The sequence below is a fragment of the Gobio gobio genome (genome assembly GCF_949357685.1).
Source record: "Gobio gobio genome assembly, chromosome: 5".
NCBI classification, from domain to species: Eukaryota; Metazoa; Chordata; class Actinopteri; order Cypriniformes; family Gobionidae; genus Gobio; species Gobio gobio.
The window spans coordinates 43182369-43254457 of record NC_137101.1 but is presented as its reverse complement, the minus strand read 5'-3'; the positions used below and the strand labels follow the sequence as shown (position 1 = coordinate 43254457).

Sequence of the window (72089 nt, the reverse complement as noted above, 5' to 3'; positions counted from 1 at the left end):
GTGAAAATCGCTGTGTGGCATAAATTATAAATCTATTAGGCAGTCTATTAGTGAAAGCGCTTTTCTTCCTGTCTTCTTCAAAACAAAAAGTTGCATCCTGAACTATGTAAGCGTGCTCCGGCCCAGTGCGTTGAGTGCAGGCCAGCGGGGGACTGGGGAGGTGGGACAATCGCGCTCGGGCACGATACCTAGTGTGAGTACACCCTCAGGGACGAGTAGGTGGGCGTGGCTACAGAAGCAGACAAACTTATTTATCTGTTGAGGCAGCGTTTCAGCATGCGATGATGTCAAGGGGTGACATATTCTGAGATCCAGCGTTTTCTGGGCCTGGTGTCAATAAAGGCTTTTCTTTGACTAACAAGAAAGTTTTCAGCTCCGAGACTTACAGGATATTCTTATATCACGATTAACTTTTATACATCAAAGACTGAATGAAAAGTTTATTTCTCAATTCATTACCCCTTTAATGCCTACACCTACCCCAACCCTAAACCTACCCTTTCAAAATAACATAAATGCAGTAATTAAATGATGCAATATTGATGTGCACATGCCCAGTGGCCGTAGCTGTATCCCTTCTAGTCTTTACCGTGCGGGACGTGGTGTGATGACATCACCCTTTCACAAAATATACGAATTGGCTGTATACACGAAAACGCAAGGGTGTCGTTTTCAGATTTATCCACTCTGGGACCCGGTTTAAAAAAAAGATCGGTTTCAGACTCCTAAAACACCGCATTCCAACTGGATGAAACGCTGATACGATACAAAAATGTTTTTTCAGTTGACTTTTTTTACAGACTCAAATAGGGTACTGGGCCTGAATATATGCCTTGCACTCAAGAGCACACATAAAGCTTGCAGCAAAGCACTGGCAAAACTAGCCTAGTTTTTATGAATGTGAAAATAGCAAGGAGATATTTTAATTGTTTTTAATAAACTAGTGTTTTCTGAGTCCGTGTTGCAGAGATGGGCACTCGAGTTAGTGACTAAGGGTGCGTTCACACTTGTAGTTCGGTTCGTTTGGTCCGGACCAAAAAACAAAAACAAAACATATAGTCCTGGTCTGCTTAGCGTTCACACTGGCATTTTTAACAGCGAACCTAACGTTACCGAACCAAAGGCATAGGGATACGGTCACAACCTGATTGGTTGGCTTTTATGACGTATATTTCGTGACAGAGCTTGCTTACCGAACATTCAAAACAATGTGTGCTGGATCAAACGTGATCATTTTATGCGTGTACGTATGGTTTTATTTTTACCAGCTGAGAACTCACAAAGAGCTCATTAAAACATTCAAAACAGCACCAGGATTTCCTCCGTTGTATGCAGAAACAAAGATCTGCATATATTGATGAGGTACTTTACCTCCTTGTTGCTCCACGTTTGCCCTCTACTCATTTTGGATGCACCGATTTTCTGCATCGTCAAATCAGCTGACTTGTAGCGTTGCATCTTGTGACAGCACGTCCTGTTTTTGGTTCGTTTACATGTCTTTGGTCCGTGTTGCGTTCATATATAAATCGAACCACACCAGACTTCGTTTGGAAGTGGACCAAGACCCATTTTTTTAGTGGTCTCGGTCTGCTTGTTTGGTGTGCACCAGGGTTCGTATGGCAGCGTTCACATATGTTCAAATGAACCGCACTAACCGAGCAATCGCACCAGGGTTCGTTTTAATCGAACCAAACATGACAAGTGTGAATCTAAGACTCGAGTCGCATTTTATGAGACTTCAGACTTGACTCAGGACTCGACCTGAAATGACTTCAGACTTGACTCGACAAATAGGACTCGTAAATATTTTTAAACAACTCAAGTCTTTATTCCTTAACTACTGATATTGTATTATATAAAGAATGTTTTGCTTTATTTGAATCTGTTTCACATTTATGCTGTCATATATACTGCCAGCTGATGCAAAGAGGTGCATTTATATCTACACAGAAGAAAGCCCTGTCTAGGCTCTGCCCCCGGTACGGGTTGTGTCGAGCCATTCGTTAGTCTGGTTGTTTGATGAGAAAAAAATGAAATGTAGTTGCAATAAACGTGTTAAGAATCCATACAGCTGTAGCAGCGCAGAACTTTTATTCTGCTGTGCGGAACTGATGACGGAATAGTTTGATCTTTGGCTGACCAATCAGCAGAAAGGGGCTTATAATTCCTACTGTAGCGTCTGGAGTGTCTCTCTCATGGGATCAAAGTGGTGAGTCGTTTGGAGAAACATCAGAGATGCTTTCCTCCAAACAGCTCTGCATCTAAATTAAATGCCTGCTCCAATGGCTCCAACAAGTCTGAGTCAAATTGCACCACCGACTGGTTAATGACCGGATAGAGTGTGACCAGAAGATACTATGATGGCCCTTTCTGAGCTTCAATCAGATTCTAATCAGCCAGGACACCTACCTCACCCTTCAGTCTAGAATGGCCGGGGAATGACCCTAACACACACACATACACAAGCATTCCTCTTTATTTAGCCTTTAATTAAACTATCCCAGAAATTACATATATGATGATTTCTTAAGTATATGCATGCTCCCTATATTTCTTATGTTTGCGTGATGTAAGAGCCATCTTAAACGCTCAAAATGGCTCTGTATAGAAGATGCACAGCTTTTATGTCTTTAAACCAAGGCATGTTTGATGTCTAAAGGTTCCTCTTTCTCTGTCTTAGTCAATGGTGTAAAATATATGATTATGAGATGTACCGCTAGTATGTTTAGTCCGTTTGGAGTGAAACTTTACTAGTTCTGGCTTCCAGCAAGGACATTCCATTGAGTAATAAAGTCCTAACAAAGAAACTCTCTCCCGCCTGAAATTCACACCAACGATTGATCGTCTCAGGGATGATGGGCGTAGGTTAATGGACTTTAAAGGACAGAAACACCAACACATCTTTGCTCTGTCAACTTGCAAGGACTCCGACGAGACACATTTTCTTTCCCTCCCATCAGCGCGGCGCGGTCCAGCCAAGCTGGTCGTTTTCTTTAAAGATCGACGCGCTCCTCGACACGGCCAGCGCCGCACCCCGCGAAACACGGTCGGCGGCGCGCTCCGTCAGAGCAGGAACCTTCTCAGCTTGGACCAGATTAACTTTTCCTTCCAAGACACTCCCTTCCCAAACACCTTTAAAACTCCCGCGGACCAACTAAGCTCCGGAAAAACCAAACAGAGAGAACGCTTCAGCGCACGAACACTGAGAAATGCCAACGCACGCATCTCGCTTTACACAACACAAAGAAACCATGCAAGTGTCAATTCTATCGAAATTTTTATGCGTTTTAAGATTGTACCCCTGTTTAAGGTGATATGGTTCTTGCTGGCTCTAGTGGTTATGTTCGGGAAGGTGTCGGATCGGACACGATCATACCCTTCTTCCTTTCCCTTCTCCTCATCCTCCTTCTTTATTTCCATTATTCTGTATATACATGTATTCTTTATTTAGTCATATGTAATCGTAGTATTAATCTTTATTAAAACCATGATATCCACGTTTTGATTGTCATTGTTTTTCTCACAGAACACGAGTCCCTTTAATGTCAGATCTAAGCTACGAGCTCTTATAAGCATCGTTGAATGCTTTAATTAGTACCATAACTCGGAAAGTTTGTCCTTTGTGGCCAGAGGGATAAACTTACTGGAAATTGGGTAGGAATAATAGACCTAGTGAGTGGATAAAGAATTACTGCTCGTTCTTTAAACGGAACGGAGAGGAATTTTGAATCAACTCCCTAGAGGTTATTCTGTGATTATTTAATATAGATATATCTGTAGTTAATTGCAATAAATTGTTGTTAACCATATATATATATTATATATTGCATAAATACCGAGGTTAGGTATTCCCCTTTTGGGTGATTTTGGAGATTTGTGATTAGATTATAACCCGTTTTGATTAATCATAAATCCCTAAATATTAATACCCACAATTCCCTATTGAGCTAATTTTTTATTTAAATATATATGTAACCCTAAGACGCTAGACCACCCACGTGTAGAAATCTAATATTCAAACTGTTTATTCATTTTTCTACCTTTGAACAAAAAACTAAAAATCAAGCCAAATGGGAGATTGAGATCAGTCTATAATATTTCAAGTTTTTTAGATGTGTCCCTAACGCAAGTGAAGAGTTAGCAATATTGAAAAGCCTTCTTTCAGTATCTTTTTTAAAATAAGATCCAGTTGTATGTTGGCTTTGATGCTTTATGTTTTGATGTCTGTTGCTTTGTGCCATTAAACTGGGGTTAGCTTTTTTTCTCTCTCTCTCTTTTCACCTTAGACCAGATGGCACTGAAAGAGGAGAGTGTACTGAATGAAATGGAAGAGAAAGATCAATACAACAATCATCCTGATCTCATAACTGGGGGAAAATCGTTTAGTTGCTCACAACCTGAAAATACTTCCTCACAAAAAATAGTTCAGAAGACAGGGACTGGAAGTCATTTCATCTGCCAACAGTGTGGAAAGAGTTTCTTTCAAAAATGACACTTTAAAGAACACATGAGAATTCACACTGGAGATAACACTTTCATCTGCCAACAGTGTGGAAAGAATTTCACTCAAAAAGGAAGCCTTAACAGGCACATGAGAATTCACATGGGAGATAAGCCTTAGATGTGCCCTCATTGTGGAAAAAGTTTCAGTCAACATGGAAATCTTGAAGTCCACATGGCCGTTCACACTGGAGATAGGCTTTACACCTGCCAACAATGTGGAAAGAGTTTCAACCGAAAAGGAAACCTTAAAAGTCACATGAGCATTCACTCTGGACAAAGCCTTTTCACCTGCCAACAGTGTGAAGTAAGTTTCACTCTGAAAGGAAGCCTTAAAAAGCACATGAGAAGTTCAGCCACTGCTCGCTCTCAGTGGCGGGAGGGTGGGGCTTGTTTCCATCCCCTCGAACTCCACAAGGACTCCCACGGCGATGGATGGTAACGTTGGCTCACACCCCTGGTCAGACTCTCCATGGTGATTCGGCTCCGGGACGATGGTGGGTGCTGTTTTCCCTTCCTCGGGCATGGGCTCACTAGTCGCGGCGGGTGAAAGCTTCCAGTCTGTGGGGAGCTCAGGCGTCATCGATCGCGGTGGTAGATGGCTGGGCTCTGGGTCTGGCCAGGTTCTGGATTTGGACCGCACACCCTCCAGACGGCTCCCCTCCAAGTCAGTCCGATGGTGTCTGGGTTGTGGAAGTTTGCCCCAATCCAGAACAGGGTGTTAAGGGTTTCTGACATGTTTTTTGTTTTTCAGTTCCATTTGCACTTGATTTGTGCAGTTTTCCCTAATTTTCAGTATTGTTTCATGTATCTGCCATTAAATAATTCAATACATTCGAGTGGCTGCTGTTTGAGGCTCAGTGTTGATATGTGCCCGCCAATGATTTTGCTAAAATATTTTGACTCAATTAACATATACCGTATTGATCAAACATTACTGATCCTGCTGAGGTGTCAACATAATGTAAAACTTGCTTGTGTCTTTAAAGGATTAGTTCACTCAAAAATGAAAATAATGTAACTTATTACTCACCCTCATGCCGTTCCACACCCGTAAGACCTTTGTTAATCTTCGGAACACAAATTAAGATATTTGTGTTGAAATCCGAAGGCTCACTGAGGCCTGCATAGCCAGCAATGCAATTTCCTCTCTCAAGATCCATTAATGTACTAAAAACATATTTAAATCAGTTCATGTGAGTACAGTGGTTCAATGTTAATATTATAAAGCGACAAGAATAATTTTGGTGTGCCAAAAAAAATTTAATAATGACTTATATAGTGATGACCGATTTCAAAACACTGACATAGTTCTGATCGGATCGACAAAGTCAAGCAATTTCAGCAGTTTGGTGGTTTGACACGCAATCTGAGTCATGAATTGATACGCTGATTCATACCAAAAATATTCTTGTCGTTTTATAATATTAATATTGAACCACTGTACTCACATGAACTGATTTAAATATGTTTTTAGTACATTAATGGATCTTGAGAGAGGAAATGACATTGTTGGCTATGCAGGCCTCACTGAGCCATCGGATTTCAACACAAATATCTTAATTTGTGTTCCAAAGATGAACGGAGGTCTTACGGGTTTGGAAAGGCATGAGGGTGAGTAATAAATGACATTCATTTCATTTTTGGGTGAACTAACCCTTTAAGCCCCCATAATCAAAGGAAACATGGGTACACTGCAAAAAATGCTTTCCTTATTTTGTATTTTTGTCTTGTTTCCAGTCTAAATATCCTTAAATCAAGATGCATTTACTAGATAAATAAAATTACATGAGATAATATTTCTATTAGGATAAGTTTTCCAAAATCAAAATGAAGCAAGTTTTGCTTATTTCTGATTGAAATCTTGTTTCTGTCTTACATCTGTTTGATCCGTTTTGTCTTCTTAACATGTCTGGATATCAGTATGAGAGATCATGTAACCACGTCACAACAAAACAAGCATTCTGAAAGTCTGTCATTGCCTCCTTATATATCCTAACTTTTGCCATATTTTTCAGGTTTTTTCCATTCTTGGTGTACAGTTTTATTTTTCCTAAGTTCTTTCTTCACACCATGCTGATAATCTCCTCTGCCTCTGAATAAATCTGAAGTGCACTGAATAACCACTTCCTGCCTATAGTGGCTTCCTATCTCTTGAGCCTATTGAAAGTTTGAAAGTTTCCTCTTTGCAGCTCATCTCAGCTTGGTAACCACAAAAGTATTTCCCCTGGCTTCCTGGACTGAAGTTTCTACCCTTAAGGCATTTTCCTCCAAAGCTTTTACCTGGTAATCCCCCCCGGGTATATACCTGAGATACTGCTGGATTTTATCTAAGCTTTTGTCCCTGTCGTTATTATTGGTAAATTATTTTTAGGTAATTTCCACCAAGGTTATTTTCGTAAACGAAAACTGAAACTAAGACTAAAACTATTGGTCAAAAATCATTTTCGTAAACTGAAATAAAATTTAAAAATCACAATAAATGAAAAACTAAAACTAAACGAAACTAACAACTCTTACTGAACTGAAATAAAATAATTATTAGCAAAAATAAATATTTGTTTTCATAATTATTAAGCCCTCTTTACTGTGGCGGAAAATCTGACCTGTGGCGGTTGAGGGAGTGTCTGGCGCTACTGCGCGTGAAGTGATGAGCTGAGGAGATTAACCGCTGTCCTGTGACGCGACGCGTGCAGTGAACACATAACTAGTCCTAAGCAGCTGCTCACAAAGAATGCGTTCGTGGCAGTGAAATGGGAAATGACACAAGGTAATGAGACGCGCCAAACTCCTTTTAACTTAAGCGCACTGCTTTTAGAATGCCGTTTCATACGCAACGAGAGACGCAGGTGCAACAGCCACTATAGTAGCACGTACTACTGTGTTTGAGATTTCATGTTTGCGTAATATTGACAGGCTCAAATGTGTTATCATTGTTTTTACAAATCATTTACTACTACTAATATTATTATCCGTGTGGAGACATTTCCCCACAAAGTAGGGAATACCAGGAAAGACACACACACACACACACACACACAGAGAGAGAGAGAGAGAGAGAGAGAGAGAGAGAGAGAGAGAGAGAGAGAGAGAGAGAGAGAGAGAGAGAATATACACTTCTAGGGTTGCCACCTTCAGTGTGGCAAAATAAGGGACACCCATTCACGACAATATTAAATATAAAATGTTATATTATTTTACATTTGATTATTTAATTTATTTCTAAAGAACTCTTTAGTATTTCGTGCACGTTAAAGGGATAGTTCACCCAAAACTAAAACATTCTATTATCATTTACTCTCCCTCATGATGTTCCAAACCTGTATGAGTTTCTTTGTTCTGCTGAACACAAAAGAAGATATTTTGAAGAAAGTTTGTAACCAGGCTTCTTTGGGGGCACCATTGACTTCCATAGTAGGAATGAATCTTCCAATGTGTTCAACATAAAGAAATGTATACATGTTTGGAACAACTTGAGGGTGAGTAAATGATGACAGAATTTTCATTTTTGGGTGAACTATCCCTTTAAGCAGTCATTCTGAACCAGTAATCACTTTTTTTATAATTCTGAAATTCAAAAATGTTTAATTTTTTATTAATTTACATAAATTATGACTATATTATTATGTAATTATTTGTCCCATTTTTATCTAAATATTCTTTTAATACATGTCAAACTTTATATGGCAGGATTATTTATTATGTATGATTAAAATGATACATTAATAATAACATTAATTAGGCTATAATCTATTAACTTGCCTAAAAATATATAATAATTCTGTCTGCCAAGCTCTGATAATGTATGGAATATTATATAAATATATTATCTATTTAAAAAAACAATAGGCCTATACCTTTAGAAGCACGGATGTGTCTGTCACCGCTGCTGCTTTAAAGGGTTAGTTCACCCAAAAATGAAAATTCTGTCATTAATTACTTACCCTCATGTCGTTCGACACCCGTCAGACCTCCGTTCATCTTCGGAACAGAAATGAAGATATTTTAGTTTAAATCTGATGGCTCTGAAAGGCCTCCATTGGCACAATGGCACGGTTCACTCTCAAGACCCTTAAAAGGTACTAAAGACGTCGTTACAAAGTCCATCTCACTACAGTGGTTCTAAAATAACTTTATGAATCGGCGATAATAGTTTTTGTGCGCAAAAAAACCCTAAATAACGACTTGCATAGTGATGACGATTTCAAAACAAGGCATCATGAAGCTTCGAAGCGTTATGAATCAGCGAGTCGATTCAGCGGTTTGAATCGCCAAATTTCAGCAGTTTGGCGGTTTGACACGCGATCCGAATCATGAATCGGCTCGCTGATTCATAATTCATAATTCATTCATTGGTCAGCAGTCTACTTGACTCAACGGTGTTGTTTCCCAAAAATAATCTATTGACATCTGATGACTTTTTGCCAGAGATTAGGTGTTTTCTTTTGGTGAAAAGTTCAAAGTCACTCAAGGAGCTGGTTCCAGCGCAAAGGATGAGGGCTTGTCCACAACAACATAAGTGGACGATCCTACCCTTCCATCCTTCCTGATCCCAGTAAGAAGGGCTGGTTGGCCCTCCCTCCCTCCGAGATGGCCTTCAACACTGGTGCAGGACTGAAAAAAGCAAAAAACAAACATTTGATTAAATAAACAGGGGGGGAAACGAATTATAACGTGAAATGATAAATGCATTAAACCTGTTACTGGTAACTTGCTCACATTCAAATGAGAAAATATTTAAATAAAAAAAATATATATATAAATATATAACAAATATATTATACATTTGGACAGTCACAGTATGCCAGCGATTTTCAATCCCGGTCCTGTGGACCCACTGCTCTCTACATGTTGTATGTCTTCTTTATTCAACAAACCTGATTCAGATCTTCACCTCATTAGGTAAGAGCTCCATGAACTAAACGAATGGGTTAGTTCACTTAAATGAAAATTCTGTTACAAACCTGTATACATTTCTTTGTACTGCTGAACACAAAGGAAGATATTTTGAAGAAAGTTTAACAGGTCGCATTGGGCAGCCATTGATTTCCATGGTAGGAAAAAAGAAAAAATAGTGTGATAGTCAATGGCTGCCCAAAGCAGCCTGTTAAACTTTCTTCAAAATATCTTCCGTTGTGTTCATCAGTACAAAGAAATGTATACAGGTTTGAAACAACTATCCCTGTAACACTTTACAATAAGGTTCATTAGTTAACATGAACTAATAATGAACTGCACTTATAAAGCATTTATTTATCTTTGTTAATGTTAATTTCAACATTTACTAATGCATTATTAAAATATTGTTAACATTAGTTAATGCACTGTGAACTAACATTAACAAACCATGAACAGCTGTATTTTTATTAACTAACGTTAACAAAGATTTACTAATGCTGAACAAAGGTGTTGTTCATGGTTAGCTCATGTTAACTAATGCATTAACTAATGTTAACTAATACAACCTTATTGTAAAGTGTTACCACTATCCCTTAAGCGTGTCAGATCAGAGAGACAAAATGTGCAGAGTAGTGAGTTCCAAGGACCATGACTGAAAACCACTGCCTTTTACGTTCACAATGACTTTGCAACAGTATTGTGAGTATTACCTTATGGAAATGCACAAGTCTGTCAACAGCCTCTGTTGGACTGATCTTGGTCTTCTTCCTCCCTGGAGGAGGAGGCAGGAGATGCAGCCGCAGGACAGATGACATGTCACTGTCCCAATCTGAATGAGTAAATGCTTAGGGGTTTTTTAGTCCTTACAATAACAAGAAACCAGAGCAAATATGCAATTATGACATCCTCACAAATCATGCCAACCATTTTCAGATTCTTCTCCACCTGCTGCATTGAGAAGACATTGAACTTATATAAATATATCACTTTACAATAAGGTTACATTAGTTAACGGACTAAAAATAAATAGTTCTACAGTATTTATTAATCTTAGTTGATATCTGTTAATCTCAACATTTACTAATACATTATAGAAATCTAAAGTTGTCCCTTTAACATAAATGCACTATGAACTAAAATGAACAAACAAACAGTTCAATTTTTATGAACTAATACTAAAGTTAGTTCATGTAAGTTAAGAGATTAATGCTAACAAATGAGACCTTATTGTAAAGAGTTAAGCCCTGTGGACTTGAGTGGGCTTAAACCTCAAGCATAGTTGCTATATGACCAAGTAGGCCTACATTTCTTAACAGTTGTACAAGATTCTTAACTTACCTTCATTGATAAAATCGCTGCGTAATTTCACAATTTTCTTCACACCTTGATACTGAACTAGCATGATGAACCAGCATGATGAACCATCTTAACCAGCATGACGACGAAAAATTTACATTACGTTAATATTAAAGAAAATCCAGCGAGCTGCTGTTGTCAGAAGCTCCATTTGTCAACCCAAAAATGTTACATTAAAGTGAAATTGCAGCAAGTTAATTTGTATCTACCATCATGTAACTGTAAACTGTTACGGCTGCGAATGAGAGACAGGAGGATCCAATAGCGATTCAGTAAACACTCATTTATTAGTATGACTGAGACAGAACGTCGAAAATAGTCATAAAAAGAAGCAATGGCACAGGTCAGGCAGATCCCCGTAGAGTGGCAGGTGCAGGCGAGCGAACCAGGCAGAAAGGTGCAGGCAGAGCAGTCCCAGATAGGCAGAAGCAGGGACACAGCGGGCAGCACGGCACAGCGGAATTAATAGAATATACTTCAGGTTATTCGTTTATTTCTAGTCGGAGGGACTGTCACTCATGTCAGAAAGTTAGTAACTTTAGTAAATTATGGATCAGCTTATTATTACTCGAGACGCGAAGTGTTTAGATTTAGAACGATTCAGTTCGATTTGGTGAACTGATTTGGTTCACTAAAAAAAAACGGTTCAAAAGAATGATTAGTTCGCAAACCGGACATCACTAATGTCCCAGAGACGGAGCGGTTGCTAACAAAGTTATTTATAGTAACTACTTAGTTATGAGAGCGCTGTCAGAGCAAGTTTATTGTGTTTGTATCTGAGTTCTGAATAAACACGAGTTGCAGTCACGCCGACCCGTCTTCATCCTTATTACCAACTTTGTAACACATGCAATGTACCATTACAGCTGTCGAGATGAACGAGTTACGAGAAAGTGTTGATTATAGCATTATTTTTTAGATAAGTTCCTATCATATGAAAAGCGTCAGTGACGCGCATTGAGTACACAGCGCAAACAAAGACACAACAGCAGTAATCGAATGTAATCCAGTTTATTGTGGGAATAGCTGGCTAGCCCGGATATGCTCACGCTTACCCCCCTTCTGCTTAATCTCTCGCCGCGTATGGCGCCTCCGCTGTGGGCCAGATGCAGTACTGGGGGTCGGGGATGTTGAAGGCCGACCGGTCAGTGCAGCCTGAGCTTCGGCTTGCGTGAGGTTTATCTCTAAAGATGTTACTCTGCTGATGTTGAGCAGAAACGACTGTATGCACATTTTAGAACAGATAGACGCGACAAGGACGTACAAAAACACTGACTCACAAGATAGAAAACACGAAAACACCGTTCTGTCGGGAGAGAGAGAAGCCGCAGTGTGTGCACGAATAATAAATAATTAGCTACACATAAGAAATCACTGATCACAGATCAGAAGGAACTGAAAAAAGACTTCTGTTTTCATTTGTACATCCAAACACTGAGAAACTGCCAGCATTCACTCGTTCACAAGCCATGATCTCTCGAGCGCTTGCATGGGCGTGCCAGATTCTGTGGGCGGAGGAAAGAGAGGTAACCGTTCCTGTTTTGACGTCAAAGTCATTTTCTCAAAGGCAGAGAGAGACAGCCAGAACTCGGTTTACACCGATCAACATTTCTATCCACTTGGGGACAATATTCAGGCTAGGGGAACACAAATTAATGTTGAAAAACCTCATAAAATGAAAATTTCATGCCATGGGACCTTTAAATAATGTTTCAAATTTTTGTTAATCCATGGTTTGTTATTTGGGCAGATTGTAACACTCTTTGTTTGAACAACAGAATTTACACACAACATAGGGTTAGGGTTAGGGTAGGTTATTGTATCATTCAACAATTCATAATTACTACAACAGTCATGATCATTTAAAAAATTAGTCCCATTCAGTACACTAAAAACAGCGTCTTAACTCTTCGGTTGAGTCTCTGGACCACGTTTGAACCAGCTGAACGTCAGGCTTATTACTTTTTAATAGCTGCCTATATTTTGGTAACAGATGGATAACATTGTGATCCGAGCGTCCCAGAAGTGGATGTAACCTTGGCACATATGCACCTTCCACGTTACTGAAACATTTATCCAGAGTCTTAACCAGTCTTGTCGGACAGGTTATATATTGCTCAAGATTTGGCAACAACATGGATACATCGCATTTATTGAAATCGCCAAGCAAAAAGACTAGGTCATCGGCGGAATTGCACAACGCACTGTTTGTAACAAGCAGCTATGCATTCAGCAGCAAGTGAGAAGTTTGGTCCAGGCACATAAACTAAAATAATTATTTGTCCAAATTCACAAAGCAAATAATATGGTCTGAATGTGATAGTCAACACTTCGTAGTTAGCTGAGCAATGCGTTTCATGTACCGTAATATTCTTTGCCCACCTGCTGTTAAAGGGATTCCCTGGTGTTAAGGCTTGTATGGCTTAATATAAAATAAATTATATCTCTTACGGAAATATGTAGTAGAAAACCCAAGAAATTTTCAGAAATGTTTCAGAGTTAAACAAAACCAATCAATAGTTTTATAATTGCATTTAAAACACACTCAAATATGTGCACACAAACTCACACACACACACACATCCACGCAGTGCGCACACACACATCCACCCACGCACTGTGCGCGCACACACATGCTCAATCTGCTGTAATGTTATGAGGGTTGGCTTGCCTAATTTGTTACCTGGTCTCTGAATCCGAAATCACCCCCTAAACCCTCATTCACTATTCCCTACTTTAATAATACAGCTTACTTGAAGGAGGGGATGAAAATGAGTGCGTGAAGAAGTCGGACAGCCGTTGTGTATTCATCGGCTGTACACTTGTTATTGCGGTGCAATGTGGGATAGAACGAATGCACTCGAACATGTCCACTATGGTTTCGGACACCACTACAAATGGCTGTCCCCTCAAATAGTGCCCTATTTAAGGGTATAAGGGGCAATTTCGGATTCAGCCCCTGTCATGGAGTCTGACAAGAGCAGCCCATAACACATCTCGATTGTGTGTGTGTGTGTGTGTGTGTGTGTGTGTGTGTGCACGCCGATCTGTTTGTGTGTGTGAGATTGTGTGCATGTGTGTTTGAGTGTGTTTTAAATGCAATTACAAAGCAATTAATTGGTTCTGTTTAACTCGTAACTTGTAGTGATGTCCGGTTCGTGAGCGAATCGTTCTTTTGAACCGGTTCTTTTTAGTGATCCGGTCGAACCAGTTCACCAAGTCGGACTGAATCGTTCTAAACGATTTGCGTCTCGAGTCAGCGCTGATCCACAAGTTACTAAAGTTACTCACTTTCGCACATGAGTGACAGTCCCTCCGACTAGAAATAAACTAATATTGAAATTGAAAATTGAATTGAAAATCTTTATTGTTTGTATTATTTGTTACGATCTAGGTTCTCAATTCGCAACAAACAAAGGGAGACGCCACACAACCGCTACATAAATAATATTTAATTAACGTAATAAAAACATGAAGTGTCAAGTATTCAGTGTACATGTTAGTCAGTGTGTAAGCGGGTGTGTGTAAGTAGGAAATGCAAATGCAATCAGTCCAACCCAAACACAAACAAAAGGAAAGTCCAAATCAATACAGTGAAGATGATTCCACGTTAACTCCAAATGCGGCTGTGGTCTCCCTCCAACTCCCACACAACATCAGATCTCAGGCACTCATGATGAACGGATGGACGAAGGACGAACAATACACGCGCTGCCAAGCCCAACTTGCTTCGCTCTCAACACGCTCTCCATCACTTGCTCTCTTGCTTCGTTTGATCCAGTCACTCTTAAAGGAACCTGATTAGGTTCAGGTGTGAAACCACACCCTCCATCAGCCAATCACCTGTAACTCAGGGATAAACAACTCAGGGAACCGTCACACCACACATGTGGAAATTCATCTTTAGTCTCACAAGAAAAACATATACAGTTGACTACAATAAAGTACAACAAACCTAAAATGCAAAATTTACATGCTCCATACATTACAAACACATAAAAACACAAAACATATAAAAAGCTTATTACACTAAGACCATAAATACAATTACTAGGAATATTACTAAAAATAAGCACCCTTAGTTTCATAATACACAGACATATGTCATTTATTTAATAAAATAATAGCAGATGGTATGAAGGATTTCTTAAAAATATTTCTTTTTGCTATGGGTACCCTATATCGTCTGCCTGATGGGAGTTTTTCAAATTCATAATGGAGAGTAGTGTTGCTTTTGTCAAGGAAAAGTATGACTAAATATTGTCGTCAACGAACCTTTATCACGTGACGAAAACGAGACGAGACGTAAATGGTGGTCATGTGACGATGACGAATAAAAACGAGACTAAATGTGGTTCACAAAATAAAAAATATGCTAAAATGTATCTTCATTTTCGTTGAAGAAAATGAGACGAGACGAAAAGTCGCGTTTTTAATATTATTTCTGTGCGTCTCATTCAGGGGCTGCATCAGGTCTCACTGCACAGACGCAGACTCTCTTCAAGCCCCACTCGCGCGGCATTTTAGAAGATGCAGCTCCGGTGAGGGAACGGGACCGATGGGCGGCCAGTCGGGGTTTGTAAGCCCTATTCGGACGGTAATTGTTTTGCGGTCATAAGGTGTTTTCATCATTTACAGGGGCTAGTCAGTGATTTTATTTTCGTCTTAATCCAGAATATCAGTGTTTTTCTCCCACCACCCGTGTAAAAATCTCCGGCCAAATTACCTAACTTACTGTTTGACAAACACCAATGTCGTGTGGTGCCGTCTGAATCCACATCTCTGAGTTTTCAATAATATATCACTTAAGAATTCACTGTTTATATCCTTTTTGGCCACTGCAGAGCACTGTGCGGTTGTGCTTCGCTGTTAATTTGATGCATTTTAAAGATCTAGACTTTTTTCAGTATTACTGAAATGCTGGCAAGTATTTACAAGAGCAAGATATTTAATCACCGCTCCAAAAAAAAGGAAAGAAAGAAAAGCACGTAAACATTTGAAATGTGCCGTTATAAGGGCAGCAATTATACATGTTAAAATAACCGCAGCATTATGATTACCTCATAAGCAAATAAGAGGCTATATTCACTTATTTCCGCTCATTTCCATGTGGAATAAAATTACATCCTTTATTTTGAGATAAAATACAAGACAGAAAAACATTTTAACTATAATGTGGGTCTAATTTTAAACAGATTTAAATAATTAAATAATAATTTGGATATTATTTTCCTATTATTAAATTAAATATGCATTTATTCTTATTAAGACATTTGGAAAAAACTTTTATTACATTGAAGTGGAAAATAAAACGGGTGTTGTGGAAAAAGATGGGGAGAAATGTGGCCAAAAATCACAGGAAAAAACACCACAAACCTTAAGAGACATCTCAATGTTTTTATTTATTTAAATGTATGTGTGTGTACTTCTAACATGTTTAGTTGGTAAAATAAATATGTTGTAAATTTCAAATCAGAGCGTCTTCCGTGTCTGGAATTGATGTATTTTTGAGTCTATAAGGTAACAGTAATATAATAAGAACATTGTTTGAAACGGGTTTGGCTAAAAGAAGATTTTGGTTAATACGTACTTATACTATATTGACTGGGTTAAATAGAATTGCATTACTAAAAAGAGACTAAAATACAATTTTCATTGACTAAAACTTGACTAAAATGTCATCAGTTTCCGTCGACTAAAACTAGGTGAAAATAGTCTTAGATAATTCTGACTAAAATAAGACTAAAATGCTCAGACTTTTAGTCGACTAAAACTTGACTAGACTAAAAAGAGTATGACTATGACTAAAACTAATAAAAACTAAAATGACAGCTTGACACAAAGACTAGACTAAAACTAAAATTAAAACAGGCCGCCAAAAACAACACTAATGGAGAGGGTGAGTAGGGTCCTGAGTTATTTGTAGAGCTTTCCTCCTGGACTGATTTGTGCAGATTTCCCTGAGTTGCCTCTGGGGGTGCAAGATAATCTTATTGGCTGTATTAATAATCTTTGTGAGCTTGCTTTTACTTCTAGCCCCCAAGTTTCCACACCAGCAAGTAATGTTATATGAAATAATACTTTCCAGCAAACTAGTATAGACCATTCCCAAGATTTCCTTACTCACATTAAAACTGTTTAATTTCCTTAAAAATTAAACAGTTTTTCCCGGTCAGCTCTTATCATGGTGTAACCAGGAAGTGCAACTTCAGTCTCTTCTTTGAGCCATGTCTCTGTTAAACAGATCAGGGCATCAACTCATCCATCTTATTAATGAGCGACCGCACATTTGATAGCGATATCATGGGAAGAGGAAAACGCACACCTCACCTCTGGAGCCTGTTCCGAATACCACCTCTTGTACCGTACTCCTGAAGTATATGTTACTAGAAACTCAAACAATTCACTGAACTGAGACATGTTGTGCTGAGAGAACTGATAAACTCACAAGCAGCTGATACTGAGCATGTGTGTGTACTACCGAACGTACAGCGGTTTTCGAGTTAACAGTTCTCGAATCCGAACGTTTTCTTTTGGACACGTTCGATACTGAGAACCGATGAGCTGAGTATGCGTGTACTACCGAACGTACAGAGGTTTTCGGATCACCAGTACAGAATCGAGAACCGTTTTTTTCGAACACGTTCGATCTTTCGGACACGTTCAATACTGAGAACCGATGAGTTGAACATGCGTGTCATTTGTTCAGAGGAACGAAATGCAGGTTTCAAGTGTATAAAATTAACAATGTTTGAAAAATGTTCATCACATAATTGCTGTCTTATCACTGTAATATTTTAAAGTTTGAAAACACAATGAATGGATTGTAAAATGGTCAAACTAAACATTTATTTGTTTTATTAATAATGCATGATATTTTCAGAAACAGCGTATTTAATTTCGAATTAATTTGATATAAATCTCAGAATCTCAGCCTCAGCCTAGCACACTTACACACTGATGCAGCAGTTCTCGAGTCAGGAACGGGTCGCAGGAGTTCTCGGATCATCAGTACAGAATCGAGAACCGTTTCTTTCGGACATGTTCGATCTTTTGAACACGTTCGATACAGAGAACCAATGAGCTGAGAGACTGAGCAATGCGTGATAGCAACATCTGAACAGAACTGTGTCTCTCGGTCTGCTGATGCTGTGCTGATAATATGAGCACGGGTGAACCGAGGACTTGTGTAAGTTTATGTTATGCCAATGTAAGTTTATTTAATCTGTGTAAAACATCTGTGTTTGCGTGACAGTGGCTGTATTGAGTACTTTTGCAAAACGTAAATGTAAAAACTTATCCAAGATGATGACTATTATGAATTATTATTATATTAAATTATGATAACAAATTACTTTATATGAATGTGTTTTAATGTATTTTCATCCGCCGGGATGATAGAAATGACATCATTACGTGAGGACATAAAAGAACCGGTGAACTGTTTTTTTTAACCGGTTCATTGAAGCGAACTGTCCGAAAGAATAACATCCCGAAAAGTTTTCTTAATCGCAGAAATAAATGAGTTTGATAGTGACACTCCTTAAAGTTACACACTGATTTTCAGACTTTAGAACACATTTACCTCAAAATGATGAGATCAATCTACTCATCAAATAGCATATGAGAGACACAGGAATATTTCCTGATATAAAATGCAAGAGTGTGGGTAAAATCAGTCTCAGCCAGTGGACTAAAAGATTCACTGTTACGGTAGTGACATGAAAATGCGGGACACGTTTTTTTACATAAAGTTTCATGATTTAAAATAAAATATTAAATACACTAATTTTTTTAACTTAATTTTTTTTTTAATAAAAATCTAAAATATTTATTTAAAAACAAGAATGGAAAAAATTGCAAAAAATGTTTCAATATAATTTTCACACGTTGAAATTTAGGGGTTAGGGTTTGGGACAGACACCTCCCAATTGAAAGTACCCAATAAATGATGATTTTATATATATAAAGCTTACTGATATTTTAAATATTATGGTGGGTTTCAATAGATAATTGAAGGATCTTAATAAACATCTAAAATTTGAATAATTAAATGCTTTTCAGATGTGTTTTTTGAATGTTGGACAGCAGTTTGCACCAATTCTGTAGAATGGCCCATAAAGTGGGAGGTTCGGGTGCTTTAGGTGTTTTTCAAGTGTCACTCAAACAGAAACAGAAAGCTCTTCAGTTCAGAGAACTGAATCGGAAGTGTAGTTCAGCTGTGTGTTTGTGTGTCTGTATTCATGCAGTAAAATGGCAGAAGCCAGTATTTCTCAGGATGAGTTCAAGTGTTCAGTGTGTCTGGATCTCCTGAAGGATCCAGTGACCATTCGCTGTGGACACAGTTACTGTAAGAGCTGTATTACAGGCTGCTGGGATCAGGAGGATCATGTGAGAGTCTACAGCTGCCCTCAGTGCAAACAGACCGGACAACTGCAGGAGATGATCTGCCAAACACATGATAAACCCCTTGAGGTTTTCTGTCGCACTGATGAGAAGTTGATATGTCTGCTGTGTGCGATTGATGACCATAAAAACCACGACTATGTATCAGCTGCAGCACAGAGGACAGAGAAACAGGTATGATTTATTAACTAGATATTGTAAGGACCACCCGTCGGCCCAACAACAGATTCCAACGGAAGGTATAATGCGTTTTTGTCTTTTCAGCACCCCAGTGAATTTCACTACATTTTTTTTAAAATTTATTTTAAATTTTACTTTAGCTGCATGCTTAATCTGACTCCAATTTCAAGTGTAATTTTTTCATAGTCACGAAACTGAAACTGTTAAGTCAGTGATAGACAGAAATCGAAAAGTTCTACAGATTACTTGCCTACTCCATTCATTCATGAGCCTTCAGTTTGACCTAGATGTGTGAGTGTTTTTAAGACTGCACCCCCATCACTGCATGGGGTTTTCAATCTTTCTCATAATACAAGTGACTGCTGTTTTACCAATCGAGACATTTAAAATGATACCAAACATGAAAAGGAAAAAACAAGATAAATCATATGTATTATAGTTATTATTAGAGAACTTGCAGTGATTTGAGTAAGGGGGAAAGGGAGGCAGGGGGGTGCATAGATGAGTGAGAAGTTTGGGAAAGGTGGTGTCCTATGCCATTTCGTTGAGATCTTCTCTCCAGATTATTGAGTTTTATTGCAGGGTGATTGATCTCAGCTTTTGTTTTAAAAGGAAAAGGTCTTACAGACCTCCCCTGGCCCCTTGGGACAAGTTCAGATCAGTCCCTGAGGGGCAACATTTGGACATTTCCTGTTTCCATATGTTGGGTGTTATTTTCAGTGTGTTCATATGGCAAAAAACCTGTAGTTTGTAGCACTGGTCGATGGGTGCAGGAGCCAAATAGTCCCCTGCAATAACAACATTAAGACAGGTTGAACATTGAGATGAAAGCACTGCAAAATGCAATTTCGTGACACACAGCCTCTTTAGATGTAGGTGTACAGTGTGGAGTGGATGCTGCAATAGATGGACAGGATGTCTGTGATCCTCTTGGATGGATTTGCTTCCACCTGCACTTGGTTGTGGTGGTTTTCAGTCTGTAGAATGACTTGTTGAACCGAGTCTGTTGTGTTGGTCAGCATGATCATAAAGTGTCAATACACTTTGCAGAAACATCTGTTTCTCCCCAGAATGTTTAATTGACCCTCTGAGTCCTTGGTCACCTTCAAGCAGAAGGTTTGCTTTGCGGGGCAGGTCAAATGTCCATAGGTGAAGGAATCTCTTCACTGATAATGCTCCATTGCGTGCAAGACACCTGAACAACTTCTGAGTGATCTTGTTAGAACGTCTAAAAATACATCTATCATACAAGCAAAGTGCTTTCATGGCAAAAGTTTAGAGATTATTTACTGATTGTCAAATATTGCCACTTCATTTATCTCATAGTATATTGTTGTTAAAATTAAACAATTAATGATTGTTTGATAAATCGTTATACCATCAACCTATTACTAAAATACATTTATATATCAAAAACGTTGCTTTAGTACGGAGCCCCCCTAGTCCCACTTTTTCAAAAAAAATTATTATAACTATCTTGTGGCCTCAAGATAGTAACTCGTGGCCTCAAGATAGTAACTCGTGGCCTCAAGATAGTATCTCGTGGCCTCAAGATACTATCTCGTGGCCTCAAGATAGTAACTCGTGGCCTCAAGATAGTATCTCGTGGCCTCAAGATAGTAACTCGTGGCCTCAAGATAGTATCTCGTGGCCTCAAGATACTATCTCGTGGCCTCAAGATAGTAACTCGTGGCCTCAAGATACTATCTTGTGGCCTCAAGATAGTAACTCGTGGCCTCAAGATAGTAACTCGTGGCCTCAAGATAGTATCTCGTGGCCTCAAGATAGTATCTCGTGGCCTCAAGATAGTAACTCGTGGCCTCAAGATAGTAACTCGTGGCCTCAAGATACTATCTCGTGGCCTCAAGATAGTATCTCGTGGCCTCAAGATAGTAACTCGTGGCCTCAAGATACTATCTCGTGGCCTCAAGATAGTAACTCGTGGCCTCAAGATACTATCTCGTGGCCTCAAGATAGTAACTTGTGGCCTCAAGATAGTATCTCGTGGCCTCAAGATAGTATCTCGTGGCCTCAAGATAGTAACTCGTGGCCTCAAGATAGTAACTCGTGGCCTCAAGATACTATCTTGTGGCCTCAAGATAGTAACTCGTGGCCTCAAGATAGTATCTCGTGGCCTCAAGATAGTATCTTGTGGCCTCAAGATAGTATCTTGTGGCCTCAAGATAGTATCTCGTGGCCTCAAGATAGTAACTTGTGGCCTCAAGATAGTAAAGTGTCTGACACATGGACCCTTTGTTATTAAACTGGACCCTGTAGTGCAATACTTCCCATTCTGTGCAATATTCTCTGTTTTAATATTCAGTGTGCAATATAGTTTGCTGCAGTTCTGCTTCTATTTATTTCCTAGTACTGTTCATCACAATTATGTTAATACAGTAATGTAAATCTTGTAGGCTGCTTATCCATAGTTCTTTATAATTCTTCTTCATATTTTATAGCCTATATTTATACTTTTTACATATATATACTTGTTTATTTACTAACTTCTATTAATATTCCGTTAAATGTCTTTATATGCACATCAACTGTGACACAAGAATTGTTCCCCGGGTTATCAATAGTATCAATAAAGATCAATAAAGTATTTTTGATTATGATCTTAAGTTAACCTATATTGGAGTGTGCAGACTGGTTCATTAATTATTGAAGTGTTTCACATTGTGGTAGTTTTGAATGTAAGAAAAGCATGTGTCCGTGTAGCCTACGAAAAAACGCCAGCAGAGGGCGTTCTAGGCTTAGGTCACGCTACCTCCTTTACTAAATCGAAATTATGACTTTAAAAGTCATAATTTCGATTGAGTAAATCATAATTTAGATTTGTGTCATAATTATGACTTTTAAAGTCATAATTTCGATTTAGTAAAGTAGGTAGCGTGACCTAAGCCTAGAACGCCCTCTGCTGGCGTTTTTTCGTAGGCTACACGGACACATGCTTTTCTTACATTCAAAACTACCACAATGTGAAACACTTCAATAATTAATGAACCAGTCTGCACACTCCAATATAGGTTAACTTAAAATCATAATCAAAAATACTTTATTGATCTTTATTGATACTATTGATAACCCGGGGAACAATTCTTGTGTCACAGTTGATGTGCACATAAAGACATTTAACGGAATATTAATAGAAGTTAGTAAATAAACAAGTATATATATGTAAAAAGTATAAATATAGGCTATAAAATATGAAGAAGAATTATAAAGAACTATGGATAAGCAGCCTACAAGATTTACATTACTGTATTAACATAATTGTGATGAACAGTACTAGGAAATAAATAGAAGCAGAACTGCAGCAAACTATATTGCACACTGAATATTAAAACAGAGAATATTGCACAGAATGGGAAGTATTGCACTACAGGGTCCAGTTTAATAACAAAGGGTCCATGTGTCAGACACTTTACTATCTTGAGGCCACAAGTTACTATCTTGAGGCCACGAGATACTATCTTGAGGCCACGAGATACTATCTTGAGGCCACGAGTTACTATCTTGAGGCCACGAGTTACTATCTTGAGGCCACGAGATACTATCTTGAGGCCACGAGATACTATCTTGAGGCCACGAGTTACTATCTTGAGGCCACGAGTTACTATCTTGAGGCCACGAGATAGTATCTTGAGGCCACGAGTTACTATCTTGAGGCCACGAGTTACTATCTTGAGGCCACGAGTTACTATCTTGAGGCCACGAGTTACTATCTTGAGGCCACGAGATAGTATCTTGAGGCCACGAGATACTATCTTGAGGCCACGAGTTACTATCTTGAGGCCACGAGTTACTATCTTGAGGCCACAAGTTACTATCTTGAGGCCACGAGATAGTATCTTGAGGCCACGAGTTACTATCTTGAGGCCACAAGATACTATCTTGAGGCCACGAGTTAGTATCTTGAGGCCACGAGTTACTATTTTGAGGCCACGAGTTACTATCTTGAGGCCACAAGATACTATCTTGAGGCCACGAGATAGTATCTTGAGGCCACGAGTTACTATCTTGAGGCCACAAGATAGTTATAATAATTTTTTTTGAAAAAGTGGGACTAGGGGGGCTCCGTACTTTAGTGATTTATGTTTTAGTAATAGGTTAATAGTATAATGATTTATTGCCTGTCATTAATGTTAAAGAATCTTTATAAAATTGTATCTTTAAAGAAACTATTCTTATCTTATTGTTGGAGTTCATAATTCACAGGTGTTGAAATAGCCTTTAAATTAGTTTAGGCAAATGAGGTCATACATTAGGTTAAAATATTGCATGTCCGCCCAAATACAAATAAATACATAAAAAAATGAATATATGAATGATAAAGTACCAACTGATTACCAACAGAACTATTGAACCATGATGTTGGTAATGGGGTAAGAAAAATAATATTGTTTCTTTTTGGGACAGAAACAACAAACCAAACAGAACCGAGATTATTTTTCTTACCACATTGGCAGATAATTTTGCCTGTTTTAAGCAAAAACTTGCTTCATTTTGATTTTATTTTCCAGAAAACAAGAAAAAATATCTTATATCATTTTACTTATCTAGTAAATGCATATTGATTTAAGAATTTTTAGATATTTAGACTGGAAGCAAGAAAAAAAAAACTAAATAATAAGACATTTTTTGCAGTGTAACAATAACGTATTATACACTGCCCTACACGCAGCGTGTGGTGGGAGTGGCGGCACTGAGCTTGACCGATCACCCAAGTCACGTGCAGGCACGGATTTAGAAAGCAGAGGCCCCTGGGCACAAAATAGGAGGCCCCCAAGAACTCGTGGCCCAAACTCACACAGCTTAAAAAACAATTTGTCCTAAACATGACACAAGCTTATATTAAGGGCTTCAAAATAACTGGTAACACAGTTAACCAGTTTTAAGCAGTTTGCCCTGAGTAAAAGATTTGTGCTGTTTAATGCGTTTGAGAAAATCAAAATTACAAAAATTACTCAAAATTACATTCAAATATAGGCTACATTTGTTTGATTTCATTAAATAAAAAAGTAACAAAATTTAATATAACCGTAGAAAGAAAAGGCTTGCTCCCCCGAGAAAATTTTGATTTCTATGATCTACCTAATGTGCATTTTAAATTGTTCTGAATGCCAAAAAATTTGATATAGCAATACCTTGAAAACCATGTCAGTGGGTAGATATGAATGATAAAGTTTTTCCATTTTCGTCAGTGAAGACAGTAAAACATATGTTTTACTGATATTTATATGTGTTATGAATCATTTTCATAGACATGTTAATTTACTGAAGGCTACTAGGAAAGCTAGGTAACTAAATTTATTAAATTAATTCACAATATGCACACATTCATTATTAATCTGCCCAATACAGGCTGTGAAAAAAGCTGAACTTTTTTATTTACTGAATGCTACAAATGGAATGATTAATTTACAATATGCACACATTCATTACTATTAATCTTATGCCTAATCGGATGAAAACAGCTTTGTTAATATTTCTTATTTGTTCATTAGCTATATTTTAAATGACATTACATTGGCCAATTCAATTGAAAATATCGAAATTAGACAAAAGTTTATTAATTTGAGTGAACATTTCTGACTTAAGAAGCAGCTGTCAAATATGAAATGTTTAGTTTAGCTTTATATCTCGCACTTGACGTCAAGTCGTGCTGCCAAAATTCGCGCTCAGCCTCAGCAGCTTCTGTGTGAACATAAAGCCCGCCTACTCTGATTTGATTGATTTTCTTAAATATTTTGAACCCCCCCTAAAAAGGGCCTATGCCCATGGACTAAAATATAGGCTACATACATATTACTAAATTATTTGTTGGAGAATTTTAAACCTACATGTATATTTTTTATAAAAGTGACCATTATAATGGGGTATTCAAATGAAGGCTAATATTTAGTTTGTGCTTTTGTTTTATTTTAATTTATACTAAAGTTTAGCCTTTAGTGAATCTAAAAACAAAAGCATTAACCACCTTTTTGCACATAATAGGCCTATATTGCATAACCTACATTCACTATATTTGTTTCCATTTCCTTCAATATCAACATTGTTTAGGATATCATTGGGATTGATCATGTGAAATAATAATTGTTTTTTACAAATAAATACTTTTTAATTAAAAAAATTGTATTTCCGTTTTAATTATTTTGTTAAATCAAGTTAAACTAAATGGAAATGACAAATGACTATAGCTGAAATAAAAATATATTTTAACATGTTTTCATGTTCTTAGTTTTAGTTTGAGTTAACTTAGTTACTTATAACCCCAATAATAGCCCTGCAAATTAGATTATATGATTATTAGTAGCTACTTGAGCAAATAGCCAAGTTTATGTAAAATGCATAAATAAGCGCTTTTAATCACATAAAATAGCCTAGTGATTTAATCAGCCTAACGATTAAATATTAGCTTAAAGATTAAAAACAACAAAGCGATACTTCTGCAGTGATCTGACGGGAAAAGACGAAAGATATAATTATAGAATTATAGAAAGAAAAAAATATGTGAAATATTACGTGAATGTAGGCTACCCTCAACTAGAGAATGAGTCCTACATATTAGGCTTTGCATTGATAAGCCTCGAACGCGTATCAGGTCATACAAATGAACAGTCAACATTAATACAACAACGTTACATGATTTAAAAAGCAACATATCGTACGGGGACAGATGGGTGGTGAAATCTTATGAAAAGTTTAGTTTATGAAAGGTGCTGGGCTTGCCTCTAGCTCGCTCTAGCTAAATCAGAAAAAAAAAATTATTTAGGAGGTGGGTCGGTGGACACAGATTCGGAAGGCTTCTGCGCCGATCCGGGCATTTAATCAGGGTTTTTAATAAGGGGGAAAAGTAATAGATGCCTACGGTAGCCTACGTTAACCTACCAGTCACCGCCGGCGCTCCGTGCAGGCTCTTTATCTGCGTCGAGCCGACTTTTGAAAAAAGTGGAGATGGTTGGAATAATGCTAATTAAATCCTCTCTGGTATCCTTCTCCCTTTTTTACTTTCCGTTTTGTGGCTCCACCGTTTTTTTATCCATGTCGTTTGTTTTTTCGATGTCCTCAACTCTCTTTTTTTTCACTTCTACCGCCTATCTTGCAGCTATCAACAGTTTCCGCAGTAAGCTCATCAGACACAGCCGACACTGGTCATGATACTTTTTTTTTGTGTGCAAATAAATTATTGTTAACACACAAACACACACACACACACACTCATTCATTCATTTTATTTTAATTTTAAATTTAAAAAAAGGGATGAAGCCACACAGTTGGTGGGGTCTTGGAGGCCCCCTAGAGTTTGGAGGCCCCCGGGCACTGGCCCAATCGGCCCGGTGGTAAATCCGGCCCTGGTCACGTGACATGCACTTAGTTAGTGTATATTTAGTAAATAATATTATTATAATATTTAGTAAAAAATACAGCTGTTGTTAGTTGTTAAAAGTGTTCTAATTACTATTTAATCAAAAATCAAGGTAGAATAAAATAATGTGGCATAAGGTGAAGTGAGAGCTGGGCTGGGGCAGCAGGTGTGGGGCACGTTCGGTTCGACATGAGTGGATCACGGTTCAAACCGTGGGTGGTGTATCGCGGTTTTTCGGTTCGGTTTGAAGATCGTTACACCCCTAATGATTAATATAGCCTAGCTAAATTATAAATTAATAACAACATTAATTAGGCTCTAATCTATTAATTAACCTCTCAAAAAAATATTACAATTCTGTCTGCCAACCTCTGACAATGTATGGAATATTATATTAATATATATATAAAAAAAACAATAGGCCTGTACCTTTAGAAACACGAATGTGTCTGTCACCGCTGCTGCTTTAAGTCAGACAGTCTAAGCAACTGAAATACTTCTCATAAAGTGTGCAGTTGGCCTGAGGTTCATCATGAGTTACTGGACAGACCCATTAATATCTTTTTTCTATTCAGCTCTATATCTGGAGATCCTCTTGTGTTCAAACGATGGATGCGAGCTCGACATGTTTTTAAAAAACGCGCAAGTTTCCAGCGCATGTTCTCGAGACTCCGCCGCTATGGCAACAAAGCCGCTAAAACATAATCACATACAAATGAGCTTCTCTACTACTTATTATGAAATGTATTTCTTTATATTTGCTAGCAGTATTCTCCACACTGCAAAATCCTTATGTGTTTATTGAACTATGTGTGGACCTGTTTAACCCCTAGGAGTCTGAGCTGTTTGGGGGCCCTAGTTTTGAGATGCTCTGACATTTGTGTTTTTTTTTCAGTTGCTTATAAACACATTAATGGCAAAAGTGTAATTACACTGTATTCAGCACAAACTGGGCTACCATAATATGTGAGCAACATGTATATACGTGCTTGTATTTTTGAGAGAACAATGTTTATGCATGGTTTTTGAGAAAACAAAAAAAAAACTTTTTTAATTAAAGCCTCAAAACACAATAGATATGTGTCCACAAGACTTTTGACTAATGGGTGTATTTGCTTCAAACTGATGTGAGAATCATTCAGCCTATTCATTCACATAAAACAATAGACTGATTTAAAATTTGTAAGACACACAAAGCCCTTATGCGAGGAGGTGTGATATCTAATGCCGGGGTCGCCAATTAGCGGACTCCAGTCCGAATCCGTACCGCAAAACTTTTTGACGTAATAAAATAAATAAATGCCAAATGCCATTAAAACATTTTTTTTTTCACATTTATATCAGGCAGCTCAGTAGAACCATTTGGGTCCTATGTCGCCACGGGTAGCGACGATTCTATGCTAACTGTTGCTACGTTCAGACACGCGGTCACGCATGCAGTGAAGAAGAGACTGAGAGCAGAAAGTGGCGTGCAAAAACAATGGCATTTTCAAACATTTGGAAAGTTGAAGCTGCAAACTGAGTTTTCCGAGATGAATGGATGGAAAAAAAATCGCATTTATTCTTCCTGCATCCTGTACGAGGCCTGTGTGTCTCATTTGCTCTGATTCTGTTGCAGTTGTCAAAAGTGGAAACATTAAATAAAATGTTTCTTGCACATTTTAATTTTTCCAACACTGGTGGCACTTTATTTTTGCCTGTTTGTGTTTCTGAATGGTATTGCTAATGATATTTTACCAGTGCAATTTGAAGCACAGAAGAGAGCAGTGTTCAGTATTAGATACATTTAGTTAAGACTATACATGTGAATGAATATAAAATGTGTTATGAGATTTCAGATTTTTTTTTAACCAGGGGGGTTTGTGTTCATTGATTGTTATTATTTATCTCAGTTCAGCAGGGAAAAAGCACTTTAGTTGCTAGTAATGTTGAAATGAATGTATTTTCAGTGCATATTTAGAGATGAAGGCATTTGTAGTTCATCATATTTTTGTCAGACATGGTTACTGGTTGAATTTAGATATTTTGTACCTAAGCAACTTAATGACTTAACAGAACAACAACAAAATGAGATCAAATTTGTGAAGGATTACTCATGTTTGCTTTAACAATATGAACAGACATGTTTTGTCCATATGAGAACATATTATATTTTGTTCAAGAACAAATGCAATCTACACTAATTTCTTTAGTCTGGCAATAAACATAAATTATTGTTTTTAGGCATATAATTGTCCGGACCTCGGCCGGTGAGGAGGGTTCATTTACTGGACCTCAAGCAATTTTAGTTGAAGAACCATGATCTAATGAATAATGATGGGTATCAGCTGAGATGACAAAAGAACATAATGGCCAGCATAATGAGCTGCATAATGAATGAGCTTCAGGAAGGCCTATGTGACAGAGAGCAACAGGACAAAGGACATATATTACATATTGTACTTATCTAGTAAATGCATCTTGATTTAAAAATGTTTAAATATTTTGACTAGAAAAAAGACAAAAAAAAATTGTTTTTGAAAGAAAAAATGAAATAATAAATAATTAAAATCATTAAAAATGATTAAACAATTTATACAAAACGAAATTCACTGTAAAGAAAGCAATTCACTTTCTACAAAACAAATGTCACGTTCTACAAAACAAAACTTCAGAATCATTTATTTAGAATGTAGTCAACAAAGGCCTATTATATTTTAAATTATCAAAAAATTTGTACTACACTGCAAACAATCCTCTTCTTATTTAGTTGAAAATTTTACTTATTTAGTAAATGCATCTTGATTTAAGAATGTTTAAATATTTAGACTAGAAACAAGACAAAAATGACTTAGATTTTTTTTTATAATTCTTTTGTTTTTGAAAGTAGTCTCATGCTAAAAAATTAAATAATTAAAATTAAGATACAATTTATACAAAACAAAATTCACTGTAAAGAAAGCAATTCAAAAAAAGCAAAGCAAAAGTGTGCTGAAATAACCAACTTAATGTGTAATGTTGACATATTTTTTTTATTTTGACATGAAAGCTTACATGTTAAGGGAGCAAACTGGCCCAAAATCTCAAAATTGACCACTGCATGAAAAATGTTTTCACCTGCCGTGTCTCGCCTTAAAAGATATTGAGATTTATGACAAAATTCAAAATGGTGGACTCGTGGTTCATCGGTTCAAAGTATAATAATAAAGTAAATTAACAATCAGTGTTGGGGAAAGTTACTTTGAAAAGTAATGCATTACAATATTGCGTTACTCCCTTAAAAAGTAACTAATTGAGTTGCAGAAAAGTAATGCGTTATGTTATTTTTGCGTTACTTTTTCTCACCTGGGCTGGGCATGTTTTTGTTTGTTTTTTATAACAAAAAAGTGATATTTTTTTGTGCAATGGTAAAGACCTCTTCATACCAAAATTGAAATAATAAGCCCCGGGCTGAGGTAAAGATGCAAATTGACGCATGAACAGTAGAGGGTGCAGCTCTGCTGTGCTGCTATTCTGGATAATGGTAGAATAGGATGCAGGAGAAAAAAGTTTTACCAATAAAAACAAAAAATCTAGTAATTTTCATCATCAAAGGTCAGCAGCAAGACATTGGTAAATTAAATATAAAGGTAGATTATGCATAAAAATAGTTGTTTTATTTAACATTTAATTATTGGAGATTTGCATAGTACTCTGATTTTGCGTTTGACTGATTTTATTCATTTTGAGGAGTACAGAATCTTTATTGTGCAAGTGAGATAAATAAATGCTCACATTTAGTCTGGAACTACAATAACCATCATGTTTACACCCAACGCCTCTGCACTTATTTTTCTCATCATGGGGGCAGGAGAGCTGTCAGTCAAATTAATGTGAAAAGTAACTTACGTTACATATTTTGTTGTAAATTTGAAAAGTAATGCGTTACTTTACTAGTTACTTGGAAAAAGTAATATTATTACGTAACTCAAGTTACTTGTAATGCGTTTCCCCCAACACTGCTAACAATTGATAAAACTGACAAGTACAAAAGGGTCTACAGCACCTTTAGTGCTTGGCCCCTATCAAGCAATGTGCTTACATCAAACATGACAAAAACAAGAGCAATGGCCAATAAACACAATTATGCACAAGCCAAGTGCTCAAACAAAACAAGACACAAACACGAAGCTAATGAGAACACTCATTAGCCGTGTGTTCACACAAAACATGACAACAAGAAAGCACGAAGCCAGTGAAAAACACAAGCTGCGTGCTACGCAGCACAAGACAAAACATAACAAGAACATGCGGCCAATGTAAACACAAACCGCAGGCTACACAGAACACAACACACACGAACAGTAGAGCGTACAGACAGAGCGAACTCGAAACTGTACACTCACACAACAAGACAGAGCGCACGAGAACAAGCGAATGCTCATCCTGTGCACTTACAACAGAATACAAACATACAGATCACGAATCCCGACACAGAACCAAAACTAATCTCTACATGAGTGCCGGAATCCGCTTTGTACATGAAACAAGGCACACAAACAAGAGATCTCACACTCACACAAAGACAAGATAATGCAGAAGTGTCAGAGTTCGGTCACAAAACCAAGAATAAACTAGACCTAAGTGACACAGAACCCTGACAGATAAAGTGGCAGTAGTATGATATGAAATCTCTGTCATTGGTTTGTGCTCCAGAATCAGCTGAAGGAGACACAGAGGTTGTTCCAGCAGAGAGAGAAAGATCTTCAGCAGCAGAGAGAGGCTGTGGAGTCTCATAAGGTGAGTCTGGAAAAGAAGAGAAGTTTGAGAAGTCTCAGTCAGGATTCACTGAAGCCACTGTGTGATTGTGATGTGTGTCCTAACAGCGCTCAGCTCAGACAGCAGTGGAGGACAGTAAGAGGATCTTCAATGAGCTCATCCGCTCCATTGAGAGAAGCCGCTCTGAGGCCAGTGATCAGGAAAAGACTGCAGTGAGTCAAGCTGAAGGACGACTGGAGCGACTGGAGCAGGAGATCAATGATCTGAAGAGCAGAGGCGCTGAGCTGGAGCAGCTTTCACACACACAGGATCACATCCATTTCCTGCAGGTAACAGAGATCTAGAAGAACAAGAGACTCACAGAGAAACATATGTGAACAGAATGAGCAGTTGACTGCAATGTTGTCATGAATTCTGTGTGTTGTGTTATATAATTAAAAACTTATAAGTCATCTGGAGTGGAAGAAAATGGAGAGTCAGGTTGCAGGTAACTGCATTTAAACAGTACCCTTGCAGACAAATCTTCCTGGACTAACCACGAGAGCTATACGGATCTATCCGTCAGAGCAGATCTAAACGGATCTTCCTCGCGCCAGAGGGATTTCTGTTGAAAAATATTTGTTAGGTAACTGTGTTTGAACAGCACCCTTTTCCTGGACTAACTCCAGGACTACCTTTAAAAATATTTATCAGGTAACTGTGCCTTTAAACAGTGCCTTTGCCGACAAATCTTCCTGGACTAACCACCAGGGCTATATGGATCTCTCCTAGGGTTGCCAACCGTTCCGTAAAATACGGAATCGTCCTGTATTTACAAGCAAAATGACGCGTGCAAATGCATAAGGATTTTGCAGTGTGGAGAATACTAATAGCAAATAAAAAGAAATCAATTTCACAATAGTAGTAGAGAAGCTAATTTGCGCATGATTGTGTTTTAGCGGCTTTGTTGCCATAGCGGCAGAGTCTGTGCCTGGAACGCTGTGCCAGTGTGCCTGTAAACTTGCACGGTTTTTTAAAAACATGTCGAGCTTGCGTCACGTCCACCATTTGAACGCAAGAGGATCTCCAGATATAGAGCTGAATAGAAAAAAAGGTATCAATGGGTCTGTCCAGTAACTCATGATGAACCTCAGGCGAACTGCACACTTTATAAGAAGTATTTCAGTTGCTCAGACTGTCTGACTTAAAGCAGCAGCGCTGACAGACACATTCGTGCTTCTAAAGGTATAACGTTAGGCCTATTGTTTTTTTTATGGATAATATAATATTCCATACATTATCAGAGCTTGGCAGACATAATTATTATTTTTTAGATTTCTTTCTTTTCTTTTTCAAGATTTCTATTAATTTAGGTTAATTAATAGATTATAGCCTAATTAATGTTATTATTAATTTATAATTCAGCTAGGCTATACTAATCATAAATAATAAATAATCCTGTCATATAAATTTTATGACATTTAAAAAAATATTTAGATAGAAATGGGACAAAAAATTACATAATAATACAGTATTAATTTAAGTAAATTAATAAAAAAAAATTAAAGGGTTAGTTCACCCAAAAATGAAAATTCTGTCATTAATTACTCACCCTCATGTCGTTCGACACCCGTAAGACCTCCGTTCATATTCGGAACACAAATAAAGATATTTTAGTTGAAAGCTGATGGCTGAGAAAGGCTTCAGATAGAACTCTCCTTGAGGGAAGACGTCTTTCACTATTGTAAGTTAATGTAGTTAAATAAAGTTAAAGTAACATGTAGCGTATTCTTAACCTCATTATTAAAACACAAAATAACAAATAAAGTCTCAAACACCAAAAGCAATCCTCTAAGTTCTCTTTAATTGAAAAATTTGCATTTATATTTATTCATAAATGGTTGCAAATTCAAATTAAGTGCCGTTGTTTAAAAAAAATATTATTGGCTGAAATTTCCAAGACGTTCAGTTATTATGCTTTCAAATTGTATGCCATCTATGTATCTTCCTGACAAACCTTATAAGTTTATCATTTTGAATAGAGGTTGATATAAATTAATATCCTTTGGTGTAGAAAATAAATATTAAAGGGATGGTTCACCCAAAAATGAAAATTCTGTCATCGTTTACTCACCCTCAAGTTGTTCCAAACCTGTATGAGTTTCTTTGTTCTGCTGAACACAAAAGAAGATATTTTGAAGAATGTTTGTAACAAATCAGATAGAGCAACCATTGACTACCATAGTAGCGAAAAAATACTATGGTAGTCAATGGTTGCTCTATTTGCTTGGTTACAAACATTCTTACCAACACATCTTCTGTCTGGTGTTCAGCAGAACAAAGAAACTCATACAGGTTTGGAACAACTTGAGGGTGAGTAAATGATGACAGTATTTTCATTTTTGGGTGAACTATCCCTTCATTATATTAGTAATAATAATTATAACCACAATAATAATAGTAGCAGTAGTGGTAGTAACAACAATAATATTCATGATAATAATAGTAATAGTAGTGGTAACATTTGTAATTTATAATAACAATAATAGTATTAGTAATAATAATAATAGTAGTAGTAGTGGTAGTAGTAACAACAATAATATTCATGACAATAATAGTAATCGAAGTGGTAACTTCAGTAATTTATAATAACAATAATAGTATTAGTAATAATAATAGTAGTAGTAGTAGTGGTGGTAGTAACAACAATAATATTCACAATAATAATAGCAGTAGTAGTGGTAGCATTAATAATTTATAATAACAGTAATAGTATTAGTAATAATAATAATAATAATACATTTAGACTAGTAAATACAGTTGTTGTGGATATACACTATTCTCTAGATCAGGGAGCCGTTCCACAATTGCCAGTGAGCACAACCAACAGACACCCCCGACATGAACACCTCCCTTCGTTTCTCCGTTCCGTGCCCCCTCCCCCCCGACCGCCAGTGACACCCAACCCCAGCAGTTAACCCTCTATGCTTTTGCTGAGTCTTCCTCTACAAAGTATGCCGGGGCACCGTAACAGGCACCTCCAAACCAAGCTCACTTAGTCTGGTTGTGACCTGTCAGAACTGGAGTCATGTTTGGGTGCCCTGACAAAATTATTATTATTTTTTGGGCTTGGCTTGGCTTATTATTTTTTGGGCTTGGCTTGGACCATGGTGTGCACAAGTTAGCTCCCCAGTCAGAGACACCATATCCAACCCAGATATCAATCAAACACAATTTTACATGTGAGAAGGGGTTGGGACAAAGGCGGTAAGAGGGAGGGGCCAGTCAACCCAACCACCGAGTCTGTGATGACCATGCCTACAGGACGTGCCAGTCATACCCAACGAGGGCATCTAGAACGGTGCCTGACCCAAACCATTTTATAAAATAAAGTATACAAATTATAAATATTTATATATGTTTTCTGAAATATTATTTATTTAGAATAAGCAAAGGAAGTAAGAAAAATAGTTTTATAATGTCAATACCAATACCACCATCCCTACCACCACCATCAACAAAAATAAATAGCAATTGCAATAATATGCAGATTTTACATATATAGATAATGAATTAAAGTAGTATAGAACATAATATTTGTACATACACACACACATATATATATATTTTTTATATTACATATATCAATAAATAATTGTAGAATGATGTATTCAATAATACTCAGAGATTACGTATTATAAGTTTGAGTATTTGTTGATTTTCATCATAGTTTTTTTCATCCAAAACTGTAAAAAAAAGTAAAATCAGTAAAAAAAAAAGGTTGACGAAAATTATGACAAAATTATTTTGTCAACGAAATTAACATTGTTCATCTCCTCTTCTTTTTTGACCACACTGTGACAGCTTGACTTTAATTCTATAATTTAAATTTACATGATATAATACAGCTAAAATTGAGTAAATGGCAAAGGCAAGAATTTGTAGCTCTAACATGATATAATGAGAAGAAGTGCTGGGTTGAGGAGAGCCGCTCAAATCTGACAGTAGTGCAGGTCATTGGCTGAGTGTGGAGGTGATGAGCTTTGATTTCTGTTTTTTGTAGAGTTTCCGGTCTCTCTCAGCTCCTCCTGAATCTACAGACGTAAATGACAATCCCTTCAGTTCTAGTTCTCTCTCCTCGTTTGATGGCGTGATAGAAACTGTCTGTCAGCTGAGAGTCAAAGTGGAGAATTTCTTCATAGAGGAGCTGAAGAAGATCTCTGATGGAGGTAAAGTACAGGGGCCTCATGTATAAAACTTTGCATAGATTTCATCCTAAAAGTGTACATACGCAAAGAGGGCATATTATGAGTATGCACAAAAGTTTTCAGATTTATAAAAACACATGTATGCCCGTAACTGCCCAGCCAGCGAAAAACATCTCAGGTTACGTCTGTGTTACACCTGAGAATAAACAGGGAGAATAATCAAGGAGATGATGAGTGATGTTTTCTCAGTGATGACATTTACTCGTATGAGCTGCCTCTCAATTCTGAGAAAGCGAGACATGAGCAATTGATCTCAGACTAACGGATCTACTGCAAGCATTACTATCACAGAACTTGTTTTACTATAGAGAATCGATCTACAATCGATCTCAGATTAACGGATCTATTATAAACATTAAAACCATCACTATAAACATTACAAAATAAAACAATGAAATAATTATTTAATTGACTATTAATTAATTATCTTTTAACCACAAACAATATTAAAACTAAAGTTAGTTTGTATATTGATCAAAACTATGACCGTATTGACTCTCAATATTGATGTGTGATGAATACTATGTATACTACCCATTACATCTGTAACCATAGTTCCCTGAGTAGGGAACTAGATGTCCCTGCATGATTGCGTCTGAAGCAAGTGTGTCAACTAGTCAGAATCAGAATCAGAAAGAGCTTTATTGCCAAGTGTGCTTGCACACACAAGGGATTTTTCTTGGTGCTGAAGCTTCCAGTGCACATATACAATACAAACACAACAAGAACATAGTAATACAAATTCTAAGATTAAAAATATGAAAAATTGTATAAAAAAATGTATGGGGGGGGGGGGGGGGGGGGGGGGGGGGGCTAGAGAGCAGCACATGGAGTAGGATGCGTTTTCGCTCAGCTCCGTCACACTTGAGGAAATAAATAATCTAAAACTTCGTTACTACTGCTAAATTAGATAATTTAGCATAACTAACACGGCAATGATGAATAAATCTAAAAAGACTGTCAAAAAGGCTCCGTCTCTGGCTGCCGATACGGTGGAAGGCAATCCAACAAGTCAGACGTTAGCCGATGCAAACAGTTGCGGTCAAGTCAATTCTGTTAATGAGACCACAGCCACCGATGTTTTTCAACCTTTGGAGAGTGAAGAAGTGCCTTCACCCAGAGATATTCTGTCAGCCATTAAAAAGATGGACTGTTCCATGAACGCCAGATTTAACGACTTGGAGGTTTCCCTGTCAGGAGTGAAGTCAACACTAGCGACCAACACATCTCGCATCGTTGACCTGGAGGGGGCTAGCACTGATTATGAGCGTCGAATCTCTCATTTGGAGCAGCTTTGTTCCAATTTATCACAGGAGAATACGTCTATGAAGTCAAAGGTAACGGATTTAGAGGCCAGATCCCGCAGACAAAATATCAAGATTGCAGGTCTCCCTGAGAACGTCGAGAGGGGCAACCCCACACAGTTTGTATCTGGCCTGTTACCTAAGCTACTGGGTGAAGCTAATTTTCCGCGTGGTGTAAAGGTTGACCGAGCTCACCGCATTGGCCCCGTTGTGAACAACAGACCGCGAGTTATGATTGCCAGGATTCATCATGACGCTGTTAAAGGGTTAGTTCACCCAAAAATGAAAATGATGTCATTAATTACTCACCCTTATGTCGTTCGAGACCCGAAAGACCTCCGTTCATATTCGGAACACAAATGAAGATATTTTTGTTGAAAGCTGATGGCTGAGAAAGGCTTCAGATAGGCCTCCATTGGCATTCAGTACACTTATACTCCCAAAACCGATAAAAGGCACTTAAAATGTCGTTACAAAGTCCATCTCACCACAGTGACTCTACAATAATCTTACGATGCGACGACAATAGTTTTTGTGCGCAAAAAAAAATCAAAATAACACCTTTATCCAGCTTGTTATTGCCTTCCGCGTGTGCCTCCACGACGCATGCGCGAGAATATGACGTAGCGCCGGGGTTCGGGAATCCATGAAATGCACACTCTAACCCCATTTTGAGCTCTACGCCGAGACCTAAAGCACGATCAATGTAGAATCCAACAGCTGAGATACGCGCGTCGTCCTCTGATTGTAAACAAATCACTTCTGGGTCATCTGTCCGAACGCCGGATCTGCGTCATATTCTCGCGCATGCGTCGTGGAGGCACACACGGAAGGCAGTAACAAGTTGGAAAAAGGTGTTATTTTGATTTTTTTTGCGCACAAAAACTATTGTCGTCGCATCGTAAGATTATTGTAGAGTCACTGTGGTGAGATGGACTTTGTAACGATGTTTTGAGTGCCTTTTATCCGTCTTGGGAGTATAAGTGTACTGAATGCCAATGGAGGCCTATCTGAAGCCTTTCTCAGCCATCAGCTTTCAACAAAAATATCTTCATTTGTGTTCCGAATATGAACGGAGGTCTTACGGGTCTCGAACGACGTGAGGGTGAGTAATTAATGACAGAATTTTCATTTTTGGGTGAACTTACCCTTTAAAGGGGTGGTAAAACACATTCTTTTGAAGGCTTGACTGTGTTTGTGGGGTGCACTGTAACATGTGTTCATGCTTCGTTTAAAAAAAAAGTGCCTTATTTTTCATATATTTGACCTTTATTCTACACTGCTCTGTCCCTCCTTGTAAAACGGTCTGATGCTTTCCGGGTTGTATGAAGCCAGTCCCTCAAAAATACGCGATGGGCTCAGATTGGTTAGCTGGCCCAGTGTGTTGTGATTCGCTAACCGCCTAGTGCACGTTTGTTGGAAACGTCACGCCCCTTACCGGAGGCTGTGCTTTGGTCAGTATTAGAAACAATGGCGTCAATAAAACCATATGAGCCCGAATCAGACCCAGAACATTTGAGTGAAGATGATCGAGCAGAACCTGTTCAGTCCTCAAGAGTAAAGACTGCGGATCTATAATGATCGCTACTGAATGGCACTTTAACTTTTGTATTTTTAGAACGATTATAGCCAAATATCTGTTGCAAGAACTAACCCAAAACGAACACTAAGCACTGGCTTTAACTAGTAAGTTAGCCAAATCACACACAGAACCATGTTTAGCAAGCCTGTAGATAAACAATAAAAGCTCTAATCAAAGAATCATTTACACTAATGTCAGGTTCGCTGTTGAGATTTTAACGTTAGTGTTTGTAACGTTAGGTGTTCGTCGGATAACGTTAAGTATGAATAAGCATTTAACAGACTGGTTTGCAGAACAGCGCTGTCATCTGTTTACTTCCTTGCTACAACCTATTACAGGAAAACACATCGATGAAAAATAAATCAGACTTACAGGTTGTGGCCCGTAAACAGCTTCTGTTTGTAAATCCAGCTTTCAGGACAAGCCGTTGTGCATATCCTGTATTGAACTCGCGAAGCTTGTGGAAGTTTGTGTTGTCCTCCGTGAAATGTGCAGCGCGCGCGTCGTGCATCCACGCACCGGCAGTGTTTTTTTCACGCAGCTGACGTTGTGCAAATCTGGCATTGAAATCGCGAAGACGGTGGATGTTTTCCTCTGTTAGATGTGCTGCAGGGAGCCCTGTGCGCGTCTGATACCCCGCTGACTCAAGCACACGTGCATATAACATGCTGTGTGTTAAACGCTCTGCAACGCACCCCCGTCCCAAGGAAGGCTGAACAGAGCAAGTACCCCAGACCTGCAATCCGGATGAAAATAACAGCGTTTCCTTGGCATCGCAGCAACAACACTCCAGCCTAACTATACCACAACAGCGCCGCGATACAAAATGGCCTCACCCTCCCTTATTTAATATTCTCGGAGTAGGAGTTTATGTAAATATTGAGCCTGTTGATGTCACCAACCCTGGAGGAATGTGTGTAGTCGCCTGCTGGCCGTTTGCTGTAGTTCTTAGAAACTGATTTCTTTAAAAGCAAATATCTCCCTTTGCTTTAAACTTTGAACGTTGTAACTTTGCAGATGTTGTTTATGCTCAAGCAGCAACATTACACGCTAGCTAAAGTTAGAATAGTGAAATCGTGGTTTACCACCCCTTTAAGACCGAAGTACTGCGGCTTGCCCGAAACCAAAGCCTGCTCTCTTTCGACGGAGGCCGTATCAGTATTTTCCTGGACTTTCCAGCAGAGGTATCTTCCCAACGCAAGCAGTTTGACGGAGCACGGGAAAAGCTTAGAGCTAAAGGAATAAAATATGGTCTGCTGTATCCTGCCCGTCTCATCTTCACTCACGAGAAGACGAAGAAAATATTTTCGTCCCAGCAAGAGGCCGAATCATACATTGACAGTCTCTTGTAGTGACTGAACGCGAAGTAACCGCGGTACATCATGGTAAGTCACCATTCCAAGCTGCTAGTGGCCTGCTCAACTCATGGTCTTGCTGAGCGCGACTCTTTATATGTTTAGACATATGACTCTTGACGGATCAGTCGGGCCACCCGTATATTTTATCACTAAGGACTTGAAATTGAGCAGGTCAGTAATGTCTGAAGGTTGCTCGTATGTGTATGCTTTTGTGTTTGTTTGTTTATGCATACACAGAACGTTCATTCATTCATATGCGACATTTTTCTATTGACTATTTCGAGTGGAGACGGAGTTGTATGTTGCTTTGAAGAACAGTTAGGTCTCAGGTCTAATTTTTTTCTTTTCTTTTTCGCTTTATCTTTTTCCACTCTTTGTGTTCCGTTCAGCTGTCTCACGTTTAAATGGGGTATTTTGATTTTCGCAGGGGTTCGAAAAGCGAGTTTATTGGGTTAAAAGTATGCCAGCTTATCTTTGTATTGGGAATGTTTATTTGTTCTTTTCTCTGTTTTGTGCATCTAACAATGCCTGTACTTGTACTTAATTGTCACTTATTTTACCCTATGGCTTACCTCACACTGCACTTTGATGAGCTCCCTTAAGAAACATTTGAATATTCTGAGCTGGAATGTGCGTGGTTTAAATGATGTTGTTAAACGATCTAAAGTCTTCGCGCATTTGAATTATTTACACGCAGATATACTGTTTCTACAAGAGACTCATATTAAGCATTCCTGTGCTCACAGACTTACAGTAGATGCTGTAGATGGATAGGCCAAATGTACCACTCTACTTTCTCTTCAAAGGCCCGTGGAGTGTCTATATTAATTCGCAAGAATATTCCCTTTCAACATTTGACCACTAAACAGGATACCAATGGTCGTTATCTTATTGTGACTGGCACTATTTCAGAAAAACATGTTACATTTGTGAATTCATACGCTCCTAATTTGTCTAATCCTAATCTGTTTTTAATATGATACCTGATGTTGACTCCACTCATCTTATTATTGGAGGGGACTTTAATTGCATCTTGGACCCTTTTATGGATAGGCACTCCCCCAACCCTCCTAAACCTTCTAATTCTGCTACTGTTCTTAATAATCTAATTAATTCACTGAATATACTTGATATTTGGAGACTTCAACACCCTACTGACAAAGACTATTCTTTTTTTTCTAATGTCCATAACTCGTATACAAGGATTGACTACTATACAACTATCGTATACAACTGATTTTAAATTAACCTCCAAAATCGTAACTTCTAAATACCATAATATTCTAATATCTGATCACTCCCCTGTCTCTATAACAGTAGACTTTGGGATGGAATCCTCCCCCTATTCTTGGCGTTTTAATCCCACTCTGTTAAATGAGGATGGTTTTAAAGAATCTTTTGCCACCCAAATCACCGAATTTCTTACTCTGAATGATAACGGGTACGTGTCTGATTCAACTTTATGGGAAGCTCTTAAAGCTGTCATTAGAGGCCAGATTATAGCTTTTCAAGCAGAACTAAAAAAGCAGAGGGGCAAAAGACTTTCAGAAATAGAAATAGAGCTGCCAGTGCTAGAGGATCATTTCAAACTTACATCGTCCAATTTAACTCTGTCAAGTATAATGAAGCTCATATATGAATATAATACACTGTTATCTGAACAAGTTAGCTCCCTTTTATTAAAAATAAAACAGAAACAATTTGAATTAGGTGACAAACCCAATCGCTTGCTGGCTCGTCAACTTAGGGGCATACAAGCTAGTAGAGCCATAAAAACCATTAAGTTAAAATCTGGGGCCTTGACCAGTAAACAAACAGAAATAAACAACGTATTCCAGGAATTTTATCAGGAATTGTACTCCTCTCAAAGTAAAGTAGACTCATTGGATATTAGAAAATTCCTTCGCTCCCTTGGACTTCCTAAAATCAGTGAGGATGCAAGGGAAAACTTAAATTCAGACATTACATTGGAAGAAGTCTCTACAGCTATTAGATGTTTTCCCAATGGTAAAGCAGCTGGCCCAGACGGTTTCTGCATTGAATTTTATAAAGCTTTTTCCAATCAAATTGGCCCCTTGATATTAAGAATGTTTAAACATTCTATTGAAAACAAAAAATTACCAGAAGCACTTTATTCAGCATATATTGCATTGATCTTAAAGAAAGATAAAAATAATACAGATCCTTCCTCTTACAGACCCATCTCCCTTCTTGGTAATGATCTTAAAATATTTACTAAAATCCTAGCAAATAGGTTAAGTAAATGTATCAGTTCAATAATACATGAAGACCAAACAGGCTTTATTCCCGGGAGATTTTCTTTTCATAATGTACGTAGGCTCATGAACATTGTGTATAGGAGTAAAGGAAAACATGATAAAATAGCCATTCTAGCCCTGGATGCTTATAAAGCATTTGACAGTGTGGAATGGCCATACATATTAAGCACCATTGAGGAATTTGGACTGGGACAAAATTTTTCTTCGTGGGTTGAGATGTTGTACCTTTGCCCCTCTGCCTCTGTTCTCACAAACAATAACCGATCTCCCTCTTTCCTTCTTCACCGTGGTACCCGTCAGGGCTGCCCACTGAGCCCTTTACTTTTTGCTATCGCCATGGAACCCTTAGCGATAAGTATAAGAAATCATCCGCACATATCACCTGTTACGATGGGGGATGTAAAACATCAGATTTCATTATATGCGGATGATATTCTTCTTTTTCTCTCAGAGCCGGAGAGATCTCTGCCTTTCTTATTCGACTTAATCAGGGAGTTTGGTACCCTTTCTGGATACACTGTTAACTGGCAGAAAAGTGAATTTATGCCATTGTACGATAATATGGATCTAGTTTTTGTTAATAATCTCCCCTTCAGAACTGTAAGTGAATTAAAATACCTTGGTATCACTGTCCCTAGACATTTCAAAAGTTTATATGAAACAAATTACAAAGTTATGATAGATAAGCTGAAGAGTGATGTAGAGACCTGGTGAGTACTCCCTTTAACAATGATCGGTCGTGTCAACGCAATTAAAATGGTTGCCTTACTCAGGTTTCTCTATTTGTTTCAAAATGTCCCAATCTTCCTAACCCAATTATTCTTTAAGACACTTGATTCTGTGATCATGCCGTTTATTTGGGGGTATAAAGCCCATCGTATATCTAAAGCACATATCTGTAAATCTAAAGATGTTGGGGGTCTAGGACTTCCCTGTTTTCAGCTCTACTATTGGGCAGCCAACATAAGGGCCTTAATGTATTGGCGTAGTACATACCCTGGGGTATCGAATACCACCATTCCTGCATGGCTCATTATTGAGCGGGATATTCAGGATTCCTCCCTTCCCGCTTTACTCTTTGCAGAAAACAAACCTATTAGAACATTTAAGAAATGTAATCCCATTGTTGTAAATTCTCTTAAGATTTGGGATCAGCTTAGAAAGGTCTTCAAACTCCCTCAAACATGTTCTCTTACTCCTATAGCCTATAACCACGCATTCCCCCCCTCGCAGACAGATACAACTTTTGTATTATGGAAAGAAAAAGGAATTGTATCCATAGGTGATTTATACATTAACAATGTATTTGCGTCTTTCGTCCAGCTTAGACAAAAGTTTGGACTACCCCCCTCTCATTTTTTTTGCGAAGCTATGTTAAAAGTAATATACCTAATTTTGAAACCTATAAACCCCCTGAAAATCTTTATTATTGTATGAACTTTGAACTTGACATGAAGGGTCTTATTTCTAAATTTGTTGAATGCTTAAATGACTTTAGAGTTGTTCCTACATACCATTTAAAGATGTCCTGGGAAAAAGACTTTGGTATAGATATTTCAGAAGACTCCTGGGCCGAGGCCCTCCGGGGTATTAGGGATTGCTCTATCAGCTCCAACTTACAACTGATACAATACAAAGCTGTGCATAGATTACACTACTCTCGTACAAAATTACACTCTATATATCCCTCTGTCTCACCTTTGTGTATTAAATGCAAGTCCAATGAGGGCACATTGGCTCATTTATTCTGGTTCTGCCCAAAAATATACAAATTTTGGTCTGAGGTCTTTTGTTTTTATTCTAAAGTACTTAAGAATGATTTTCCTCATGATCCCCTTGTTACAGTATTAGGCTGGTCCCCTTTATTAGAGACCTATAGCCTTAATCAAATCCGGATGATACAATATGGGATGATAATAGCGAAGAAGGCAATTTTGTTGACGTGGAACAAAGAGTTTGTACCCAAATTTGAGTTGTGGCTGGCAGAGTTTAGCAGTGTGCTACATATGTAAAATATCAGATATGAAACTGCCGGTAAAGCAAAGAAATTTTTACAGATTTGGAAGCCCTTTATAGAATTTCTGGAAGAGGACCATTGAATCGAACATTTTGGATTTATATTAGGTGTGGTACTGTAGATTATAGTGCTCTGCAGGGTGCAATAAATTTTTTCCCATAATTTGGTAATTGTTTACCAAATAACCATTGGTATTGGCATGATATTTTAAGTATTTTATTTTAATGTATGTGTAAGTAGAGGTTTTACAATGTGTATCTGTATATATGTATGTGGGGATATTGAATGTCTCTGTGTGTATGCACTTATACATATGTATATATGGGCATTTTAATTTATTTATTTTTTTATTTTTATTATGTTTTATATTATTTATTTACTTGTTACTTATTTGCTGGCATGGGGTGGGGGGTTCTGTAAAAATGTGAAAAGCTTTAAATAAAATATATATATATAAAAAAATAAAAATAAAAATAAAAATATATATATATATATATATATATATGGTCACAGTTACGTTTAGTGAGAATAAACATTTACAGATTATGAACATATTTACAGTATTTGAGTAGTATGAATATATAAATATAAATAATCTCCTGAGTTTAGAAGATTGCACTAAACAGTCAGAGTATTGCTCTTTTTTTGGGGGGGGGGGGGGGGGGGGGGGGGTAGTTTAACTGTTCAAGAGGGAAATGGCCTGTGGGAAGAAACTGTTCCTGTGCCTAGATGTTCTAGTGGCCAGTGATCGGAGTCGCCGTCCTGATGGTAACAGTTCAAACAGGAGGTGTCCAGGGTGAGCGGAGTCTATGATGATTTTCCCTGCTCTCTTCCTCACTCTGGAAGAGTACAGGTCCTGGAGGGTTGGCAGGGGAGCACCAATAATCCTCTCCGCAGTCCGGATTGTGCGTTGTAGTCTCTTGATGTCAGATTTGGTAGCTGAACCAAACCAGACAGTGATGGAAGTACATAACACAGACTCAATGACAGCCGAGTAGAACTGAATCAGCAGCTCCTGTGGGAGGTTGAACTTCCTCAGCTGACGAATGAAGTACCATCTCTGCTGGGCCTTTTTCACAATGGAGTCAATGTGATTGTCCCACTTCAGGTCCTGAGAGATGGTAGTGCCCAGGAACCTGAATGACTCCACTGCTTCCACAGTGCTGTTCATGATGGTGAGTGGGGGAGAGCTGGGCTGTTCCTCCTGAAGTCCACAATCATCTCCACCGTTTTGAGCTCAAGGTTGTTATAACTGCACCAGACAGCCAGCTGTTCAACCTCCATTCTGTAAGCAGACTCGTCACCGTTTTGGATGAGGCCGATGACAGTGGTGTCATCTGCAAATTTCAGGAGCTTCACAGAGGGTTCTTTAGAAGTGCAGTCATTGGTGTACAGGGAGAAGAGCAGTGGGGAGAGAACACACCCCTGGGGGGCGCCAGTGCTGATAGTGAGAGTCCTGGATGTGAGTTTCCCCAGTCTCACTCGCTGCTGCCGGTCTGTCAGGAAGCTGGAGATCCACTGACAGATTGAGGATGGCATGGAGAGCTGGGTCAGTTTAGCTGAGAGAAGATCAGGCATGATGGTATTGAAGGCAGAACTGAAGTCCAAAAATAAGATCCTTGCATAAGTCCCAGGTCTGTCGAGATGTTGCAGGATATAATGCAGTCCCTCCCATATTGACTGCATCATCCACAGACCTGTTTGCTCTGTAGGCAAATTGAAGAGGATCCAGCAAGGGTCCAGTGATGTCCTTCAGGTGGGCCAGAACCAGTCTTTCAAACGACTTCATGACCACAGACGTGAGAGCGACAGGTCTGTAGTCATTAAGTCCAGTGATTTTGGCTTTTTTTGGGGACGGGAATAATAGTGGGCCTTTTTAAAGCTGCTGGGAACTTCACACTGCTCCAATGATCTGTTGAAGATCTGCGTGAAGACTGGGGCCAGTTGGTCAGCGCAGGCTTTCAAACAGGCAGATGAGATGCCGTCTGGGCCTGAAGCTTTCCTAGTCTTCTGTTTTTTGAAGACTCGGCTCACATCCTCCACACAGACCTTAAGCTCGGGTTGGATGACAGGAGGGGGGAGGAGAGGGGGAGCAGGAGGTGATGGGGGACGTGTGAATTGCAGATCAGAGTGGGTGTGTGGTGTGAGACTGGGCTTTTCAAATCTGCAGTAAAAAGCATTCAGCTCATCGGCCAGTTGTTGATTCTCAGCAGATCGGGGGGATGGTGGCTTGTAATTGGTGATATTCTTCAAGCCTGACCAAACTGAAGCTGGGTCGTTGGGAGAAAACTGGTCCAATAGCGGGAGTGAACGTCACGGACAGGTGATGTCACGACCAGGAAAGGATAAAACACCCCCGGAAACAACTGGCATTAGCTTCAACTTAGCTGAAGCAAGACAATCACAGGGATGCATGAAGTATGGAATAGTGTCAATATATTTCCTGAGAACTTCAACGAATGTTATCCCATGCCATCTGCAACTCAAGCCAAAGGCTTTCCTTTGAATGTACAATAGGTCTGTCCAGTTTATTTTCCAATTCGCCCCAAATTTTCTTGATGGGGTTGAGGACCAGACTTTGAGGGGGCCAGTCCATCATTTTCAATGATCCAGCAGATTCCTTCCATCAACGGTATTTCCGGCAATAGTTGGAAGAATGTTTAGGGTCATTGTCTTCTCGAAAAATATATCCAGGCCCAGTAAGATGGCTCCCAGATGATACTCCGTGCCTAACCAGAATGTTGTAGACTCATCAGTCCACAACACTTTATACCAATCTTCCTTTGTCCATTGCTTATGTTCTTTTGGAAATTTCAGGCGTTTCACTCTATTTTTCTGTTTCAGTAATGTTTTTTTTTGTTGTTGCTGCTATTAAGTCCTTCTCTCAGTTACCGACACAAAGTTCTTGAAGACACTGTTGCACCATTAGTCATTGTGGTGTTGAGCTCGTCACACAATTCTCATGAGATCTTTCTCCGGTCCTTAAGATGGAGAATTTTGAGATGCTTGTCCGAAAGTTTCTTGATCCAACCACGCCCCTTTCAGTTCTGATGTAATTTGGGCGCATGATGGCGATCTAAAGTGAACTCTACATTACTTGGAGTGCATCTCACGTGCTTGGCTATGCGGCGGTAACTTCAGCCAGCATCAAAATGGGCCTTTATTCAAACCCGTTGCTCACTCGTTTGCTCATTCTTCACCTTAGACATGTTAAAAGAGCAACTTGTGCTTTAAGACTACTTCTAGAGGCTTTGAATTTATACTATTTGGTGGTGTGGCATCAGTGACAAAACCCTCTACAAACAAAACCCTGATGTCGTGCCCCGTCGACACGAAGCCAGAGCTTTCCCTATCCAATCTTTTTTTTTTTCATCGTTTCAAGAAATATCTGCATACACACAAGAGCATGACGTATACATGCCAGGCCACTATGTGGCGCTGTAATTCTGCTACAGAAATACACTAAAAATGGAGAAGAAGAGATGTGGCTAGAAGGGGTACAGCAACAGTTTATTGTGTCAATCCACAATAAAATAACAATAAATAAATGTGCTACTTACCAGATGTGTTTTATTAACACCTACCCTAACCCTAAACATACCCTTACAATAATGCAAACACAGTAATTAAATGATGCAATATTGATGTGCGAATGCCCACTGCCCGTAGCTGTATCCCTTCTAGTCTTCCCCCTGCAGGACGTGGTGGGATGACATCACCGTTTCACAAAATATACGGATTGGCTGTACACACGAAAACGCAAGGGTGTCGTTTTCAGATTCATCCACTCTGGGACCCAGTTTAAAAAAATATCGATTTCATGCTTCCAAAACGCCGGATCCGTGTGGACGAAATGCTGATTCGGTACAAAATTTTTACGTTTATAGCTTAACGTAAAACGTAGCTTAGCTTAACGCGTCTCCGTGTTGACGGGGCCTAAGACTCTTGCATCACCATCAATTTAACCATGATCACACATGACAATGATTACACAATTAATTTGGCTTCTTGAATATTTTGTCCTCAAAGTTGATGTGATAGAAGCAGGAAAAATTAAGGATTTGAGCGAGTTTGACAAGGGCCAAATTGTGATGGCTATAGACGACTCCAAACTCCAAAACTGCAGCTCTTGTGAGGTGTTCGGCAGTGGTCAGTATCTATCAAAAGTGGTCCAAGGAAGGAACAGTAATGAACCGGCGACAAGGTTGTGGCTCATTGATGCACGTGGTCTGATCAGAGCTACTGTAGCTCAAATTGCTCAAGAAGTTAATGCTGGTGAAAGGTGTCGGAATACACAGTGCATCACAGTTTGTTGCATATGGGGCTCCATAGCTGCAGACAAGTCAGGGACAAGCCCATGCTGAACCCTGTCCACCACCGAAAGTGCCAACAGTGAGAACTTGAGCATCAGAACTGGACCACGGAGCAATGAAAGAAGGTGGCATGGTCTGATTAATCACTTTTTCTTTTACATCACGTGGATGGCCTGCTGCGTGTGTGTTGCTTACCTGGGGAACAGATGACACCTGGATGCACTATGGGAAGGCAAGCTGACAGAGGCAGTGTGATGCTCTGGGCAATGTTCTGCTGGGAAACCTTGGGTCCTGCCATCCATCTGGATGTTACTTTGACATGTACCACTTACATAAGCATTGTTTTACCATGTACATCCTTTCATGGAAAAATATTCCCTGGTGGCTGTGGCCTCTTTAAGCAGGATAATATTATATATACGGAACACTATAGTTATTCACAATCAAGAAAGTTCATTATTTGCATGCGTTTTACAGCCTTGCCGGTTAAACGTTTCATTCGCGTGCACGGTTTTAACATGCGCTTTTCAGAGCGCGCGCACTAAAAGCCTGTCAAACACGTGAATACTGAACTAAGCAGTCGTCTTACTGCGTTAATACTGTCAAATACACACAAGGTTAACATAAACACAGTCGGTTATGTCTAAAGTGAAAGTAAAGTCGCAATCGATTAGATTGTGTAGATGTGTAAAGGTCTTAAACTGACAGCAGCGCAGCCAGTGAACACGCGGTCCTTAAAGGGACAGTTCACCTATAAAATTATTATGTCATTACATAATTTTCAGTTTTGAGTGAAATATCCCTTTAATGTTAATACAACAACAAAAGACAGAGAAAATCACTCACTGCTCTTGACTGAAAAACTAATACAGTAGCTAAGAATCAATGTATATTTTATAGTGAAGTCTATGTAGTGTTTTATTTTTACATTTATTCATTCAATTTCATACTTAAATGCTGCTGTACAGCTCTGAGCTGCCAGTGTAAATCTTTATATATATTTATTTTATATTATCCAATACACTAGGAATGTGTACAAGGGTTTTTTTTAAGTAAATTTTTAAGTTTAAGTAAGGTTTTTCAATTATTTTTGTCAGAATGAGTCTCGGAGTCAAATGCAAGTTCAATGTTTATTTGGAAGTACAATGAGAAGTCTAGGCAAGGCACATATCACACTCCACAGAATTGAGTCCACACGCGGTGTCCCACGACGTAATCCACTCTGGTGGGTAACCGGAGAGAAATCCTCACTTTGAATGACTGACGAAATACTCCATGCACTGGACAGAAGACGAGGCAGCGTCTGGTAGAAAAGACAGCTCGCCGAACTCAGTATGAGACTGGTTCGCTTCGTTTTTAGGCGAGATCCAGTCACACCGACAAAGCAGGGTGGAGTTCTCTCAAGGACAAGTTCACGGATACCGCAAGCGTGTGAATTCCGGGCGTTGACAAGCCTCCGGATGCCTGCGACCGAACCTGCGAGAAACTGAAGAGAGACAGAAACCAGGACCTCCAACTGGACAGGACAGAGACTGAGACCAACCAAAAATAATGAGCGCGCGATGAGAGACAGGACAGCGTGCTATAAAAAGGAAACAACTGATGAGACACGACAGGTGAACAATTAGTGAAACGAGTGGGAGGGACTAGTGAACCCGTGAGGAACCACCACCAACAGGTAAGAATTACATACACACAAACACGATCACCCAGGAATCCTGACAGTATCCCCTCCCCCATGACCGGCACCGGACGGGCATGGAGGAGACTCACCCTGTCGCCGACGGAGATCCTCGATCAGACCAGGGTCCAGTATATCCCGGGCCGGAACCCAGCACCTCTTCTCCGGACCGTAACCCTGCCAGTCCACTAAATACTGAAAACCTCTGCCCCTGCGACGAGAATCTAGTAATCTCCTAACAGTATAGGCAGGAGCACCATCCACTAGACGAGGGGCGGGGGGTTTAGGGGCAGAGACAGGGGGATTATTCCGGGCAAAAATCACAGGTTTAACCCTGGATACATGAAAAACTGGGTGAACCCGACCAAGAATAGGAGGTAACTTAAGCTTGACCGCTACCGGACTAATGACCTTAGATATACTGTATGGCCCAATGAAACGAGGAGCCAGCTTACGAGAAGGCTCACGGAGAGGCAGATCCTTGGTGGAAAGCCATACCTTTTGTCCACACACATAACGGGGTGGAGGTCGCCGGTGACGGTCAGCCGCAGCTTTGGTTCGTCTGGAGTTTTGTAATAAGAGTGATTTAGCTTTCCTCCAAGTGCGTCTGCACCTGCGCACGAAAGCTAAAGCAGACGGAACCACTGCGTCGGGCTCCTGTGATGGGAAAAGGGGAGGTTGATATCAGACAGATAATTCGAACGGAGACAAATTAGTGGATGCGACGGGAAGAGAGTTATGAGAGTACTCGACCCAAGGAAGCTGTTGGCACCAAGAATTCGGATATTTAGACGACAGACAGCGAAGCGTTCGACCGAGATCCTGATTAGCCCGTTCGCATTGCCCATTGGTCTGCGGATGATAACCAGAAGACAGGCTGGCTGTAGCGCCGATCTGTCTACAAAACTCCTGCCAAAAACGAGAGATGAACTGAGGACCCCTATCTGAAACTACATCAGTCGGAATACCGTGTAACCGAAAGACGTGATCAATCAAAACCTGAGCCATCTCCTTGGCAGAAGGAAGTTTAGGCAGGGGAATAAAATGAACCGCTTTAGAAAAACGATCCACCACAGTCAATACGACAGTGTTACCATTAGACGCCGGTAAGCCGGTGACAAAATCAAGGGCTATATGAGACCAGGGGCGGGAGGGCACGGGCAAAGATTTAAGCAGACCAGCGGGAGGTTGATTAGATGCTTTATTACAAGCACAGACTGAACAGGCTAATACAAACTGTCTGACGTCTGAAGTCATAGAAGACCACCAAAAACGTTGACGGATGGCAGCCAACGTTCTCCGAATTCCCGGATGTCCGACAAACTTGGATTCGTGACCCCACCGGATGACATCGGAACGTAAACACTCAGGAACCCATAGACGAACCACCGGACACCCCTCCGGAACTTCCCCCTCTCGGCCGGCCTCTCTCACCCGCTGTTCGATTCCCCACACGAGGGCACCGACCACCCTCCCCTCCGGGAGAATGGTTTCGGTCCGCTCCGACCCGGAACCCTCGAACAAACGGGAGAGAGCGTCAGGTTTAGTGTTTTTAGACCCCGGCCGGTTCGAGAGGGTGAAGTTAAAACGTTCGAAGAAGAGTGCCCAGCGAGCCTGTCTAGATGTTAACCTTCTGGCTGAACGGATATATTCCAAGTTCTTATGATCCGTCCAGACCAGAAAGGGTTCCGAGGTTCCCTCCAACCAGTGACGCCACTCACCCAGAGCGAGTCTAACCGCCAGCAGCTCCCGATTACCTATGTCGTAATTTCGCTCCGCTGGGTTTAACCGATGAGAGAAAAAAGCACATGGGTGCACTTTCCCGTCAACAGAGGATCGCTGAGATAAAACGGCGCCTACCCCGACATCAGATGCATCCACTTCCACTATAAATTGTCTAGCCGCATCCGGTATAGAAAGAACAGGTGCAGAGATGAAACGGGACTTTAATTCATCAAAGGCTTCCTGAGCTTCTGTATTCCAACGGAAACACACTTTAGAGGAAGTAAGTGCGGTAAGAGGTTTAGCGATCTGACCAAAATTTCTGATGAAACGCCGATAAAAGTTGGCGAAACCCAGAAATCGCTGAAGCTCTTTACGAGTGTCGGGCACTGGCCATTCGGCGACCGCTTTAACTTTAGCGGGATCGGGACAAATCTCTCCCTCGGCTATAACAAAACCCAGAAACGAAACCGACTCCTTGTGGAACTCGCACTTCTCCGCCTTAACAAAGAGCTGATTCTCTAACAACCGTTGTAAAACCTGGCGAACATGCTGGGTGTGTATCTGCTTAGAGGGAGAAAAGATGAGAATGTCATCGAGATACACAAAGACAAACTTGTTAATCATGTCACCCAGCACTTCATTGACCATGGTTTGGAAGACAGCCGGTGCGTTACAAAGGCCGAACGGAAGAACGCAGTATTCCCAGTGCCCTGATGGTGTATTAAAAGCTGTCTTCCACTCATCGCCCTCTTTGATACGTACCAAGTGATAAGCGTTGCGCAGATCTAACTTGGTAAACACGTGCGCTCCCTGTAATAACTCGAACGCTGACGACATTAAAGGCAAGGGGTACTTATTCTTAACAGTAATGTCATTCAGCCCTCTATAATCAATGCACGGGCGAAGAGACCCGTCCTTCTTTTTGACAAAGAAAAATCCAGCACCGGCTGGAGACGAGGAGCGGCGAATGAGACCGGCATTAAGAGATTCATTAATGTACTTATCCATAGCCTCTCTCTCTGGTTTAGATAGGGAAAATATACGACCCTTAGGCGGAGAAGTGTCTGAGAGAAGTTTGATCTCGCAATCGTACGACCGGTGAGGAGGTAGGGAAGTAGCCCGGGTCTTACTGAACACCCGATACAGATCAGAGTACTCCGCCGGCACTCCTGAGAGATCAACATCCGGAACCTGAAAAGTTGAACAAACAACAGGAGAAGGAGCAGGACCAAGACATGAAACATGACACGAAGACTTCCAAGATAACACAACACCGTTCTGCCAATCAACGTGAGGATTGTGTTTGGTCAACCAGTCATGCCCTAAAATGACAGGCGATTGAGACTCCTCTAATAAATAGAATTCGATCTCCTCACGATGATTGCCAGAGACAAACAAACTGACAGGGGGTGTGCGATGGGTGATCACAGCCATATGCTGTCCTTTTAAGGTCCAAGCGGAGAGAGAGGAAGACAGAGGAATAGAAGGAATGTTCCCCGATTCGGCCAACCCGGCATCCAGAAAACTTGCCTCCGCACCCGAATCCAGCAACGCCTGTGAATGAAAAGACAGTTTATAGTCAATGATTACAGGTAGTGTGGTGCAGCTTACGGGAGATTTGAATGACGACACGCCCACCGAAACTCCCGAAGTCATCGGCGGGCGGTACCCTTTTACCGGACAAACTGCGGCGATATGCCCCGCTTTACCGCAATACAGGCACAAACCACAGGACAAACGACGCTGTCTTTCAGTGGTGGTAAGGCGGAGCTTGCCCAGTTGCATTGGCTCCTCCGTCTGGAGAGAAGATGCGGTGAATTCCTCCGGCTCAGAGACGGCGAGATGACGAAACGACCGGCGGATGTCTCGTTGACGGTGGCGAGTCTCGATCCTCAACGCCAGGTCGATCGCTGTCTCGAGAGAGGTGGGAGGATCCCGTGCAGCGATCTCGTCCTGAATGGCAGGATTAAGACCCTCGAGGAATTGAGCCCGTAGTGCAGCGTCATTCCAGCCGCTGGTGATGGCTAGCGTCTTGAATGCGATGGCATAATCGGTGACGGAAGAGGTCCGTTGCAATAGTCTTACCAGCTCGGCGGCTGCCATATCCCCACGAAGTGAGCGATCAAACAAGCTCAGCATCTCCGTCTCGAGAGCCTCAAACGACGCCGTGCACGGAGCCTTGGCCCCCCATACAGCCATTCCCCACTGTCTCGCCCTTCCGGTGAGAAGTGTCAACACATATGCCACTTTAGACGTTGAAGCGGCGAAGCGCCGTGGCTGGAGAGCGAAGACCAGGGAACACTGCTGTAGGAAAGCCCGGCAGGTGTTGGGGTCGCCGTCGAAGGACGGAGGTGTCGCCGCGTGTGGCTCACGGTCTGCAGGTGCAGTCTCAACAGGTGCAGAAGGAGAAGTAAAACGTTCACCGCCCGAGGAGACAATCTGGTCTACTCTGGTATTGAGCTCAGTAACTTGTTCAGACAGAACACGGAAATCTCGGGAAGCCTCAGTCAACAGGGATGAATGCTGTTCTATGACCACTCCCTGCTGATGAAGTGCGGCGTGCACCGATTCCGAATCCTCCGAACTCGCTGACTCCATCATTGGCGCGCTCATTCTGTCAGAATGAGTCTCGGAGTCAAATGCAAGTTCAATGTTTATTTGGAAGTACAATGAGAAGTCTAGGCAAGGCACATATCACACTCCACAGAATTGAGTCCACACGCGGTGTCCCACGACGTAATCCACTCTGGTGGGTAACCGGAGAGAAATCCTCACTTTGAATGACTGACGAAATACTCCATGCACTGGACAGAAGACGAGGCAGTGTCTGGTAGAAAAGACAGCTCGCCGAACTCAGGATGAGACTGGATCTCGCCTAAAAACGAAGCGTACCAGTCACACCGACAAAGCAGGGTGGAGTTCTCTCAAGGACAAGTTCACGGATACCGCAAGCGTGTGAATTCCGGGCGTTGACAAGCCTCCGGATGCCTGCGACCGAACCTGCGAGAAACTGAAGAGAAACAGAAACCAGGACCTCCAACTGGACAGGACAGAGACTGAGACCAACCAAAAACAATGAGCGCGCGACGAGAGACAGGACAGCGTGCTATAAAAAGGAAACAACTGATGAGACACGACAGGTGAACAATTAGTGAAACGAGTGGGAGGGACTAGTGAACCCGTGAGGAACCACCACCAACAGGTAAGAATTACATACACACAAACACGATCACCCAGGAATCCTGACAATTTTAAGTAAAATAAAGAAAGAGTATTGCAATTAAAAGATAGCCTTTTTTCTCTTTAACCTCTTGCGGTTCCTGTCGCCTAAGAATAGAATAACAAAAAATGTATGTGACTAGCCATCAGAACCGAACTGAACCGAAAACCGTGGTTAAAAACCGAGGTATGTATTGAACCGTGGACTAACTGTATTGTTGCATCCCTAATATATATATATATATATATATATATATATATATATATATATATATATATATATATATATATATATATATATATATATATATATATATATATATATATAGGTGTATGGGGTTTTACGCATAGGTGGAAATGGAAGAACAGTTGAAAAACTTGTTGTCATATTGTTAACAAAGAAGAAATTACATTTCATTTAAATGCTCTTTTCTCTTTTTCAGACCAAAGACTTTCAATTCTAATTCAACACATGCGCATTTTAGCATCTAAAGTTTTTACTACATCAGAAAATGATTGCATCATGCAGTTTTAAGAAACTTTAAAGGAGGCATTTGGTTATGATTTTGAGTTCGTAATGCATGATTATCAGCTCTAATGTGTAAATAAGCATAGCAAATAATTAATTCAAATAATTTGATGCTCTCATTATATAATAAATATAAGTAACGTGTTATTTAACCATATTATAGCATTATTAGTAACATCTCAAAGAGAATGTGTTAAAGCTTCACTTTGTATTTTTTCGCCTCTAGGGGTCGCTAACCTCTTCTAAACAATAACAAAGATGTAGATTGATGATGTAATGAATGAAGCAGGGCGCTATTACTAATAAGAGACAGATATTAGCGTCACACGCAAGTCTCAGGGGATAAAAAGAAACGAGAACATTTCATTCTACAGAACTACCCGCAAGTGCTGAATTACTACTCATACAGGTCAGTTTACACTTTATGTTGGCGGAGAGTTGAGATGAGATGAGATTCAAGTTTATTGTCATTACACATGTACAAGTACAATGCAACGAAGTTTGGAGCAAGCCTCCGAGCCGCAGCTATTTAAAGCGCCGCCACACGCTCTCCAGAAATAAAGAAATTCAGATTGCTAAGCATACATGCAAACATTACATACATAGTACACACAGTACACGTGGTCACGTGATGGTATTTTTTGTTGGGAATAGTAAGGGAGATAGGAAGGAGGAAAGGGGAGGCAGACGGTTGGATGGGGGCAGGGATGGGGGTGAGGTGTGTATGATGCGAGTAAGAGTCTTGAAGCTTCCTGTGTTGTGTGAGAATGTTAGCCATAACTTAAGATGTTTTCAAAGTTCAGTTCTGTGGCTTGTCCTTGAAAGGAGATATGGCCGTGCACAGGGAACGAAAGCAAGATAGCAGGACCCAGCTGTCAAGCTGACCTCCCAACCGAGAGATAGGGACAAACTGGACGTTGGGATGAGGGAAAATATCTTAATCCATTTAGCTGATCTTCGGTAATTTTCCAGACCATAATCAATCAATCCGTTCTGATCCTCAGCATCAGTGGCGAGCGTCCGGTTCATGAATGGACCTGGACATTTCATCCAATTTCATGATCAGACCAGACATACTGCATAGCAGTTCACTAGCCTGACCCCCGATGGAGCCCACTCTTCCCTGCGTCTCCGCAGTCCGGGCTGAGATGTAACGATACAGCTCCTCAATCAATGTCACTCTTTGATCTAATACCTTCAGTCGGTTACACACATCCACGAAGCACTCTTTAATTTCCACAGACAGCAGCTGGGTGAATTTACTGGCAGCTGTCTTACCAATTTTCCGATAGGTCAGGGCAATCCCAAGGCCGAGAAATAGGAACCCCACTATCATAATGCCAATTATGAATAAATCCTCAATATCCTCCACGGACAGGACTTCCAGACACAGGACTTGCCAGCTGTTCCAGGCGTCCCGCGTGTAGCCCGTGGGGAAGGTCCCGTCCGGGCAGGTGGGTTCTCCCGGAGCACCCTTCCTCAGTGAGAAAATCTTGTCAATCGCGCTGAGAGACCAGTTAATTAATTCCATTTCAGTATTTTCAGGAGTCCAGCAAGCAGGGAGACAAGAAAAAAAAAAAAAGATCAGCGCCAAAGCAGAGCGGGGAGCAGATAGAAGGCACGTCTGCTCTGTATGAGATCAGGAAGTTCCTGCCTCAGGTGGAGGAGCTCATGTATCTCAGGGTCTTGTTCATGAGTGAGGGAAAGATGGAACGGGAGATTGACAGACGGATCGGTGCAGCTTCTGCAGTAATGCAGTCGATGTACCGGTCTGTCGTGGTGAAGAAGGAGCTGAGCTGTAAGGCGAAGCTCTCGATTTACCGGTCGATCTACGTTCCTACTCTCACCTATGGTCATGAGCTGTGGGTCATGACCGAAAGGACAAGATCCCGGATACAGGTGGCCGAAATGAGTTTTCTCCGTAGGGTGGCTGGGCGCTCCCTTAGAGATAGGGTGAGAAGCTTGGTCACTCGGGAGGAGCTCAGAGTAGAGCCTTTGCTCCTCCACATCGAGAGGAGCCAGCTGAGGTGGCTCTGGCATCTATATCGGATGCCTCCTGGACGCCTTCTAAGGCAGGTGTTCCAGGCACGTCCCACCGGGAGGAGGTCCCGGGGAAGACCAAGGACACGCTGGAGGGATTATGTCTCCCGGCTGGCCTGGGAACACCTCGGGGTTCCCCCTGAAGAGCTGGAGGAAGTGGCTAGGGAGAGGGAAGTCTGGGCGTCTCTGCTTAGACTGTTGCCCCCGCGACTTGGCCCCGGACAAGTGGAAGATAATGAATGAATGAATGAACAGGTCAGTTTATTTGACTAATTAAAATTGTGAGGAAACGCAATGCTGTTTCACTTGGTCTACACTATCTAAACTGCATTTGAGTGTGTTGAAAGTTATGTTATTTTGTGTGTTGGCTGTATGAGACTAGCAGTAAGCTACATCAACATTCGGCATCTCTGTCAAGTCGAAATTTGTTTTGCCAAGTTTCTTGCCATCTCCACCACGTCGATACTGGTCCTCTTTTGATTTCTCATTTTGTTCCAAAGTCTGCTTGCTATAGTCCATAATGTCTGAATGAAACAACAACAGCATGCCGCTAGGCATAACGTAGGTGTCCCCGTCTGTTGCCATGGTTTCTACAGCAGTAAAAGTGGAAACCGAGGGTAACGCAGATATGACGCCATTGCATGCAAAATGTATGTGTATTTGCCGTGCTGTCAGAGCTTGGAATTTTGGCCCAAACCTCCTCCCGTATTTTCTGATTAGGATAGTTAATGCAGGAAACTGTTGTGGAACCTAGGTGATTCGCTTATATATATATATATATATATATATATATATATATATATATATATATATATATATATATATATATATATATATATATATATATATATATATATTAGGGGTGTAACGGTACACAAAACTGACGGTTCGGTACGTACCTCGGTTTTGAAGTCACGGTTCGGTACAGCAGATTTACAAAATTGCTTTTTATTTATTTTTTATATTTAACAGTGGTTTACTGGAGAAAAAAGTGTCCTTGAATGAATTAAATTATATCTAAAAGTTTATTTAAGATATTTCTGTAAATTATATAGGGAGCCCTTACTTGTACATTAATATTAAAGGTTCACAACAGAGCCCAAACTATTAGCCTAAATTCAGTTGCTATTTATTTTTAGGTATAATAATCAACACTCAAATAACACATTGTGTGCAAATATGTAAACTTCACATAAGGCAGTTTTTGCATTAACTTCTAAATCTAATTATAAAATAGTTTTTTTCTCCAAATCGTTGTTGAAATATAATAATTTATATACAGTGTCTGTCATTTTCATGACAGGTTTATTTAACATGCATGAAATAATCAAGACATCACTAACAGGTTAAGTAGAATATAATGAATATAACGGCTAATATAGAGCATATATTTAGTGAAAGAGTTGATTTCTCTAGTGAATAAAATTCTGTGGACACTGAATGACTGCCTGAGGTAAATGTGATGCTAACGTTACATGACATTGTTTAGTTCACAAGCAGTTATATTGACATCTTTCCGCAGTTGAAACACTGATTTAGCGATTACACCACATATATACATGACAGTAAATTGTAATGTATCCTCAGCATACCTTCAGATCGTCATTCATGTTTATTCTTGAATCTTTAGTAACAGATGATCGATCGCCTTCACAGATGATCGTGTTCACGCGCGTGCGCTTGAACTGTGATCAGTGACCAGTCACGCCACATAGAGCGTCAAAACGGCATTTATCGTTTGAATTTCGTGATAAAATGGACTGAATACTTAATATGTTCGTGTGGGAACTCGGATTGAAGTGTGTTCCGCGCTTACAACAAGCCGACTGTTAACTGTTAAACATTACATTCATAACCGTTCGACGCGTGCACCGTTCACAAATGATTGCGGTCACGCGCGCGCGCCGCGCGGCCACTTGAACTGTGTTTAGTGATCACTGATCAGTCACGCACATTAAAGAGCATCAAAACGTCATTTATAGTTTGAATTTCATGATAATATGGACTGAATACTTAATATGTTCGTGTGGGAACTCGGATTGAAGTGTGTTCCGCGCTTACAACAAGCCGACTGTTAACTGTTAAACATTACATTCATAACCGTTCGGTACACGCGTGCACCGTACCGGAAGCCCTGTACCGAAACGGTTCAATACGAATATGTGTACCGTTACACCCCTAATATATATATATATATATATATATATATATATATATATATATATATATATATATATATATATATATATATATACCTGTCCTCTAGATCCATTTTTCAACTCGGGCGTCAGACGCGAATTAGCTTCAAACGCGTGAATGCACAAAAGCACCACGCAAGACGCTCAATTCGCGCGAACTGGATGAGCGAATGAGGCGGATTTGCGTCCTTCGCGCCACGGGACCTCCAGATGCGTGTCAACGCGTATTTCCATTGACTTAACATTGAAATCACTCACGCCAGACGCTCTATTTGTGTTTGGTGTGAACGCAGCATTAGACCTCGCAGCCCCTTGCTTCACCAAAAGGTTCATTACCTGAAGCTTCATTCATCATTGCTCACTAGTGACACCTGGCTACTGTGCAAAGAAATAACAAACAAATCAATTAATCCTGAGCCAATGACCTGATCAGACATTTGTTCATTGCCTGGGTATTAAATAAAATATGTATCTTTCTCTGTCTGACTTTACTTGCACAAAGTCACCTGTGAGACACACTGATAAATTGTTTGGATAGTGACAGTATGAACAACAAAAGTTATGCTGTGTTGAGTGCAGAATTTATGGTGAAGGGAATGTAATACAGCTAAGTGCAACAGAGCAGTCTGGGGTGGGAAAAGTTAAGAATTGTTACTGTTTTTTGTTCAAGATGCACAGTTAATTGTGTAGTTTTAGTACAGTGTAGTGCTAATGGGACTGAGGATGTAGTGGAGCAAACTGCTACTCAGCAGCTTGGGGTGGGTGAAGGAAGGATTATAATTTATTTTTATTGAGGAACAGAATTTTTTTAAGTGTGTTGGGGTTTAGATGATTCCTCTTCATGGACAAAACCTCTTCAGCCTTGGAAAAGATCCTTTCACAAGGAACAGAGGATGCGGTTGAACATAAAAATCCCAGTGCCAGCTGGTATAAGTGAAGGTACTTATGCTTCTGTTGAGCCCAATATACTAGTGGATCCTCAGATCTTGTGAGATTTACTTCCAATAAATGCCGGTCCACTTCAACACTAGCATCCGTTGCACAACCTCCTTCTGCTGTGATCAACCATGCTATCCAGCAGATGCCAAAGGACACCAAATAATAGAGGAAAAATCTATTCGAGAAAAACGATCTAACCTAATAGTAATACTGTAGTATACTGTAGTATAATAGTATAATGTAATAATATATAGCCCTAACACATATGAACCTCAATAACGACAATGACACAACTCTCTGACACACACTTCTTCTACTCCTGACACTTCTCTGAAACAGCACAACAACCACAAGGTGGCGCAAGTTTCAAACCTGAAGCGACACTCAGGCCGAACCAATGACGTATTCCACACAAACCGAGGCCTCGTTTGTCATTGGTCACGTGATTTCTCCGCTAACAACACAAGCCTCGAATCGGGCTTCATCTCTGCATCATGGCCTGGCCAACTTGCAATCCTTGAGAGGAAGATGAATTCCCAAGTATATCAGATAATTCTTTAGGATAATGTGAGAATGTCTGTACGTCAGCTGAAACTGTGTAGAAGGTGGGTGATGCAACAGGACAACGACCCAAAACACCGGCGCAAGTCCACAACAGAATGGCTTCAGAAAAACTAAATCCGCCTCTTGGAGTGGCCAAGTCAGAGCCCAGACTAGGGATGGGCGATATGGACTTAAAAATGTATCCTGATATTTTCTAGTATTTATTGCGATAACGATATCAATGACGATAAATGTATCATTCCCAATGTTTTTGGATACAAGTGAGAGCTGCATGCATTCTGCATGCAGACTCAGAAAAACAAACAATGATCTTAAGTAAAACGTACCTGTCATCAAATAGGCTCCTATAATACAGAATATATATACATTTATTTTTTTATGTAAAATTCCACACCAGCCTTTTCAGAAATGGAAAAGTTGCAGATATAATTGTCTTCTGTAAAAGTGCAGGTAATGTTTAAATAGTGCAACTGTGCTGAGAAACATCACACAATACAAACAATAATAATTCAAAACAATGACAAGTTTTAAATGTAAACCGATTCTGTATTTATTCATACACTCATGGTGCAAACAGTAGTAAAAATAGTAGAAACAGCTAAAGTAATTATCCCAACCATGTCTTCAGATTACAAAAAAGTTACAAATAATGATTTACTGATAGAACTTCAGTAATTTGAGTTGATAAGATAATAATACCACGAATTCTTCAACTAATAAAAATAAACTGCACTAAGGATTAATGAGCTTCTGGGTTCATGAATATTAATCACGTTGTCAGTGCTCATTCAAACTGATTTGCTGAAATCAAAACACAGTAATAGGTGCACGCCAGCCAATGAGATTCCCGTTTGTGCATTTGTTTCTTCCTGTTCATGAAAGGCTGAATAATTCCAAATAAACGCCATTATTTTACAGGAAAATACAACAAAGGATATTGTTTACATGTAGCACATCAATTCTATGTGGTATAAGACTCTCTCGCTCTCTCCTTGAGTGTGTGTGAAACACTGAGTGCTCTCAGTCGCGCGCCTCACTAGTGTTTAATGAGCGTCAAATACTGCGCGTTCATTGAGATGAACTGAAATGTGCTCAGCGAGTGAAATACATCTGTATGGTTCAGATTGCCCTCAAGTAGCCCCTCGTTTAGCTATGAACTCTTCCGCAGCTTCCACTATAGTTGTTTTTGCTCTGCACGTGAGATGCGGATTCAGTGCCGCCGCTCCCATCACGCGCTGCGCTTAGGGCACCACCAAAAAATTCTCTCTCCAACCCCCGTTCAGCTATACAAAGTGACGAACGCAGCCACCGCGGCTATCATAAAGTAATAATGCTTAGGGCATCAAGAGACAGCCAGCGGCGGCACTGTGCGGATGGGTCGTGCCATCAACTAGGCTTTATCGTTATTATCGCGGGAAGACAAATTCTTATCGTGGGAAGAATTTTTACCGGTATATCGCAAACGATAAGATATCGTCCATCCCTAGCCCAGACCTCAACCCAATAGAGATGCTATGGATTGACTTGAAGAGGGCCATACATACGAGACGTCCAAAGAATATGACAGAGCTAAAGCAGTTCTGCCAGGAAGAATGGGCTAAAATTCCTCCTCAACGATGTGCAGGTCTGATCCACAGCTACAGGAAGCATCTGATTGAGGTTATTGCTCCTGGGGGAAGGGGGAGGTCAACCAGTTATTAAATCTAAGGGTTCACTTACTTTTTCCACTGCCATTTTGAATGCTGAATGAGTGTGTTCAGTAAAGACATGAAAGATCAGTATTTTTTTGTGTAATTATATGTAGACACATTATGTTTGTCAATACCCTTTACTTGGATGAAGATCAGATCACATTTTATGACAAATTTATTCAGAAAACTGAAATTCCAAAAGGTTCACATACTTTTACTTGCCACTGTATATAGGCTTCATCTCGTACTGATTGGATTGGCAATTAAAATGGAACGCATTCCCCCAAACTTTGTTTATAAAACATAATTTACACACATTTACAACAAAAATCTTGACAGGATCTTTCGCACAACATTTATCATCCTCTGGTAGGATGACTGCAAATCATGTTGGTAAGTAACACTTTTTTCATAATTGGGTTATACATCCTGCAACTGTTTTAATTATCGTGATTGTTCACTGTTTTTAACATCAACAGATGTGAATGAATCGGTTCAGCAGATCGAAGAGGGGTTAGAACACAACTTAGTCAACTTTTGTAAGTATTCTCTCTTTCTTTATTAATAAGATTTTATGGTTGATAACGACTTTATACTAAATAATGTATGTGCTCTTCAGTGGGGGAATCACCGATGGTCAGAGAGATTGACAAGGATAATGTTCATGGTGAGTAGGCTATGCCCAAGTACAATTAGGTTTTTATTATTGTGTTGAAAGATTTTCTACAGTTCATAACCATATGCTTACAATACATCATTAGATGGCGATGTTGCATCAGGAGAATCTCAGGAAAATCAGCCAGGTGAATCTCCTGTCGTGGAATCAGAGTACTCCACCTCCTGTGTACCTCCCACAGAAGACTCCGTTCGCAAGACGTCCTGTGATCCTATCATATCACATTTGCAAGCCGATGGAGATGTTAATGAATGCACCCTGTCCACGTCCGGACGCGGGCATAAGCGACCTAGGGAAGTAAATGGTGCATGTGAGCTACCCAGCGGTTCACGTTTAAGGACGTCTGAATATAATGGTTAATAAGGTATAATGGTTATAATGGTTAATAAGATGCTGAACAGCGTCTGGCTTATTATAATTTTTATCTAACACAGATTTATTTAAAAAATAATAATTTAATATTATTTTCCCCAGATTATGACAAGTTTAGCTTAGATGAGAGCAACCCAGGTCCTCCGATCGAGGTGCAACGTCTCTTCAACGAAGAAGACATATTAGGACTTTGTTACGGGATGAGTACCAATGATGAGGCCAACCTTAACTTTGAAAGCATATTAGACCTAGAGTGACTGCTTTTAATGTATAAAGAGACAGAGAAAATCACACGCGGTTCACAAACAGACATTATAACGACCCTGCAAAACATTATTTGATACTAGCAAAAGCATACAACAGCGCTGCGTCATTCAGCTGAGTTTTGTCTCAATCAGCTTCTTGAAGAGAACCGACAACTGTGGATGGATCTGGCAGGTGTACCAGAGGAGCTCCGTTAAGTAAGAGGCGAGCAACAACTTTCTGTAGTAATAGATTAATTAATAGATTAACCCTTAAATGCATACCCCGGGTCTTTAACGACCTGGGACGTCATTCACTGCCCACCTCCTCATTCATTTTTTAAAGTTAGACATCAACCTTCTTAGTATTCCTCAAGCAATCCATTATAAACAATATAACAAGGAAAAATTAATAAAGTTATAATTGAATGTCTGTTTTTCCTATAGTTTTTTGTCAAATTTGTATAGGGTCACTAACAACCCGAGGTGGGTAAGATTGTACGTATATTTCTTTCTACAAAACAATAAATTAATCTATAATGACGAAATAAGTGCAATTCACCTTTATTCCACAAGTTGGCAATATCTGATACGCAATGATGAAGTGACGTTTCACTCATAGTTACTGCAGACTGAAAACGATTATAATAATTATAATCTGCAAAATTTGAAATGGCTCAGCGATTTACTGCAGAGCAAGTACTGAACACATTCAAATATTAGTGTCACTGTCACTTGATGATGGTTCTGGTCAAGAAGCTGTCAGTGATCAAAATATTAATTTTGAAGACGTTGAAAATGAGTTTCGAGAATATACGTGAGATAGCGAACATGATCCAGATGCAGAATGCACTGGGAAATGAGCTCTGACGAGGACAGTGGTGATGGTATAAAACAAACTGAACCCTTTCAAGCTCCAAGGTAACAAAATATATTTTATTTTATTCTTTTGTAATTGTTGCTCTAATATCACAAGTTTTATATATTAGCGCGACAGGTAGAGATCTATCAGTGTCAGATATGTATAATATGTAAGAATGATTGGCGAAACAGTCATGCATTTAAAGGTTAATTGTTAAAAACTTTGAGTTGTGTACAACAAGCATTTGCTCCAGCCTGATTAAACCACTGTGCCTTATGGATTTTAACAATATTTTGAATCAGTGTTATATGTGTGATGCAAAGGATTTTGACAATAGATTAAAACACCCATTTGCAGGTGTCGTCAATGGCCCTAGTAATAGCGGCAAACATATTTTGTAAAAACTTGGATGTGTAATTCACACAAAATGTGTTCTGTAAAATTTGAAAATGTATTTATATTTAAGTCAAGTCAACTTTATTTATATAGCGCTTTTTACAATGCAGATCGTTTCAAAGCAGCTTCAGTTTTAAAAATAATGCAACAGAATTTTATTCGGCCGTACAGCCGGAGAAAATGATGTCATCAGCTCATTTCAATTATCATACAGTGACAATGTGAGCATTAGATTAGTAATTAAATCAGTAATTTAGTTTATATGGTTAATTTAGTTTACTAATTAGATTTATTTGGATATTTAGTTGAAAAATGTTGTGTCCCCAACTGAGCAAGCCAAGCCAAAGGTGACAGTGGCAAGGAAACCAAAACCCCATCAGGTGACCTAATTGAGAAAAATAAACCTTGGGAGAAACCAGGCTCAGTCGGGGTGCCAGTTCTCCTCTGGCCAATTACAAACAGCGTATGTTTATTCATTTACAGCTGTTGGCAGCAGTTTCATGATGAATTGATGCTTGATGTTTAATTAAAAGATGAATAATTCAAAATCTCTTTTCCAGGGGAAATCTATCAGGACTATAAGCCTTAATAAAAACATATTTCATTTTTACCTCTTTTAAAGTTACTATACAAAGGTATGCCTATGCAAAGACTTCTTATTTTTCAATCAGCCTCTGACAAATTCATATTGGCTCTATGTAAAGTGGCTCTTAATATTCTTCACAGCATAATACCACTAACTGTGAACCAACACAGAAGATTAAAAAGGAGAAAAACTGAGATAAAATATGTGGCTAATAAAAAAATGTACGCCAAGAGAAGAAGATCCTGCCACTTTTGAAGTCCCTGTGAAGGCAATTCTGAGATTTGTTTCTAAACACATTATAAATGTTAGAAATGTATTGCTAAAACACATTACAAACACTGCATGAAAAGTGGGATTTTCGACCCCGTAAACGCCTGTATACTCCCGGAAATCTCCCTAATTTTCGGCAGTTTTCGACAATTTAGAGGCAGCGAACGTCGCGTTCGTCTGTGCCACAAATTGTCGTAAATGAACAATGACCTAGGTGGAGAGCCCCCCACGGAGAGACCGCCGAGGTGCAACGCCTCTAATTAGCATATGAATAGCAGCGAAACCAGAGAGTAAACGGCCAGACTTAATTTACATTTTTTTTAAAAATTTATTTATTTATTTCATATGGACATAACAATAACATTGGACAAACCAGATGCATTGTTTAAAGTGTTATAGCACATGTGCTAATTTTCAACACCTGTCCATAGGGGCTTTTACAACAAAAAACATAATTGTTAAATAAAACACTACACAATTTACACATGTGAACAACTTTGGCCCGATTTAAGCCACTGTTTGAGCTCTCTGGTGAAGATGTTAATATTGTTCTGCAATTTGAATCCAGTGGGAAGAGAGTTCCATAGTGTTGCCCCTCTGAAGGAGAAACTAGATTGTCCAAAAGATGTTCTAAACTTCGGGAGAACACAATCACCACTAACTGAGGCTCTGGTGGAAGGTCTAAAAGAGCCCTGACGCCTCTCCATGAGGCCAGAGAGCACTGGTGACACACAGTTGTTCATACATTTAAAAGTCAAAATTTCAAAATACTAACATTTACAAAATTTTCAAAAGTAAAAAGCTTATCCTTTTGTATGATATCACAATAATGCCATCTCATTGGTTTTTTGTCAAATATCTTAATTGCTTGTTTATATAGAGAGATAACTGGTTTCAAAGTGGATGCTGATGTTTGTGACCATGCTGTTATACAGTATGACAGATGAGAAAAAACCATTGCGTGCATAAACAATAAAGTCGCATGATGTGACAACTCTCCTCTAATAAAACGAAAACGTTATTAACTAACATGAACAAAGATTAGGCCGATTAAATACTGTAATGTATTGTTCATGCGAAGCTTCTCTTATTTTAAAAAGATCTGTACCGCTAGGCTGAACTTTGTTCGCAAAAGGTAATTTGCCCTTGAAAGGTATAGCTAAATCGTAAACCGATTCAACAAAAAATTTGTTGAACTCGTTAGCAATTAGCTGGTTGTCATTAATGTAATTAGCATCAATTTTAAGGCAATCTATCATTTGATGTTTTTTTCTTTTAGAATTTGTCAATTTATTTATATGTTGACATAGTTTGGTGCTGCTTCCATTTGCTTCTTCTATCATTTTTATAAAATATTTTGTTTTTGCTTTGCGCAGCTCACTTGTGACTTTGTTCCTAAGACCAGTGAAAATTAGATGGTCAGTATTATTCCTAGATTTTGAATACTTTTTAAGTGCAAGATCACGACTTTTAGCCATTAGCCAAATGTCTTTGTTGAACCATGGAAGAGAATACTTTCTTGGTTTTCTTATCCAGGTTTTTGTATACTTATTTATTACATCATTTAGTTTAGTAACAAATTTGGAAGCACTCAAATTTATATCGGTCTCAGCAGTAATACTATTCCAATTAATTTGGTTTAATTCACATTCAAAGGAATTTATTTTTGCTTTAGGAATTCCTGTTGTTTTCAATTTGTTCTCCACTTTATTATGATTAATGAAACGCTTTTTAGTTAACTTTCTGGCAATTAATGTCATGTTATGATCTGTAAGCCCTGTGATCAGGTTATAAGTTTTAATTATTCTTTCTGGTCTATTTACAAAAATCAAATCAATCAATGTTTCGCTATGTCTTGTAATTCTAGTAGGTTTGTTTATCATTTGCTTATATTTAAAGTTATCCATCAAAGCTTTCAGCTTTGTTTTGCTGTTGTTTTTCTCCTGCCAGTTTATATTGAAATCACCCATAATTATACATTCAGTACAATTGTCAATATTCAATAAAAAACTCTTAAAATCATCGACAAACTTTGCTCCATGTGAAGGTGGATTGTAAATGACGATTAAATTGAATTTCATTGTTGGAGACAAAATTACATTTAGCCCCAGGCATTCCAGTTTCATATCAATGTTAACTTTCTCACACTTAAATGTTTCTTTAATGTATAATAGCACACCCCCACCCCTTCCTTGGACCCTATCTCTCCTGTAACACTTAAAGCCAGGTATGTTGATTAGGTCTGTAGGAGTGGATGGATTTAGCCAACTTTCAGTCACACACAAGTAATCCAGGTTAGAGTCAGTTAACATTCGATTAATTTGATCTATTTTTGGTAAAATACTCCTTATATTAATGTGTCCACCCAAAATCCCCTTTGGTTTTGTTTGGGGATTCCAAATAATCTGGGCATGATTTACAGTTTGAAAGATCTTCAGCTCTTTCTGCTTGAGCGCTGCCCGATTTGGATTTTTGGACCTTATGAGTTGCCGTCGTTGCCGCACAATCCATCCAGACACCCCGTCAACAATGCCGTCTTCCTCGTCAGATATGAGTTCAATGGTCGCGGACTTCCAAATGTCCACCTCATCCAGCACACTCTCGCTTCCAGCAACTGTAATACAATCCATAAAGACAATAAGCAACCTGAAAAATACTCACATTGACAAAAAACGGATCTAATATAATAAATCTTACCCTTTTTCTTCTTGATCGACTCCGAGCTAAACTTCGCAGTTTCAGGTTGTTTGTATCTGAAGCTCCGGCGTGTCGATTCATAATACGTCTTACAGGCAGCTGGAAAACAATTACATGAGACTGGTATTAATAAAAACAGTCACGGTAAAATTAAACAAGGAATGAGAAACACATTAGAAGTTACTTACACACAATGTCGTCGTGATCAGCGGTTAAATCTGGACTCGCGGAAATCGCTCCAAGCAGATAAGAGCTCACGGCTTCGTTATGAGACGAGGATAGTCTGTGTAAACAAAATGTGCAGTTTTAAGCTTGGATCTATTAACGCATCCATTTCCTTATACAGCTGAATAAAAGCATATTCTTTAAATCGTAACGTTACATTACCCATGCTCTGGTTCATAGCGCCTGCAGTTTGCCTCAGAGTTGTGAAGACGAAGACAGCTGAAAATTAGTCGAAAAAGTTAGCCGCGTCCATGCAGAGGAGTTGAAGGGGAGCTGAAGGCGAAATGGCGTCCTGTCGTTGTTGATCACGAAAAAGCAAAGCAGCAAAAACACAAAGCAAAAAGAGTCCAAGGGTCCGTCCACACGGAGACGTGTATCACTGTATACGTATACATTTTTTTATCGTATTGGCGTTTCGGGAGACTGAAACCACTATTTTTTAAAACCGGGTCCTAAAGTGGATACATCTGAAAACGACACCCTTGCGGTTTCGTGTATACGGCCAATCCGTCTATTTTGTGAAACGATGATGTCATCACACCACGTCCTGCGCAGGGAAGACTTAAAGGGGATACAACTACGGGCACTGGGCATGCGCACATCAATACTGCGTTGTTTAATTACTGTATTTGCATTATTATAAGGGTATGTTTAGGGTTGGGATAGGTGTATGTGTTAATAAAACACATCTGGTAAGTAGCAAATTTATTTATTGTTATTTTATTGTGAGATTTTACCTCACCTCTGACTGTTGCCGTACCCCTTCTAGCCACAACTCTTCTTCTCCGTTTTTAGTGTATTTCTGTGGTAGAATTACAGTGCCACATACTGGCCTGGCATGTATACTACATCGTTTTGAGCCGTTTTCATGCTCTCGTGTGTACGCTGATATATCTTGAAACGAGGAAAAAAAAAGATTGGATAGGGAAAGTTCTGGCTTCGTGTGGACATGGCCCAAAACACGTCTGTTTAAAGCTCGTCTTCAAGTTTTGTACGCGTCATGGCCATGACCTGTGTGTGTGTGTGTGTGTGTGTGTGTGTGTCTGCCTGCACAGATGTGTGTGTGTGTGTGTGTGTGTGTGTGTGTGTGTGTGTGAGAGAGAGAGAGAGAGAGAGAGAGAGAGAGTGTGAGAGAGAGAGAGAGAGAGAGAGAGAGAGAGAGAGAGAGAGAGAGTCAGGAAATCAGTCCACAGAGGGGCTTAATTTATCCCTATATTCTTCAACCTCATTGAGGTTTCAGACCACCAAGGAGCTCCAGAAAAACCTATTATATTTATTTTCACTTTATTTAAGTTAATGGGTGTGGCAAAAGTGCTTCAATTACATATAGGCATAACACCGTAACTTTTTATTTTGTGTGTATTTTTTTTTTTTTTACATGGTTATTGCTAATGACATACAGAGTAATTAATCTACTCTGTTAGCCCGGACAAGTTGAATCTACTTAAAAAATTGGAGCAAACTTGGTTGCTCTAAAAAAAATTTTTAGTAATGTGAACTAAAACGAGTACATTTAACTGAAAAATGTTTTAGTTTAAAAAATTCAGAACCTAGATAACACTCCCCCTGCTGCTACTCTGATTTGCATTTGTGTAGCTCACAGCATGTTCATTTACATGATAAAGCCTCCCCTAGAATTAAGGGGAGGGGGGGGGGGGGGGGGGCATGGGGGGACAACTACCAAGCAAGGCCCACGTCAATTTCCGTCAGTTTTCGGTGTTGCCTGCAAATTGCCGTGCACAGTCGTAAACCTGAAGTTTCACGGCAATCTACAGTGCCACATACTGACGAAAATCCCACTTTTCATGCAGTGAAAGACTGTGTAGTACTGAATTGTGGATTTAGACCGTTAAAACAGTTTTTCACCATTTCTGTGTTCAGTATTTTTTGGGCGGGGCTAAAACGGTGGCTCGATGACGCACTGGAGCCACTGAGCCTGGCCCCTCCCTTAAAACTATAACTAGAGCACAGTTGCATCAGTTCGCTGCTCAATCGCGAAGTTACTGTCAGTAATGTTAGTTCTGTCATGACATCTCTCTGAGTGTTTGGCATGTTAATGAGATATATCCAGCTGCAGCCCCGCAGCACACCAGTTTCAGAACACCAGTTTCAGAACACCATCCACAGAACCGGAAGTGAGCGGCGCTACCCATACACGTTGTTTTCATATGGATTTTAAAGTTACTTTTCATGCAAGAGAAACATGCATTTAAGCCAGTAAGATGTGAACAGAAGCATGAAGGAGAATATGTTGAGTTGTGTGTGATATATCTGTCATGATACATGTGGTGGTGAACGAATATTGAATGTTCACGTCTTTCACGTTTTATCATTAAAGCTTTTTTTGAATTTGTCAAAAAATATATTTTGTCTTAATATTAAATAATTATTAATTAATAAAACATATTCATTTTGTTTTCAGGGATGAAAAGACTTTCATCTTTTCAAGTATTTCTGCAGAAATGCCATGATATGGGCTTAAGAGTCACAAGTTTTTGTGTTTTAAGTTTTTTTTGCATGTTTTTAATTTTTATTATGTGCCGTTTAAATTCGTTTTAAACCTATTATTTTAGAAATATTTTATTTATGTCCTATTTGTTTTCTTTCAGAGAAACACATGTTTCACT

At 39.5% G+C, this 72089-nt stretch overlaps 1 protein-coding gene across 2 annotated transcripts; it reads left to right on the top strand.

Annotated features, from left to right (window-relative positions):
- The first annotated feature begins 18938 nt into the window (after window positions 1-18938).
- Window positions 18939-66446, top strand: LOC307126535 (E3 ubiquitin-protein ligase TRIM65-like). Of its 2 annotated transcripts, XM_079817117.1 has the most exons (8): window positions 18939-19335; window positions 31388-31471; window positions 31558-31779; window positions 35493-35658; window positions 63616-63675; window positions 63756-63803; window positions 63898-64176; window positions 64287-64971. In XM_079817117.1, the coding sequence occupies exons 1-7, from the start codon at window positions 19009-19011 to the stop codon at window positions 64170-64172; spliced, it is 1182 nt and encodes a 393-aa protein (XP_079673243.1). In that variant the 5' UTR covers window positions 18939-19008; the 3' UTR covers window positions 64173-64176; window positions 64287-64971. The 2 variants fall into 2 exon arrangements, with proteins under 2 accessions (XP_079673243.1, XP_079673244.1); XM_079817118.1 differs by having other exon boundaries at window positions 18942-19335; window positions 63898-66446.
- Window positions 66447-72089: the final 5643 nt, after the last annotated feature.

What these genes read in the sequence shown, in the direction of transcription:
- LOC307126535 (XM_079817118.1), top strand. Translation starts at nt 19,009, where the DNA reads ATGGCAGAAGCCAGTATTTCTCAGGATGAGTTCAAGTGTTCAGTGTGT. An exon ending in GAAGAAGATCTCTGATGGAG is followed by an intron (nt 35,659 to 63,615) that starts GTAAAGTACAGG and finishes TAACATCAACAG; the next exon opens with ATGTGAATGAATCGGTTCAG. An exon ending in TGACAAGGATAATGTTCATG is followed by an intron (nt 63,804 to 63,897) that starts GTGAGTAGGCTA and finishes ATACATCATTAG; the next exon opens with ATGGCGATGTTGCATCAGGA.